General features: G+C 41.7%; 1 protein-coding gene across 1 annotated transcript; it reads left to right on the top strand.

The window, feature by feature from the left end:
• Positions 1-12,881: 12,881 nt before the first annotated feature.
• On the top strand, positions 12,882-57,429 carry pudp (pseudouridine 5'-phosphatase). The gene is made up of 4 exons (XM_030751341.1): positions 12,882-13,161; positions 13,807-14,025; positions 15,533-15,762; positions 57,069-57,429. Exons 1-4 carry the CDS (start codon positions 13,092-13,094, stop codon positions 57,243-57,245), a joined length of 696 nt encoding a protein of 231 aa, XP_030607201.1. The 5' UTR covers positions 12,882-13,091; the 3' UTR covers positions 57,246-57,429.
• The last annotated feature ends 14,660 nt before the right edge of the window (positions 57,430-72,089 follow it).

Genomic DNA, 72,089 nt, shown 5'->3' with positions numbered 1-72,089 from the left:
GGTTTCTATTTTCCTCCACTGAATTGGGTTGAGTGGAGACTCTGGTGGAAACTCCCGATTCGGACTCAGCTGCAGCACCTGTTCTCCATCAGACCTTCACCAGCTGTATTTAAGGAGAAGCGTGGGCACTCATTCTTCACCACAGTCAGCTCACTTTGTTTGGTAAATCGGCTCAAGAAACATTTTTCCACAGACAATACAACAGTTGGACTGAACCCTCAGTACCACTATTCATTGGACCTCACCTGCCTGCCCTCCTGGTTACCCCTTTCTGTTCCACGCAAATCAACACACTCTTCCCCCACATTGGACTCCTCACTCATTCCAGGAAGCTGAAAATATTCTCTCCCTCTCTCATCCTATCCTCCTCTGCCGGCCTTTCAAATACACTGACCTCCTTCTCCTATTTTTCAGTGAGTTTCCCTTCAGCAAATGACCCTGACTGTTACCGTGAAACCACTGAAGTTATTTTGTTCTGGTGTTTTCAATAAATATATTAAACTCTGCTCTGAACCTGGTCTGCGTTTGAGACCTCTGATCTGCCCAATGGCTTTGGCCCTAACACATTAAACAACGCTGAGATCTCAGAATATTTCAGTGAGCAAAACTAGAAAGTCCAACAATTTTAGGCCTTTAACTGAAGAACAAATTGGAAAAAAATACATAAGTAAAAGTTTTTCCTAACTTGTGAATTTAAATCTGTCCATTTCTGTAAACTCACTTTCCAAACGCAAAATACTGAACTCCTTCACATGAACCCCCTCTTCCTGTAATCAACCTTGTTACTGAAAATGGAAATGCCTCTAAATGAGCGCCATAATTACCGTTATCATCAGTGAGGGGATGCCACTTCATAAACACTTCTGTCTCAAGTGCTTACACCCTCCCACTGAGCAGTTTATCACTGGAAAAGGTGTGGTGTGGGGGGTGAGAGGCTACTTAACATTATATTTATAATGATGACCATCATTATCATCATCATCATCATTCTCATCCTCATGAGAATTGGCATATCATTTTTTATGCTGCACATATTCCCAGATTTTTCCATTGTTTTGTGTTTTCTTATTCAATTATCCTCAGTTCCCAATTCTAGCCTGATTAGAACAAAAACAACACCTCACTTCAGCCTTCCATCAAACTGCTTCAAAAGGAGTCTCAGAAAAGTTCTGAATGAAGCCGTCTGTCTTTGAAGAAGGTTCCTTCAGGGGAATAAGGAAGAAGGAGGAGGAGGTGTAAAATGTGGGCATCATACAGATCATGCTGCTGCTGCAGCCGGCGCTGCCACTGAAGGAAGGCAGAGCAGCTTCTAGTTTCTTTTTGCCTGTGTAAACAGCAACAAAGTAACTAAAGTGTAGAAGCCAACCATACAGAACAGCAGCTGCCCTCATCTTCTGATGTTATGGGACCATTGTTACTTTTACATTGTTTCACACGTGGATAAACATTGTGGTTGGCCAATTACACAATGTTTGTCTTTGATAAGCCAGTGTTATTTTCTAATTCCTTTTACAGTAAAAATGGCCATCATTCCTGTCAAACTTTGTGGATTTTAGAATTTTTTTATGCCCCCAAATAGCTAAATTTCATACTTTTTGATGATTTCTGGACACAAAACAGCAAACATAAATTCAAAGGACACAAAGATTTATTTCTGAACCTAATTTTTAAAATTAAAAACGAACAGTTTTTCTTGATTTGCCTGAGGGGATATGCTTAGGATTTATTATTATTTTTTCTTTTAATTGAACATATTTATGTAACTTTTAGAGAGAAAACAACTTGAAAAAAGGTTCAAACCTAAATGAAAACTAGTAACCGGCATTAAATGGGAAAATGACAAATTTGTCAAATCACTGATGGAACTACAAAAGCAAAGCTTTGGGATCGAAGATATATATTTTTAATTTGTTTACATGTACAGAAGTAGAAAAAGAGTTTAAACCCAAAGACAAGACAAAAGTAGAAAATTTTTACCTTCTGTTATTGTTATTAGTGTGTAATCAGATGTCAGTCTTCAATACCATAAACTTGATGAGGTCTGAGGATGATGCTGACAGCACGTATCATAGAACTGTATCATAGAACTGCATCATAGAACTGTATCATAGAACTGTATCATAGAACTGTATCATAGAACTGTATCTTAGAACTGCATCATAGAACTGTATCATAGAAAGAACTATATCATAGAACTGCATCATAGAACTGCATCATAGAACTGTATCATAGAAAGAACTGTATCATAGAACAGCATCATAGAACTGTATCATAGAACTGGATCATAGAACAGCATCATAGAACTGCATCATAGAAATGTATCATAAAAAGAACTGTATCACAGAACTGTATCATAGAAAGAACTATATCATAGAACTGCATCATAGAACTGTATCATCAATCTGTATCATAGAAAGAACTGTATCATAGAACTGCATCATAGAACTGTATCATAGAACTGTATCATAGAACTGCATCATAGAACCGTATCATAAAACTGCATCATAGAACTGTATCATAGAACTGCATCATAGAACAGCATCATAGAACTGCATCATAGAAATGTATCATAAAAAGAACTGTATCACAGAACTGTATCATAGAAAGAACTATATCATAGAACTGCATCATAGAACTGTATCGTCAAACTGTATCATAGAAAGAACTGTATCATAGAACTGCATCATAGAACCGTATCATAGAACTGTATCATAGAAAGAACTATATCATAGAACTGTATCATAGAACTGCATCATAGAACTGTATCTTAGAACTGTATCATAGAACTGCATCATAGAACTGCATCATAGAAAGAACTGTATCATAGAACTGCATCATAGAAAGAACTATATCATAGAACTGTATCATAGAACTGCATCATAGAACTGCATCATAGAACTGTATCATAGAACTGTATCATAGAACCTTCTTGATGCTGTATCACAGAGATTCTCTGGCAGGTTAAGAACTCTGCTCTTTTCCTTTTGAATCACACAGCAGAAAGTTATTACATGACACGCTTACCTTATTACTGCACTTCCTGTACTGTGATGCATGAGCACATTGCAATTATGATACTGAAATAATGGATGGCACAGGTCTAATTATAACATAATATAGAGTATGTGACAGAAAGCAAGGAACAGTGCAACATGGGTCTTTGAGATAAACGTGGCAGTGAAGCTCGTATCTCTGTGTTTTGCAGAGAAATGTCATGTCTTTCACTGAGTGCTCAAGGACAGCAGTTTGTAGCAGGTACTCTGCTTTACTTTATTCCCCTGGGTGAACAGTATTGATCGTAGTTGCTGAATTAGCATTTCATATCACCTTTCCTCATTTAAAATGGTGATTGCTGATATCTCACCCAGGACAAATGGTTGGCTGGGGAATTGCAGCTGAGGGCGATACCGATCAGCCGCAGAGAGTTAACGAGCTTATCATCACAATGTAAATAGCAGCGTGAGTGCAAGTGTGTGTGTTGATTGCTTTAGGGCCCATCCCTCGTGTGGAAGTGTCATGGTTAGTAATCACAGAATAAACTGGAGGAGAATTCCAAATGACTGTATCATCTGTGGATGTGATACTGTCTGCTTTAAAGGATGATCCTCCTTGGCTGTCACACTGTAAGATGATCAGATTTATCAGCTGGCTCACTGCTAGAGCTGTAATAACACAGAATGCACTTATTGATTTCTGTCCACCAAATCAAATTGGATTAATTTACCAAGCAAATCTGCTGGCTGATCAATCCATTGCTTTCTAACTGGGAATGACAATAAACTTCATGAACAGCTATAATTAATCATTTCTCACCAATAAAGGTTTTTAGTCAAAGACTGATCCTCCTGAAAGAGCAGCTTTGGAACTGTGTCCAAACATTATCCATACCAAACCTCATTCTACTAGTTGAGATGTCCACATGGACGATGGAATCCCAGTTAATCTGGTTTGTGTTACTGTAATCATCACGTCAGGATTTCAGAAACCCGCATAAGCTTTCATTCACATAAAAAATAAGAAAATAAATAAGCAAAACAAAACAATTATATTAAACATGCCTGTTAGAGTCCAGCAAAAGAAAGTAGAAAAGTGATGCATGTGCACATCTTATTCAGGTTCCTGAATGTTTGCACAAGCAGTGCTTCAAACAGGCAGTAACATCATCTTAAATGTATGTAGCAATGCATCCTGGGAAATAAATAAATAAAGGGTTACAATAGGGGACAGCAGTTTGCCATCTACTACAGGTAAATCATGTTCACACCAGATTGTGCTGGTTTCACATTAAAACCTTTGATGATCGGAGTCATTACTGTTCCACTGCTGGATGAATGTCCAGCACTCATGCTCAGCTGCTTACCTGTCACAGGTAACACCTTTCACCTGAAGGCAAACCCACTTCATTAAAACAAAATGGGACACAAACTGGTTCTAATATAATGCTTTTCTACACAAGCACTTTATACAACATGCCTCATTCACACCCATTCATACAAGCACTTTCTATCTAACATTCATGCTCCAATGAACATCTTAGGGTTCAGTATCTGGCCCAAGGGTACTTTGGCATACAGACTGCAGCAGCCAGGAATTGAATCACCAAACTTCCAATAAGAAGATGACCTGCTCTGCCTCTGGAGCTGCAGCAACCCCAAACAAACATGCAAAACTAAAAACAACAAAATGAAAAACAAACAAAAGAAGCAAAGTTATGAAATCAGCGCAGACTGGACTGAGCTGCTCTGACTTACAGCTTTCAGAAAACTGGTGGGAAAAAGATTACTTACCTTAAAACTGTGAGATGGAGCATTGGCTTTGGTGGAGGACTGCACTCTCTCACTGCCTTTCTAGTTTATTTGTGTGCTATTGCCTCCTTTTATTCATTAAAATGGTTCATTTTGGTTGTTGCAAAATGTCTAATATTAATAGCAGTGTTTAATTTATTTAATAATTTTCCCACTATCCTAAATTTAAATAAGATGTTCAAAGGGTGGGCCCCCTGCTGGGTGCAGAGGTTGTGATAAAAATAATAGAACTCGGAGCACCTCAGTATGAATGCTCAGCTGAACGGTTACAGCAACGTGCTCCAGTTTGGTTCCAACCAATTAGGTGCCTGTGCTGCATGTCACATTACCCTCACTCCATTTCTCCTGTCAGCATTCACTTGGCTGTCCAACAGAGAAAAAAATGCCAAGAAAGCAAGTTGATATATTTTGTATGAATGACCTGGACATTAGAAATAAATGATCTTGACCATCGACTGTAGTCCAGTCAGTATTGCAAACACAGTGTAGTAACAGTGCTGTGAGTTTAATGAAGCACAGCCCACTATGAAAGCTGACGCTGACCCTGGTTCAGCTGAGTGTTTGTGTTGGCAATCATGGCTGTGATTTGCCTTCATGGACTATTTTTTCATCATGACATAAACCACTGTGTTTTTCAGTCCATCTCTATTATCATATTAATAACAGCAACAAATCCAGATGATAATAATTGTGCCTCATGGACATAAATAGCATCTGCTCAGGGTACCATTTATCGCATTCAAAACAGCCATCATTATAAAGAATGACACCATAAAAAGGCTTTAAGATTAAAGCCTGGCCCTGAGGTCCTGAGTCTTGGACATGGGGTTTTGAGTTTGGGGACTTTTAAATTGTTGATTATTATAATGTTCTGTGTTTGGCTGTTAGTTTGGGTATTATCTGTGTGTTTCTTGTCTCATCGTATTGTCTCTTTGCTCCCATGCCAAGTGTATTTGTGTGTGTGCGTTTCCCTGGTTAGTCATTGTTTCGGGTTTCCTCTTCTAGTTTGGTTGTTATTTGTCTCCTGGGTCTTGCATTTATCTCCATTTGTCTTGTTCTCTTGATTGTCTACAGATGTGTCTTGTTGCCCTCCTGTTCCCACTTCACTGATTATCTCAGTGGGAATAAATATTCCTGTCTTTGCTCTAAGTCTCAATGCCTGTTTTCCTCTTTGGGTGTTTCCTGTCAGTTTTGGGTTCTGGTTAGTCTCCTGGTGAGCTTTGCATTGTGGGTGCGTCATCGGGTGAACTGAACACTCACATTTTGTCATTAGTTAAATTTACAAAAGTTAGCAAAGTCTTCACCCTTGATTTGGAAAAAATTCCACTCTTAGATGTACGCTGTAGCAGAGAAATATGTGAGCGTACTGCAGGACATGTATGAGGACAGTGTGCAGTAGGAGTGACAGGTGGGTTCAAGAATGGGGTGGGATAATATCAGGGATCAGCTCTGAACCCCTTCTTGTTCACAATGGTGATGGACAGGCTGACAGATGAGGTCAGGCAGGAGCCAATGATGTTTGCGGAGGGGTGGCGGTGTGGTCTAAAGGGAAGAGGAATGAAAGTCTGTAGAAGCAAGATTGAATGCCTGTGTGTGTGAATGAAAGGGAGACAGGTGTAAGAGTGAAGCTGCATGAAGGCAGAAACTTTTAAATACCTGGGTTCAACCATCCAAAGCAACCCACAGCTAATAAGAGAGGTAAAGAAGAGAGTGCAGACAGGGTGGAGTGGGTGGAGATGAGTATCAGGGTGATGTGTGACAGAAGAAGAGCAGTAAGAGTGAAAGGAAAGGTTTATGAGACAATACCGGGATCTGCTATGATATATAGTTTGGAAAGTGGCACTGACAGAGACAGGAGGCGGAGCTGGAGGCGGCACAGTTGAAGATTTTTGCTGGGAGTGACCAGGATGGACAGGATTAGAAATGAGTACAGAGGGACCGCGCAGGCTGTTTAGAGACAAAGTTAGAAGCCTGAGATGGTTTGGACATGTGCAGAGAAGAGATTTATTATTTAGCGCTTTTCTACTCTACTCGAGCACTCAGTGCTTTATACAAACAGCCTAACATTCGCACACACATTCACACTCCGATGAATGCGAGAAGCAACTCGAGGTTCAGCCCAAGGACACTTTGGCATACAGACTAGAGTAGCCAGGCATCAAACCACCAACCTTCCAATTAGTAGATCGCCGGCTCTACTGCCTGAGCCGCAGCCACCTCGTGTGTGTTTCAGTATGATGTGATCAAACCTGGGGTGTGTCTCATCAACACATTCATGTCTCAGGGAATACAGTCAGAAATTCCAGCACTTTCTCTGCGTTTATTGAATGCAGTGAGGCGCTCACAGTACTAGTTCTTTTCTTTTGTAAAGATGCTGAAAGAACCCTAGCAGTTTGTCGATCCAGTCCACGTGTGTTATGTGAAGAAGAAACTGACGCTGTCCCTCAGGGTGTCTCGTGGAGGGTGCTATGAGAATGCAAGGACATTTCTCTACAAGCCACACAAATATGCTTCCATTTCCATAGTCACTGAAACATGAGCGCGAGAGAAAAAAATAAGACTTCAGGCCCTTTTTTCCCTGCCAGCATGAGGACAGCACTTTGCAATGTAATTTAATGCAATTTTCCAGTGTGTGTGGTCCATGCCATACAGAGTAAGCATTCTAAATGCTGTGATAAAACAAAAAGATTTTGAAAAATTTGAGGTTGGTTTCCCTATGATAAAAGGTACAAGTTACAAAAAGAGGTCTGTCCATTAAAAGCATGACAAAAAACTCTGATTTGCATTTAGCCGTGATCCTCTTCAAGAACATCCCCCTGCAAAGTTCTGCATTTCTCCCAGTATTCCTGCTTTGGATCCTGGAGTTCTTGTTTTAACCACTTGTGATTTGACATCATATTTCAGCAGAGAGCAAACATCTGCTGCTGCATCAAACAGGACCAGTCTTCATGCTGTGGATCATCTCTGGTGCTCCAAGCTGGGTTTTGACCCAAAAACCAAACTCTTCCACGAAAGAGCCGACAGCTACCAAGCCTGAAGAAAACTCATCAGGTCAGTATTATGACCAAGGACATGCTTGTCTATCCATCCAGCCATCTTCTGCTGTTTAGAAGATGACTGGCCCGGGTCATGGGGGCAGCAATCTGAGCAGAGATGCCCAGATCTCCCTGTCCCCAGCCATCATCTTCAACTTCAACTGATACTCAGACTTTCCCAAGCCAGCCGAGCAGTATAATCTCTCCAGCATGGCCTGGGTCTGCCCTGGGGCCTCCTCCAGGAAAGACATGCGCCAAACACCTTACCTAGGAGGCGTCCAGAAGGCATAGGTCTGGACAAGCCACACTGGTCCACCTATCCAGTTTGTTGCAATTTTCAGTTTAATGAGATCTTTCCTTAGTAACTGGGATTGATTACAGTTACATTGATCATAAAACTATCACACAGGCCTAGAAACTGGTCAGCGATCCTTGGTAAGTGGTTGCTGGAGGTTGCTGGCTGCTGCTGGTGAAACTGGTTGAAAAGAGGGTGGTGCATCAAGAATCACATTGCCACTGTCACCCACAGTTTGCATGGAAGCACTAACTACCCACTAATCCACTGCGCAGAAGTGGAACCAACTTGTTTCAAAAGGTTCAACTTTTACTTTGAAGGCAAAGTCATCACACTCTTCAGTTTTTATGTGACCAGTTTCACCTAGCAACAGCTAAAAACCTACAGCAACCACTCAGCAGCCAGTCAGGGAATGCTCATTTTTCCCTAGTAACCAGTGGTTGCCAGGTGGTCACCAACCAATCTCTAGGCTAGTTATTCATTTCAGGTCCCAAGGGTGAAAGGTGAGAAACAGCCTGGACAGGCTGTCTGTCACAGCGCTGTAACCAACATAACGCTGACATTTATTTCCCTGCTCTCTAATTGTAATGCCTTCTCAGGGAACGAGGTGCCCTGCCCAGAACATAAAGTGTCTATTTTAACCTATACTATATAATCTTTTTCTAAACCTGAGTAATGTGGATGTTAAAGCATAACCAAAAAGTGAGTGAAAACCAAACAGCAAGTCAAAAAAACCTAAAGAAAATGCAAAACAAAGTATCAGATTTGCCTCTGTTACCCCCCCGTCTCCTCATACGTGGACTTCTGTCTTAAAAAGAAACCGTGAGGTGTTCCCTTGGACAGAAAAACCCTTTCCCATCAAACTATAATGAGAACTATGAGAATGTAGTTTAGTTGTATATGAAACAAGTTTTCGGGGGCCGCGTTGCCCTGTGATTGTGTTATGCCTATGCACAGAATGTCTAATATATATGATAGTATGAGGAAAAATAAGGGTGCTTTAGGATTGTAGAGGTTAGATGATCATGATGAGTTGTGATTTAATCAAGTAAACAGTTTATCGTCCATCAAACAGAAGATGGGCAATCCTGACTCTTAATGTCTAAATCATAATTAAAAACCAATACAGTGCTGATCTCTTTAATTATAAAACATTGAATACAAGCATCTCCCAGTCTAATTGTAGCAGCGTCTCTGCAGCAGACTCACTCCAGAGGGAGATGTGAAAGCTAAGTCACTGTGTTTCTGGCTGTGATTTTACCACTCCACTATTTATATCTACAGACTCAGTGTTTCAGTCAGACAGCAAAGTGTCGCTCCGGGCTAGCTTCATAGCAATCTTCCGCTACTTCTCTCACACTGTCATCTCTTTCTTTTTCTTTTTTTTTTTTTTGTTGCATTGATTTTGGGGATTGGAAGCATCATCAGGCTTATCCTCTTTTCCTGTGCTGTTTCCTCTGCACTCAAGATCTTGCTGGAACAAAATAAAAATACTCAACTTTGTTTTGCCAGCGTTGTTATATTTACATTAAAAAAAGTTTCATCAGGAAATTGTTCTTTTCTTTAGTGCTCCTTGACACAGACACATAGTTCTTGCAGTGTTCCAAGCCCTTGGTCAGTGTGAACAGTTCCCTTAACTATGCAATTTGGCACAAAGCATGTTCAACAAGACCCAGATTCTCATTTCGCTCTCACCACCCCCCCAATTAGACCTGAAATCCATAGGCTCATTAGATCATCCAGGTTATAGAGTTATCTCATTCCCCTGACATCTCTTTCACACTAACAAGACAAACTCTGTTAATGCAGAGCTTCCAATTATTCAGAAAGATGTGGCAGGGCTGGTAACAATGCAGTGAGCAGCCTTTTGTCAGTAATTCGCAGCAGTCCTTCTTTGACACGCTGAGATGTAAGGCTGAATCTTTACTTAATAGAAACAGTTGCTATTCAACATGTTACAGAGCAGCATATCTTGTGCAGTGAGGGTATTGAAAATTTGCAGGTAATCCCTGCAATGGACCTCTAGTGGTTTTACACCTTTACCTATCAGAGAGCTCCGCTCCGTCTATGAAAACAGCTGTTGATCGTATAATTCTTGGAGTTCTTTCTCTAATACTGAAGGGTCTTACCTTACAATAAAAAGTGCTTTCAGCTATTTTTAAATGGACTGGTACTTACATAGTACTTTTCTACTCTGCCTGAGCACTCAAAGGGCTTTATACAACATAATTCATTCATACATTCACACACATTCCCAGATAGGGTGGTATTTCCCCACCAAGTCCTTACACTGGGTATGGAGTGCTGCTGATCTCAACTAAGGATGTAGTTGGAAGGTGAAAGGAATGCTTTGAGGAATGAGAGGAAGCAGAGTCTGGGGATGAGGTGGCTCAACCATTCATGGGTTGAGGTAACTGAGGGTGGAGAGTCTGCCTATCAAACCACTGATTCAGAATTATCATGAAAAAGGGGCAGCACAGTGGTTAGCATCATTGCCTCACAGCAAGAGGGTCCTGGGTTTGAATCCATCATCTGGCTGGGGCCTCTCTGTGTGGAGCTTGCATCTTCTCCCTGTGTCTGAGTGGATTTTTCTCTGGGTATTCCAACTTTTTCCCACAGTCCAAAGACATGCAGTTAGTGGGTTAGGTTAACTGGTGATTCTAAATATCCTGTAGCTGTGAATGTGAGTGTGAATGGTTGTGTGTCTCTCTCTGTGTTGGCCCTGTGAAAGGCTGGCGACCTGTACAGGGTGTACTTTGCCTATCGCCCTGTACCCCCCCCCCCCCCTGCCCCCCGCCACGCACCTGAATTGGATAAGCGGAAGAAAATGTATGGATGAATCAGGAAAAGGAGCATGTCCTGACTCTGAGCAAAAATATAACCTAGACATGGGACAACAGCACGGAGTACGGACAAGGATGGACACTGACACACCACAATGAGGCAGGAACTTAAAAGAATGGCAGCTGCTCAGAAAACCTTGAAGAAGAAGCAGTCACATTGCTCATCTTTGTACACTGATGTTATATTAAACAGTTGGAGGGATGGTCTGTCTGCTGTGATTGGTTGTGATTGGTTGTTTGGTTGTCAGGCAGGCAACTCTTATCACTCTGGCCGTTTGAAAAGACTGCACAGTATCTAGATGGGTCAGCTATGGACTTTGGGCTTCTGCCAGGGAGCCTATAGAAGATTCGAAACCTCTAAATTGTGATTTTTAAAGCCGTATGGAAATTACTAACAGTTTCAGTAAGTCTCTGTGCCCAGAAGATTAGTCCTAAAGTAGCAATATCCCATTTTTCTTTTCAATCACATCAACTAAAGTATGATATTTTCCTCTGAAGTGCAGTGGTGTATAATCATGGTGTATCAAAAAGTGGAAATACAAAAGTAAACTAAGAGCACAGACAACCTAGAAGTCAGTTGTAGTCAGTGAGTGCAAGCTAGGCTTTGAGGAAATACATATATTTTAAATCTCAGTGGGAGTGAAATTCCATCCATTTGAATCTACAAACTGAGCAGCTCCTGATTTGTTCTTTCTGAGCTGTGACTGTGTTTTCAAGGAGCTTCTGTTAGCTGGTCTGCCTGGGATGGTTGGGAAGAGACTGACATAAACAGTTACAGCTCTGCAGTTTATCCAACCTTTAAATGCAAGCTATAGTCACACCTTGGAGGTCTCGTACTGACCTCAAGTCCTTGAGACAATACTCAGACTTACTGTCCTACACAAAACAAGAAACCTGTGAGATCTAAAACTGCAGAGGACTTTGGTTGTGTAACACTTTGGAACCTCCACAAAGGTAGCAATACATTTCTAGAGGAAACTAAACAGGGACTAGAAAGAGAGAGCAGATTTCTCCCATATTAGCTTCTCTTCATTGGCTCCCTGTTAAATCTAGAATAGAATTTAAAATCCTTCTCCTCACCTACAAGGTCTTCAATAATCAGGCCCCATCTTATCTCAAAGACCTCATAGTCCCATATCACCCCAACAAAGCACTTCTCTCTCAGACTGCTGGCTTACTTGTGGTTCCTCGGATACTTAAGAGTAGAATGGGAGGCAGAGCCTTCAGCTTTCAGGCCCCTCTTCTGTGGAACCAGCTCCCAGCTTGGATTCAGGAGACAGACACCCTCTCTATTTTTAAGATTAGGCTTAAAACTTTCCTTTATGATCAAGCTTATAGTTAGGGCTGGATCAGGTGACCCTGAACCCTCCCTTAGTTATGCTGCTATAGGCCTAGTCTGCTGGGGGGTTCACATAATGCACTGTTTCTTTTCATTCACCTTATTTACTTTGTTTATACTCCACTTTGCATTTAATCATTAATTGATATTAATCTCTGGCTCTCTTCCACAGCATGTCTTTCTCTCCCCTCAGCCCAACCGGTCGCGGCAGATGACCCCCCCCTCCCTGAGCCTGGTTCTGATGGAGGTTTCTTCCTGTTTAAAGGGAGTTTCTCCTATCCACTATTGGGTTTTCTCTGTAATTATTGTAGGGTCTTTACCTTACAATATAAAGTACCTTGAGGCGACTGTTTGTTGTGATTTGCTATATAAATAAAACTGAATTGAATAAAAAAAATACAAACATATTAATACAATTTATTATTATTGTTATTATTACTTTTGTTGTGTTGTTGCAGTCACAGTTCCACGAAAAGCACCACGAACTTTGCTCGGCTGTAGAACATCAGTGCGGACGTCATTTCCCATAAGCCACTGCTGTCGGTCGCCTAAAAAGCTTTCCTGCAAAGGCTGAGGTTTTTCATTTAGAGGAAAACACGCGATGCCCTGTTAGATTTAACCTGATCCGTTTGTTAGAAAATAATGTCACCACTGTCTTTGGCTAGCATTGGTGGAAACACGTGTTTATCAGGTTTTTGTGTCGTGACGTGAGTCTCTGTGTTAGGTTCCGGTTGTCCTCCTGCCGACACGCGGAACTACAGTACTAAGTGAAACATGTCTGTGTCTGCCGGCAGCTGTACGCCTGTGAGCCATGTCATTTTCGACATGGATGGATTATTATTAGGTCCTGAAACGCACTTTCAGATTTCCATCTTATGGTATTGCTTTCTAAGCGACTTCCGGCCGCTCGTGTGCTCAGTTTGCGGTAGAGCGGAGCAGCAGAGCCGGGGCACCGAGCTGAGCTCCACACGGGAGACCGCAGCGTTTTGATAAATACACGTTTAAAACATCTGAGCTATAAACCTTACCAAAGTAACGCAAACCCTTTAGGTGACTGTCAGTTAACTTGTGTTCAGACCACTAAGCGCGGACTTTTACCTGCAGTTAGAATTTGTTTAGTAGTCGACAGACGCCGAATTAAAGGTTAATATTCAATGTCTGGAAGTAATTTGCATTATTATGCCCGGCGATTATTTATCTATCCGTGTCTACGACAAAGAAAAATCTGAAAAGTTTAAGTGGCGTCTGGCCTGCTGCAGTGGATGAGTGCTATAAAGGCCATATAATGGACTAGAACAGGAATATAATGGACTAGAACAGGAATATAATGGACTAGAACAGGAATATAATGGACTGCCATTTAATTCATGTTTAAGCTTCAGTGTAATTTGTAAACATGAAATGAGGTCAGATTGTGTGTTTGTGCTTGTGTGTTGCTGCAGCCTGTGCAGCAACACTGAAGTTAAAGCCATTCATTTTCTCATTGTAGACACTGAGCGACTTTACACAGTGGCCTTCCAGGAAATATGTGACCGCTTTGGAAAGCAGTACACATGGGACGTGAAGACATTAGTGATGGGTAAAAAGGCTCTGGATGCTGCCCAGATTATTGCTGATAGGCTGGAGCTTCCCCTGACAGCCGACGAACTTCTAGCTGAAAGCATTCAAATACAAGAAAGGATCTTTCCCTCTGCCACACTCATGCCAGGTATATCTGACTCGATGGGCATTACCACATTTATGACCTTCCACTGAAGAATGCAGAAATACACAGTGTGCAAACATAAGCAAATGATTTCTTCCACACTCAAAGGTTTCCTATCACGAGGAACTGTGTGGGCTTTGGCTCTCTGTATTCTCCATGTAGGAGTGCTCTGCTGTGTCCATGTGTGAATCATGTGCCGGTCCATGCACCTGTTACATCTGTGTGAAGGCTCCTCTTATCCAGGTGCTGCTGTAACCTCATAACTGTTAGTCCAGCTGTAACCAGCTATTGTCAACATCAGTATTAGAAGCCAGATGCATATCCATCATGTGTCCAGCTCAGCCGGTGTGACATTACATAAAAATGGCAGTTCAGCAGGTGCAGCGCTCGCTCATAATCACATTCAGTTCCTTTAGAAAGCATTTCACCTGTGTGGCTAATGCTGCTAAACAAAGATAAGACAGCCCTGTTAGGCTCAGTGGACCTCCTCCTTACTAAAGGCTTGTGTTGCTGTGGTGTACATTAGTGATGCACATCTGTAAACAAAACATAATTTCAGTTATGAAGTCAAACAGCAGGTCAACACTGACGGCCGAGGAGCACTGTGTGCTGGTGAACAGACCCCTCAGCAGGGGAATCTGTGAAGATTATATATATGAATCAGTAAGTAGTTTCATTTAGGGGACTTTATGGGCGGAGCTTAGGATTCCCGCTCGGGCTGAATTTAGTGAAATCTGCATTCAGAGCGGCAGCTCGGTGGATTTTGTGTGAACACCTGGGCATTTTACAGTTTACAGCATGTTTTACAGCGCAGCAGTGAAGAAACTGTTGCTTTGTTTTTATCTGTATTTTTAATTTCTTTAAACATGCTTAGAAATGTGGGACAGATTAACATTGTCATAAACTTTTAAGAGGTGCATCTGTGTGACCACCACCTGAGACATAAGACGAATTCTGTTCACATGCTCTCTGCTTTGTGTGTACCTGGACGATTCAAAAGGATATCTATTCCCAGGCAGTAAGTGCTGAATCATCTGCTGGATGATACCAGAATAGGTTTCTCGACAGCTTCAGATTTTCTCAGTAAATCTGAGTAATCATTCAAACAGTAACTGGTGGCACTGAGGTGTCATAGAAAGGAGATGTGGATGCAGGACACACTGCCCACGTCACTCAAGAGCTTTAATGCATTTTGCAGATGGAGCCCTTTGTGACATGTTTAGTTAGAAAACATATCAGCACAATTTACTGGTTATGTATTCTTTTCACATAACCAGTGCCAGGTGAAAATAATACCCAAGGTAAAGGAGACTGGAGTTTGTATCACACTCTTTACATACTGTCGTCCTCAAAGCTGTTGATGAAAAGCCTTCAGCGGTCCCGCTCTTTTCACCAGTGATGGAAAAAAAAGAATGTGCTGGAAATTTATTATGAATATTAGCTTTTAAAATTGGTAAACCTTTATATTAGTTCTACATTAAAACTAATTTTGCAACATATGTACCACCAGGTGTGGAGAAACTGGTGCACCATCTGCAGAAGCATAAAGTCCCCACCGCAGTCGCCACCAGCTCAGCCGGTGTGACGTTCAGACTGAAGACGAGTCAACACAAAGAGTTCTTTAAGCTGTTTGACCACATTGTTCTGGGCGATGATCCAGATGTGAAGAATGGGAAACCTGAGCCTGACTCCTTCCTGGTGTGTGCCGGCCGATTCAATCCCCCAGCTGCTCCAGAGAAGGTAAAGAGTCTGTTTCTGAGTCTGTTCATCATTCATGTTCAAGTTCAAAATTAGAAAAAAAAAATCCACAGAAAAATACTTTTTTTTTCTTTCGTCAAAAGTCAAAATTGGGACCTGGATAAGTGCCTTGAAGTGAGTGTTTGCTGTGATTTGGTGCTTTATAAATAAACGAGCCAAAAACTCATTTATGTATCTTTGTAATTAGAAATTGACAGATAGTAAAATATTATTTAAAAAAATCAATATTGGAAACAATGTTTCAAAAACTGAGAAATTGTTTTGTCCTCTTACAAGATTTTTGTGTTGTTGCCTTACTACATAAATTAAAAATCCATTTTCTATTGACTACATTAATTTGGGCAATTTAAACGATCTTTATTATCAAAACTGACAGAGCAAAAAAATCTGACAGTGTTAGGGCTCCTAATGAGATGATGGATGTCCCAGAGGTGCTCTATTGGATTTAGGTCAGCGTGGAGGCCAGTCAGTGGTATCAGTCCCTTCATCCTCCAGGAACTGCCTGCATACTCTCACCACATGAGGTCGAGCACTGTGGTGCTCCAGGAGGAACCCAGGACCCACTGCAGCAGTGTAGGGTCTGACAGGTCCAAGGGTTTCATCCTGGTACCTGATGGCAGTCAGGGTGCTGTTGCCTGTAGAGGTCTGTGTGTCCCTCCATGGATACGCCTCCCAGACCATCACTGACCCACCGCCAAACCGGTCATACTGAACGATGTTACAGGCAGCATAACGTTCTCCACGGCTTCTCCAGACCCTTCCAGGTCTGTCACATGTGCTCAGGGTGAACCTGCTCTCACAGGGCTCCAGTGGTGGACCTGCCAGTTCTGGTATTCTATGGTAAATGCTAATCAGGCTCCACGGTGCTGGGCAGTGAACACAGGGCCCACTAGAGGATGTCGGGCCCTCGGGCCGCCCTCATGAAGTCTGTTTCTGATTGTTTGCTCAGAGACATTCACACCAGTGGCTGCTGGAGGTCATGTTGTAGCTCTGCAGTGCTCATCCTGTTCCTCCTGCACAAAGGAGCAGATCCTGGTCCTGCTGATGGGTTAAGGACCTTCTACGGCCCTGTCCAGCTCTCCTAGAGTAACTGTCTGTCTCCTGGAATCTCCTCCATGTTCTGAGACTGTGCTGAGAGACACAGCAAAGCTTCTGACAATGGCACGTATTGATGTGCCATCCTGGAGGAGTTGGACTACCTGTGCAGCCTCTGTAGGGTCCAGGTGTGGCCTCATGCTACCAGCAGTGACTCTGACCCTAGTTAAATGCAGAACTAGTGAAAAACCAGAAAAGATGAGGAGGGGAAAATGTGAGTGTCCTCCACCTGTGAACTGTTCCTGTTTGGGGGTGTCTCATTGTTGCCCCTCTAGTGCACCTGTTGGTAATTTAATGAACACCAAAGCAGCTGAAACTGATGAACACTCCCCCTCTGATACTGACTGACCACATCAGTATCACAGAGGTTTACTGACTGAGGCTGAACTCTGATTATTAAAAAGTGTTCTTTTAATTTTTTGTGTGCAGTGTATACGTGTGTGTGTGTGTGTGTGTGTGTGTGTGTGTGTGTTTGTGAGAGAGAGATAGAGTGTGTACCCTCAGTGCTCCTAATACACTGGAAACACAAAGACAGAGGATTTCAGGTTGAAAGCTGTCAGACATCTATAGCTGCTCCCCAACTTTACCACATAAATTACAGCCTCAGTATAGCTGCAGACATTAATACTCACTGACTTACTGTCCTTCTCTTTGTGTCTTTAATGATCTTTAATTCTGCTTCCTGCTGCACAGGTAATAATATCTTTGTGTGGCCAATAATTATTCCAAGACACAGAACACAGTAAAAAGTGAGAACAAGCCATTTAAATGTAATGATGCCTGCCTATTTCTACACTGTAAATTCTCAAAGGTGACACACAAAGTCAAAGAAAAATCCCAGAGTGGTTATCAGTACAAATCACTGTATACTTTACAACAGGTCAACAATTAAGAGTTACTTTATTATCAAATAATTTGTCTATTATTTACTTTCTTTTTTTAGTACAGTAAGGTTGGAGTGCCTTGTTAAAGAAATGATCACAAAGACATCTGAAATGTTGAAACAGCAAAATTGATTGGAGTGATTGTTCAGCAAACATCTTTAATGACTTTAAACTGTAAGAACTGGGTGCACAAGTTTGAAATGATTTTGGATTTTCTTTAATCCACACAAGGTCAGTTACTCCTCAACCAGATACTTTGGTAGTTATCAACTAGCTTCTGGCTTGATATTTGCCCACTCTTCTCGACAGAATTGGAGTTCAGTTAAAGTAATTTTTCGGCACAGACCTGCCACAAGTTTTCAGTAGGGTTGAGATTGTGCACCTGGGTCGCACACCAGCAGATGCTGGTATCTCCTCCTCTGTAGCCTGGTTGCACTTGATGGTATGTTTTTACCTCATGTGGTGAAACAAGTTTGTTGTTTTTTCACCTTTAGCAGGATTAGTTTTCGTGCATATTTTGCAAAGTACTTTGCTTTGTTGGAGGTTGTTGAAGTAGCTCCCTGTGGTATTGCAATGGTATTGCATTATGACATTTTTGTATCGCATAAGGATTTATACTGGTATTATCGTGGATATGATATGATATGGCACAGCCCTAGATTCATCTAAAGAAATATGAACAGCTGATGAAGATATAATTTAAAATTGCTTCTTTGGTAAGTTGTCTGTTATGTGTAGACGCAGCACTAGTTTATCCCTTGAGTTAGGGGCCTTTTTGTGTTTTTGTGTCAGGTACAAGGACTAAAAATGAGTGAATAAGCAGCCAGTGTCCAAAGAAAAACTTTGAAAGATCTTGAGAAAGCCTGGAGAGCTATTGCTCAAGAGCACTTCAAAAACATTTACAAGATAATTTGACCCCTTGGAAGCAAAATATAAAGAAATGAGGGGCAGCTTGAGACTGTTGCAGAGCACTGTACATAGAAATAGTGGCTGAGATGTTATGCAGAATTACATGTGGTCACGCAGTCTCCCTCCAGGAATTTGTGACGTTTGTGAGTCCTTATATTGATGCTCTGATTCTTATTCCTTATACTGAGACGATTGTTATTCTTTCGCTGATAAATGAAAAAACTGCGATGTAAAATGAGCCGGAAATTCGTGGCAGGAACCAATGGTGCTGAGCAAACAAGTCACGATCGTTGTGGGCTGCGTCATCCCGACACATAGTTACGTTTCTCAGGATGTGCACGTCAGGTTATGGTGTAGATTTCCTGCTTGATAATTAACGGTAATTAACACATAATACATCTGCACAAAGATAAGTGCCGACAACATTGTTGGCCACTTATGTAAGTTATATCGTAGGCCCTGCAAAGACTCAACACTGCAGCGTAAATCAGGGCTAAGAGTATATGGTGTATAAACATTTTAATAATAATCATTTTTTTGTTGATTACACTGTTTTTGTGATTGTTTGGAGCCAAAATCGAGGTCAAAATTTGATTAGCTGCACAGCCCTAATGTATGCTGAAAATGTGGTACTGATGGGATTTTACCACTTGATATTTGTACTGTTCACAGGACAGTCCCACTAATTTTGAGTTTATTTCACACACTTTAAAAGTCATATGTAGAAAATATCCCAGAGATGAAAGGTGCATCTTCAGTGCAATCAACAAGTACTGCAGTAGACTTATGTGCCAACAGTATGTCAAACAATAAGAGTCCTATATAAAAGCAGATGTTGTTTTTCTACAGGAGACACATGTGTCCAAAACATCTGTGCTCACTCTTTCCTCTCCACAGTTCCCTCACACGTACTCAGCCTGCTATAACTCCAAACAAAGAGGTGTAGCTATATTGATTAACAAGAAGATAAACTTTAACATTAGCAACAGTACAATAGACCCTGAAGGTAGATTTATAATACTTAATTTATCTATACAGAATACAGATTTATGTATTGCTAGTATATATGGACCAAATGTTGATGACCCCTCCTTCTTTCATGCTTTGTTCACTTCACTCTCAGATCACTCTGACACCACACTTGTAATAGGAGGAGACTTCAACCTGGTACTTAATGCAGATATTGACAGGCTCAGTACAGCAGCGAGTCAGAGGAACTGGCAGTCTGCAGACATTCTTAAACAGTACATGAAGGATTTTGGACTTTGCGATGCTTGGCGTTCACATCACCCTACTTTGAGAGATTATAGTTATTTCTCACAAGTACACAAATCTCATTCCCGCTTAGATTACTTTTTAGTTAGCAGCTCCATAATGATGGATATCACAGACACTCAGATTCACCCTATCACTATTAGCGATCATGCACCGGTGTCTATGTCTCTGACACAGAAAAGAGTCACACCACCAATCAGGAACTGGAGATTTAATACATCATTACTTAAAGAAGAAGATTTTATTAATTATTTCAAAAAGGAATGGTCAGCATACTTAGAATATAATGATATTCCAGGAATATCACCATGTGTTCTTTGGGAAGCAGGAAAGGCAGTAATGCGGGGCAAAATAATATCTTACTGCTCGCATAGGAAAAATAAAGAAAAAGCACTTGTGTTAGAATTAGAACAAAAAATTAAATCTTTAGAAACTGCTTATGCCGCTTCACCACAAGAACATACAATTATCAGCCTGAGGAAACTGAAACTGGAGCTAAATGAAATAATTGATAAAAGGACACAATTTATGTTGCAGAGGCTGCGTTTGGAAAACTTTGAGCATGGAAATAAATCTGGAAAATTCCTGGCCAAGCAATTAAAACTGAATAAAGAAAAAACAGCTATTTTTTCTATTAAAGACTCGACTGGTATTATTACTCATGACCCACAACAAATAAATAACTCTTTCAGAGACTTCTATGAAGCCTTATATTCACCACAGATTAACCCATCTGATACTGAAATTGAAGAATTTCTTAATAATATAAATCTACCAAAACTAAATGACAGCCAGGCTGCAGCTCTGGATTTACCTCTTTCATTGTCTGAACTTAGTGAAGCCCTACAACATCTCCCAAATAATAAAGCCCCAGGCCCAGATGGTTTTCCAGCCGAGTTTTATAAAGAATTTTGGTCTGAGCTAGCTCCCATTTTTTTCAGAATGGTAACTCAGATTCAGAATGACCACATCTTATCTCCAACCTTAAACTCTGCTAACATTAGCCTGCTTCTTAAACCAGGCAAAGACCCCACACTCCCATCCAGCTACAGGCCAATCTCTCTCATTAATGTAGATCTTAAAATAATTTGCAAAGCCCTTGCCAAAAGATTAGAAAGTATTACTCCATTTATTGTACATCCAGATCAAACAGGCTTTATCAAGGGTCGGCACTCAGCCAATAATACACGTCGACTGATAAATATAATAGACTATTGTTCTATTAACAAATTAGAGACGACAATCGTGTCTTTAGATGCAGAGAAAGCATTTGATCGGGTAAATTGGAAATTCTTACTAGCAGTTCTGCAAAAATTTGGATTCGGTTCATCCTTTATAAACTGGATCAGAACACTACACAGCTCTCCGAATGCGCGAGTTAGGACAAATGATCTCATTTCACAAAGTTTCAGTCTGCAGAGGGGCACTAGGCAGGGCTGCCCACTCTCTCCCTCTCTTTTTGTAATTTTCATTGAGCCGCTAGCAGCAGCAATCCGTCAAAATGCAAATATTAAAGGGATTCAAACTGAAAATATGGACCATAAACTTAGCCTTTATGCTGATGATGTATTACTTTTCCTTGGGAATTCACAAGGCTCTCTTTTGAAGACTATCACACTGATAGATAAGTTCTCATCTATATCTGATTACTCTATCAATTGGAGTAAATCAACAGTTTTGCCTCTGAATTGTAATTTCCAGAGAACCTCTAGGACCCCACTAAAGTCAGGAAATATTAGATATTTAGGCATAAATTTTTCCGCCAGGCTCTCAGACTTGGTACGATTAAATCATATCCCCTTATTAAAAACAATAGAGGATGATCTCACACGTTGGAACAGTTTACCTATATCACTTATGGGGAGAGTTGCTGCCATTAAAATGATGGTTTTACCAAAAATTAATTATCTATTTTCATTGATCCCTAATAAACCTTCTATTCCTTGGTTCAAGTCACTAGATTCAAACATCTCAAAATTTTTATGGAAAAACAAACCGTCAAGAATAAGCTTAAAAACTTTACAAAAGCCAAAACACAGTGGAGGTCTAGAATTACCAAACTTTTATTACTATTTCTTAAGCAGTAGATTGCAGTATATTTCAAAGTGGATCAAATCCAACTCATTAGACAACCCATGGCTGGATCTAGAACAGGCGTTTTGTGGAAAAATAAAAATCTCAGATTTACCTTTCATTAGTTCCAGTATTAAACATCATAACTGCTATAAAGTCCTTAGTATAAATACCTCTCTGACAGCCTGGTGGGAATTTTTAAAAATAACTAAGTCTTCACTCATCCCCTGTAAACTAACACCCATTTGGAACAATCCAGATATTTGTCAGAAAAAGAAAATGCTGAATTTTCCGTTATGGCGTGATAAGGGTATAAATAACTTAGAACATATTATCCAAGATGGAAATTTTATCACGTTCCAAGAACTTATATCAAAATATAGAATTGGCAACGGTAGATTTCTGGAATATCAACAAGTTAAGTCCGTCCTACAGGGAAGATTTAACCTTAATCAATTGAATCTAGAAATGCCTACTTGGGTAACAGAATTTCTTAACCTCTGTACCCCAAAATTGTTATCAAAATTATATAAATTATTAATAAAAACTGATGATTCAGTTTCCCTCCCAATTACAAAATGGGAGCGTGATCTTTCTGTCAACCTGGATCAAAATTTATGGACAGAAATATGTTTAAATATCTTCAAAATGACTAAAAGACCCCAAATACAACTTGTACAATATAAGATTCTCCATAGAACATACTACACTGGACAAAGGATGTTCCAAATGGGCCTTACACACTCAAACATATGCACCCACTGTACAAGCAATTCAGAGGATAATCATCTACACGCTCTGTGGTCTTGTGTACCAGTTCAGAGATTTTGGCAGAGGATTTGTGAAGATCTATCCACATGGTTTAGCTGTCATATCCCAACTTCCCCCAGACTATGCATCTTAGGTGATGTCAGTGAATTAATTATGGAGTTAAATATATCACACATAGTTCTTACTGCCTTGTGCATCGCTAAGAAGATGATCCTCATGAACTGGAAGACAAAAAATAAACTATGTATTACTCAGTACAGAAATTTATTAGTAGATCATGTTAGTTTAGAGAGAATGTCTGCTTCTTCTAAAAACAAATTGGAGGAATTTGACTCTCTTTGGTTCCCACTGCTCAGCTCCATTACTTAGTGGGGGTGGTGGGCTGCGGGCTCTGCTCCTGATGTGCTTTGTGGGGGGGTGGGGGGGGACTCCGGGGGCCTGGGTAGCTGGTAGCCTCCTGGGGCTGGGGTCCTGGGGCGACCTTCTGGTGATGTCTGTGTGCCTGTCCTGGTTGATGGTGGTGGGGGCTTGGATGGTGCTGCCTTCGGTCCTGGGGTGTGGGCGGGGTGCTTGGGGGGGTGGTGCCGGCCCTCGGTCGGTTGGCTGGTCTTCCCTGTATGGCTTGGGGGCTGGGGTCTGGGGCCCCGGCACTGGGGCCGCGCCGGCTCCCGGTGGGCCCCCCCTGGCGCGGGGGGGGCCTCTGCTGTCCCGGCCGCGCCGCCGGGTGGGGTGGGTTGGCCTGACGTTGGGATGTCCGGTCTACGCTTTTGGGGCCCTGGGGTGCCTGCATTGCAGGGGGGTGGGGTGGGGGATGGGGCCGCGGTGGGGTGGTTGGGGGGGACTGGGCACTGCATTTCCATGCCCAGGCCAGTATGTCCTGTCGCCTGTTTGTGTCTATTGTTGAGTGAATGGGCATCTAGGAGGAGCGGGCCGCCCTCTGCGGTGGGGGCGAGGGCGCCAACCTCGGGTGCTGCAGTGCTCCGGGATGCTGTCACCGCGGCCCCGGGCTCACCTCCCCCTGCCCTGTGCTGGGGTGTGGGAGGTCGGGGTGCCTATTGAGCCAGCGGCCAGCTGGCTCTCTTCTTCCAGGATTTTTCCTGGTCATATGCCCCCCCCCCCCTCCCCCTCCCCATACACAAACACACACACACACACAGAATACACATCACTCACAGATGTAGGATGGAGAGGCCACGTGGAGAGCTGCACCACCACTTGCCTCTCCGTTTTAATTGCACTTTAGTCATTATAACTCACAACACATACACACTTACACCCTGATACACATAGGACCTTTGGGGCAGGCATGTTACTCAGAGGTTGATGAGATGGGCCGCTGAGGTGGCCCCACTCGGATCCTCGTCACTGTCTGTCTCCAAATTTTATTTGCACTTTAGACATGGAGGGTTTTGGGGGGGCAGTGTGGGCAAGCGCTGACGACCACAGTTGGCGCTTGTGGCATAACTGTCCCCTCAATTTTAACTGCACCCTATACACCTCATTCACTCACAAACATTAACACATAGACCTACAAGTTGGGGAGGAGGAGGGGTGGATGGGTCATCTTACACCCCGATTTCTTGCGTCTCGCCCGGGGTAGGGGTCGGGTGGTTCCTTGGGGACCGGGCTGGTGGCGTCCTGGGGTCGCTGTTGGCCCTGGGGTGGTTTCCACTTGCCCCGCCTTCAGAGGGTGGGTAGCTATGGATGAATGTGTGTCTTTGTGTATTTGTCACCGTCTCCGTGAGTATGGGTGGGTGAGTGAATGTGTATGTATGGCATATCTGTGTGTGGGTAAGTATGTATGGGCATGTATGAGTATCTGTGTATAAATGTGTACACGGGTGTCTGGGTGTGTTTGTATGTATGGCTGGACCTGGGTCTGGGCCTTGTGCCTTGCCTCCTGGCCGCTCCTTGCTGGTTGCCTCCTCCCCCCTACCCCCCTGGGATGGGGGTGCCTCGGGGTTCCTGGGTGGGGCTGGGTGTTCTGGCGTGGGTACTGGCCTGCCCCCCTTGGGGGTGCGGTGCGGGGCTGCGTTGGCTTCTTCGGCGTGGGGGGGGGCTCTGTGGAGGGTCGGGCGGTCCTTGGGTGCCGTGGGCCCGGGAGCCCTGCCGCCGGCCAGTGCAGGGGGCTGGCCGCTGGGGGGGGGCTGGCTTCTCATCGCCTTGGGTTCCCTGGAGCCCTCGCTCCTCGACTGGGGGGGCTCCGTCTGAGACCACCCTCTCCCGTCTGCTGGGGTAGGTGTGCGGTTGTCTTTGGACTGAGTGGCCGGGGGTCTTCCTGGCCCTTGGTGGGCTGCTGGTGGCCTGGGGTTCTGGGGGCTTTCCGTACCTGCCTCTGGCTTCTGATGGGTGGAGCTGCAGCGTTTTGCCCTCATTGGTAAGTACGTTCCATGACACAGACACAAACATGACACAGACACAAACGCCCACTCAATCACAACTCAACAAAATTGTTGGTGTGCGTAACATGCTTTGTTAGTTTTGTTTTTCAAAAAGAAGAAAAGAAAAAAAAAAAAAAAAAAAAAAAAAAATAAGAGTCCTATATCTAGTTGTATTTAACTGCCAGTATGTCAGTCAGGAGCTTTTTATTTGCAGCTAATGTGTTCCATTTGCAGTAATGCAGACAGGACCTGATGTCAGCCGCTCTCTGCACTGACAGACACACACATCTTCTGCAGCACTTTGATCAAAAGTGGTAAGCTTTCAGGGTTCATGGGCTGTTTAAGATATATTTTCAGACACTCTGGAAGCCATTTGCAGCGTTGAGTCACTCAAAAATAGCTGCCAAATATCTCACTAAAAGAGCCGAGTAACAGTGAGGGCTGACCTACTTTATATCAAACACTCGCTCTAGACCACATGTTAAAAAAACCAAAACAAATGTTAGCGTTGTGCTAATTCAAGCTACACAGATTAATTGAATATGCATTCAAGTGATGTGCTTAGATTCATTTGTACTTTATATTAAAATGTAAACTCTTAATTGTGTACACTTCTGTTGTTATTTTAAGTACAATACTGTATACACATTCTTAAAAACACTACAGTACGCTACTACAGCCGTACAGAGAGAACAGCAGAGATTAAGGAGAAATGAAATACTGTTTGAAGTAAAATCATAAAGTGTTTAAGGTGAAATGATCATTGTTACAGTTAAACTTTATTTATCTTGGAACATGGGTAATAAACCTAAGCAGCATTTTTATCCTGCTCAGAAAGGCAGCTGATAATGATCAATGCACAGCTAATGAGTGCATTGATTTACAGAAACTGCTGGAGTTAGCAGATAACCCTGAGGTTTAGCTGTTCATATCAGCTAACTCCACCAATCAAATGCTTATTTATGCAGCTGCGTACTGACTGAATGGGTTTAGGAATAAGGAGCTGGGAAAAATGACACATTAGGTAGAAAACACAAACGGTATTGGTCTAAGGAAAGATTCTTGCTTACAACAAGCTATTAATGTGTTCACCACCTTTTTAATTGTATGATAGATTTAATTTTACATGCATAAAACAGTTACATCAATTAACATTTGATGTTTGGATTTTTGTTTTTCAATTTCACGATAAATCTAAATCTGAAATATGTCATTTTTAAAAACTATTCCGTTCCATAACTGTGATCGTCTTCACTGTGGGCAGAGCTTCAGGTGAGTCTATTTTTAACTAATTGGACAGACCTCAGAAAGGGTGAAATGTGTGTATGAAGCTGTCCTAAAGTTCACACTAGTCAGGACAAAAATCGAGTCCTGAGGTTCAAGGAATCTGCATAATGAAATCAGGACAGAGTAGAAGAGAAATTATTTCTAAAGCTTTGACTGATCTTAGGGGCACAGTGGTCTGAATATGTGTAACATGAAAGTCATTATGAAGCACCCAGCCACGCTGGGCAGCAGTCACTTCAACACATTCAGAATACCTTCTCAGTAGCACTCCATCAATCAGGCCTTCAGAGACACTAGATGGGATCCATTCTGGAGTAAAGCCATATTACAAAGCCTATAGAGACTTACCCAAGAATACTGGAAGCTGTAATTTTTGCCAAACAAAGTACTAAATGTAGCACTTCTGTGCAGAGAAATTTCAGTTTTTGAAGCGATTTCTGAGCATTTTTTTTAACTGCTGGTGGTTATATTTAAATATAGAATATAAACATGGCTTTAAATCAGAGGTGTGATTAGGGTGTCACATTTAGATGAGAATTCCAATTACTAACCAACATGCTGGCCTCACAAGTTGGCAGGATTTGTTACTTACCTGGTAGAAATAAGGCTAACTCAGTGCCACCCTCTCAAATCCTGGATCTTTCTCCATTAAGCAAACACCCTTCAAGGTTTACTTTTGCTTTTCTTTTTTCTCTCTCTTTACCTTGATTTCCATCTCTGACTGCAGGACTGTTATCTTTTTGCTAGGTTCAGTCCATCATCTGACATTTAACCAGTTACTGGGAGACGCTCGCGCAGCCATTTCTCTTTTTGGGAGGTTGTGTAATAGAATCTTCATTTTCAGTTTTCAGTTAATTTGTTATGTTAAAGTTTAGAAATACAGACACATCTTACCCTCATATAGCCACCTTTTGTCAGCATGTGCACAATGCTGTCTTTTCCTTTTTAAATCACTCTCATGCTCCGTCTGAGAATACACAGTGGTGATCCAGCTGCTACAGTTAAGTTTATACTGAGCTTTGCTTGTGAATGGATTTTATTCAGATTCTGTTCTGACAGTTGGGAAATCAGACCATGGACTTTGTACATGCCCTTTTCTAAGCACCGTCTTCAGCTAGCACATTTTCTGTATTCATTTTTGTTCAGGACAGCCATGAACAAAGGTTGAACTGGCAACATGCCCTTGGAACATGAACCCACTAAAAGAAGAAGAAATTACTGGATTTTAATGTGCAAAGTGGCTTTTATGTGATTTTTTTAATTTTATTAACAGCTGCCCACATGCATTACTCATCACATTCAACACTAATGCAAATAATTATCCATTTGAATGAGCTAAACTGAAGGCACCGATTGTCTTATTTTTTTTTTTTTTTAATAAATGATATAGAAATTAATGACCTTGATGTGTGTGTTGGCTTGTGAACATAGAAAGTGTAAATGCAAATTAAACAAAAGCCAACAACAGGACAAACAAACATATTAGTAATAATAATAGATAAGTGAAATACTGATGCACTTTATGCATGTTTTGGTTAATTCAATTCAATTCAGTTTTATTGATATAGCACCAAATCACAACAGGTGCCTCAAGGTGCTTTATATTGTAAGGTAAAGACCAACAATCAAACGCCACCTTATGAGCAAATATTTGGTGACAGTGGGAAGGAAAAACTCCCTTTTAACATGAAGAAACCTCCAGCAGAACCAGGCTCAGGGAGGGACAGTCATCTGCTGCCACTAATATGTAACCTGTAGCCACTTATAACCAATCACATCATCTAGTTGTTCTGCTAGTCCTGTTTGCATTGATAAACTCTTGAAAACCTAAAACACATGCATAAATGGCAGCATGCCTGTAGTTTGTCATTTTAGTCATCAACGACCATATATCAACAATTTTTGAAAGTATATGCATGTATAACATACATGTGATTTATCATTCTTTGTGATTGTAAAACTTACATACATGCCCATTAGTAACTGCATTTGGGTCTGGAGCACAGAAACAGATGCATAAACAATGACACAGTCACCATCATTGGCTTCATTATGCTACAGTTACACTACAGAAAACTAAATTATTGCAACTGTGTGCAGTGAGCTAACAATCCTGTTGCCTTTGAAATGGCAGCTTCAAAGACAGGACCCATTCTGCAGCCATTCACACTCAGTTGCCATCTTCAAAGTGACGTTGGTGTGTCAATATGGCAATAAAATAGTGTCTATCTGCTATTAGTCTGCTATCAGTTTGTGACTGAACGAGGTAAAGTTGGAAATTACGTGCAATCTCTTTGTTATAAATCAGCAAAAATCGCAATTTTTTTGCCATCTGTTGCAAATCTGTTGCCATCTGCATACATAGAAATTCACATTAATTACTTACATTTAGAGTCTAGATAAAACCAGGATGGCGATTTAACAGCAAGACGCTCAGCAGCTTTGCTTTTATATAGGAATATAACCAGAATGCAACCATTTGACAACTAATTGAATCGAGTCCCCAATTACAAAGAGACATGTTGCAGACATGTTGCAGACATGTTGCAGACAAGTTGCGCTCATTGGCTCAGACTGACTCATGTGGCAGTGTTTTGCAAACTTTACCAATCTGTCAGAGAATGATAGCAATTAGTCCAAGTTGGACCACAGTTTTTTTTGGAGATAGGTTGCCTCCAACTAGGTGACCTGTGCAGTTACTTTGCAGTCGAAAGTGGTCATCCAGAGGTTGAGGGTGTTGTATGCACCACCACTGGGTGAACAGCTGGTCAGCACATATACTTGCAATTAGTCACAAAATGAGGAAAAGATTTAACACAATCATCAGGTAACCACATTATTTTTTATACCCCAAGAAGGTTTCAGTCCGTTGTTACTGTAGTAATACTGAACCATTAGGACAGGGCACTTCCTTTTCTGATTCACCCCACTGCTATTTCACGACCCTTTTCTCTGACTCTGCGGTACCAGTGTTTAATTAAACTTTTTCAGATGTTTTTTTAATTTAATATGCTGCCATTACGTTTGTGCCTAGAAAAGATGACTCGTGTACACATATATCCATATGAAATGTATTTTTAGGCAAGTTAAAATGGATGGAAGTTATTATTTTTCTTGGTTGTTTGTGTCAAAGTAATAGCACATGAAAAACACAAAGCAAGTTTTTAGTATTTTGGTGCAAAATCTATCATGGACGTCATTCTGCTGCCAACAAAGCTTTGCAATGAGCATTTCATTTGTGTTAAGTTTGCAGCAACATCAGGAGTAGATAAGTGTAAAACAAAGAGTAAATAATATCCTTCTAACAGTGAGTCAGTGACAGTTATTGAACTAGTTCTAAAACTACCCAGTTGAACCTTGGAGATGGCATAGGCAGCATCTTGGTTCCTCTGAAAAAGAGCCTCCAATCAGAAGTGCTTTACTCCCTGGTGTAACTCACAAATGCATACTTAAAGCAGGTAACCTGTGAATGGCATTCACTTTATGAATTTCTTCACAAATAAAATTTTAACCATTACAGAAAAAAAGTATTCATAACTGTCTTACTTTCAATATTTTGCAATATTTATATTTACAGCTGTTTTCAGTATTGCTATTTATTTAGGCTCTCTCTCTCCAGTTGATCTTTCTTAGTTAACTTCAATAGTTACTTCCTCCAAACCATCAACATGTCTATTAGACAGGGTTCGTACGGGTGCTGGAAATCCTTGAAAATGCTTGAATTTTAATATTGTCCTTTCAAGGTTTTAAAAGTGCTTGAATTTTGGATATAGTGCTTGAAAGTGCTTGAAATTGTAACCGCTTTTTTTTGTAAATAAAAATATAACTATCTGGTTGAACAGTTCGCTTATGAAACGGAGAAATAAAATGAGTCATAAAGTCTAAAATGAAAATTTCTCCGCATGGGTCTGGCCTGCCCGTCTGCATGTGATCTGTCAGTCTGTTTGTGACCACGCCCCTCCCCCGAAGACAGAGAGTGGCCGTTTTAATGAGTGTTCACTGGAAAACTGCAAACTCCAATTATGGATCAGACGAATATGGAATACTTTTAAGTCAAAAGTTACAAACATAATCCCCGCAAATAATGTCATTCCTCGCGAGTAAATTCAACAGTGTAGAACTCAGCGCATCCACGGAGGCGCTCTCGTTCACTTGTACACCACTGCGCCGTTCTGTGGTCTGCAGCGATATGGCCTCCGATCTGGCGGATCAATTCAAAGGCTTCATTGAATTTTCTAAAATAGGCCATCATCGATTCACAGAAAGACTCAATAACGATATTAGACAGGAATAAGCTGTGAGTGCGGCGCAGCAGGTGTGGAAAGCAGCCAAAACCGCCGAAGATAAATTCAACAAGGAAGTGGAAGTATTGTTCCAAAAAGCTGAATCAAAAATGTAAGCTGTACACAGTAAACCGCAGAAAACCATGATGGATTTTATTCAGAAGGTATGTACATTAATTCTATATGTTCCTGGCGTGTTGTCATCTATGCTTATATTTGTACGCAATCTGGTGATTGGCGGCTGGCACTGCTGCCAAGTTTTGTGTAAGAAAACTCGCTGTTGGCTGTCTTAAAACTCGCCAAAGGACGAATCGAGGACCGGGGGTGGGGTTAGGTGTCCCCCTCGGTGCCGAAGAGAGGTCCGGGCGATGCCACAGCGTAGGAAGGGCCGCAGTATTGCTGTATGTACACAAAACACGGCGACAACGGAATTTTCATGTTTCCGGTGTTGTGCCAAAAAGTGATTTCCGATTTTATTTTTTATTTTTTTACTGTATTATCTTTCTTATATCGGTAAATAGACTGTGGCGCACAGGATTTATGAAGGGCTTATATATAAAATGAAGAAATGACTTGTTTTGCAAATATATTTATGACTGCATTACTGTATCAGCATTATAATCAGTCCAGTCGTTTTTGGCTACCCTTTATAGAACTATAATGTTACATTTGTTGCAATTTCTGCAGCCCTCTTGGCAGATCTCTCAGGAAAAAAGACATTTTTAATGTCAATGATAATTTTTACCTTCATTAATAAAGAATATATGAAAGGCACTTTGCCAAGAAGTGATTGCAGCTTCTACCTGTGACAGGAGTGTTGTTTCTCGCTCAGAATGACATAATATCATTCACGAGAGATGTGTTTGACACAGATGTTTCACAGATGTTAGGCCAAAAATTAATCTACAGCCATTTAAATACAACCAATAATTTTTTGGGGGGAAATACTGGAAATCATTTATTTGGAACAACACGGCATATCTCTAAAACTCTTCAAAAGTCCCCGATGACACCGGGAAAAGTCACTAAATTTGATGCTGGTCACTTTTTGGACAAAAAAAAAAAAGTCACTAGGGGGGTCTGAAAAGTCCAAGTGACAAAGTCACTAAGTTGGCAACACTATCTGCCGGTGTTGCCAAAAATTGCAACTTCTACCATGTGACAGGAGTGTTATTTATGACTCAAAATGAGTTGACATCATTCATGAGAGATAATATTCGAGATATGCTTGACAGACCATACGTCAGCAAGTAATTTACAACTATATAAATACCAGCAATCATTTTTTTGGAAAATACTGGAAATCATTTTTTGGCACAAAACCCGCTATTCAGATGATACAGTGGTATGCAGATGTTTGGCCACCCCTGATAATTGTCATGATTTTCCTTTATAAATCATTGGTTGTTCAGATCAGCAGTTTCAGTTAAATATATCATAAAGCAGATGAACACAGGGATATTTGAGAAGTGAAATAAAGTTTACAGGATTTACAGAAAGTCTTCAATAATTATTTAAACAAAATTAGGCAGGTGCATAATTTTGGGCACCCCAACAGAAAATTTCATCAATATTTAGTAGATCCTCCTTTTGCAGAAATAACAGCCTCTAAACTCTTCCTATAGCTTCCAATGAGAGTCTGGATTCTGGTTGAAGGTATTTTGGACCATTCTTTACAAAACATCTCCAGTTCAGTCAGGTTTGATGGTTTCTGAGCACGGACAGCCCACTTTAAATCCCACCACAGATTTTCAATAATATTCAGGTCTGGGACTGAGATGGCCGTTCCAGAACGTTGTACTTGTTCCTCTGCATGAACGCCTCAGTAGATTCTGAGCAGTGTTTAGGGTCGTTGTCTTGTTGAAGTATCCAGCCCCGGCACAACTTCAACTTTGTCACTGATTCTTCAACATTGTTCTCAAGAATCTGCTGATATTGACTGGGATCCATGTGACCCTCAACTTTAACAAGATTCCCAGTACCTGCACTGGCCACACAGCCCCACAGCATGATGGAACCACCACCAAATGTTACTGTGGGTACCAAGTGTTTGTCTTGGAGTGCTGTGTTCTTTTCCCACCATTCATACCGCCCCTTGTTATGTCCAAATAACGCAGTTTAGTTTCATGAGTCCACAGCACCTTATTCCAAAATGAAGCTGGCTTGTCCAAATGTGCTTTAGCGACTCTGTTTGTGGCGTGTGTGCAGAAAAGGCTTCTTCTGCATTACTGTCCCATACAGCCTCTCCTTGTGCAAAGTGCGCTCAATAGTTGAATGATGCACAGTGACACCATCTGCAGCAACATGATGTTGTAGGTCTTTGGAGCTGCTCTGTGGGTTGACTATGACTGTTCTCACCATCCTTCTCCTCTGCCTATCTGAGGTTTTTCTTGGCCTGCCACTTCAGGCCTTAACTAGAACTGTGCCTGTGGTCTTCCATTTCCTCACTATCTTCCTCACAGTGGAAACTGACAGCTGAAATCTCTGAGAGAGCTTTTTGGATCCTTCCCCTAAACCATGTACATTTTGCGTACATGCAGTGCAATACAATGTTTTAATGGATAGGCAAGAGTATATTTACTACCAAGATATCCAGAATTTTTCAACACCGGGATGTGTTTTTAATACTTCCTATTACATTAAAATACCACCAAACCAGGAGAAATTAAATGTCATGAAAAAATATCAACATTTTCTTTGTACACTTTTGGAGAGGGGGTCTGAAAAAGAGTAAACTTTGGAAAATGTTGATAATTGTGAATGACCCCTTAATGTGCTGGAAAATCATGAAAATTGACCTTGGAAGTGCTTAAAGGGTGCTTGAATTTGATCCTGGAAAAGGTGTACGAACCCTGATTAGACCCCATTCATACAAGACTGCTCAAATAATCCTGCCATTAATTAATGCTTCAATCTTATATATGATCAGTCTATCTCCACAGGCCTTCAAGTTGGCAGTATTAAACCAATTAATCTATTATTATTTAAAAGCCATCACTGACCCAGCTGTCTTAGCTAATTATAGGCCAATCTCCAACCTTCCTTTTCTCTCAAAGATTCTTGAAAGAGTAGTTGTAAAACAGCTAACTGATCATCTGCAGAGGAACGGTTTATTTGAAGAGTTTCAGTCAGGTTTCAGAATTCATCACAGTACAGAAACAGCATTAGTGAAGGTTACCAATGATCTTCTTAGAGCCTCTGACAGTGGACTCATCTCTGTTCTTGTCCTGTTGGACCTCAGTGCAGCTTTTGATACTGTTGACCATAACATTTTATTACAGAGATTAGAGCATACTATAGGTATTAAAGGTACTGCACTGCAGTGGTTTGAATCATATTTATCTAATAGACTCCAATTTGTTCATGTAAATGGGGAGTCTTCTTCACACACTAAGGTTAATTATGGAGTTCCACAGGGTTCTGTGCTAGGACCAATTCTATTTACATTATACATGCTTCTCTTAGGTGATATTATTAGAAGGCATAACATACATTTTCATTGCTATGTAGATGATACTCAGCTTTATCTATCCATGAAGCCAGATGACACACATCAATTAGTTAAACTGCAGGAATGTCTTAAATCCCTGAAGCATCTCAAGGGGACACAACACCTATGTTGGCACATGGTAAATGGACTAGTTCTTATATAGCGCTTTTCTACTCAGATATGAGCACTCAAAGCGCTTATACAACACGTTTTACATTTACCCATGCACACCCATTCATACAAGCACTTCCATGATTAATTAATTAAGCTAAGTGCTTTAATTATCTAACATTCACTCATATTCATACTCCGACGGAACGGTCGGAGAGCAACTTGGGGTTAAGTATCTTGCCCAAGGATACATTGGCATGCAGCCTGCAGTAGCCAGGAATTGAACCACTGACCTTCCGATCAGTAGGTGACCTGCTCTACCTACTGAGCTACAGCCACCCCGCACATGCAGCTTCTGTTTTCAGAGGTGCCATGCCAGACTGCTGTGCTATAACGTGCGACCGTCCACCGTGTCTTACATTTATGAGATCATAGATGAAGTTAGTAACAGACTGCTAGAGGATAACCACACTCACCGGGTGGTGTTGATTTGATTTTGAAATATATTTTGGTACAAACATTGAAGTCACCATTTCTGATGTGAACTATAATACAAATAAAACTGAATTACCTTTTTACCTAGTTTTTATTTTATGTTGTTAGACAGAATTTAAAACCCGCACCATCTACCTCGGGCTGAAGTCTTAAGAGTGTTGTGGGTTCACATTGTTCTGCTGCACAAATAATATAATTTCCTGAAAAAAGCCTAATATCATTTGTTGAGGTTTTCTCCACATGGCCCAGTTTTTACTGAATGATGATATCTAGTTAAATGAATTAATCATCACACCTCCCAAGTTATATTCTATTTCTGCCAGTTTTTTTTTTTTTTAACTGCTCTTATACCCAGAATGCATTGCACTGCTTTTGTCTTTGCTTGGTTAAAATAGGGCTCTGATTTTTTTTTTACCATGGTCAGATTGTCCAGTTGGTTCTGGAGGAGAAGTTCCCAGGGCTCCAGATAGGATCGGATTTATTTCAGCTGTGCTTTTGTTGTTTTCCTGTCATGGCCTTCTAAAAAATAATGACCAACAAGTGTGCTAGAGACTTTCCACAAATTCCTACAAAAGATGTTTAAAAGACTTTAGGTGCTAGACTAATGAAATGCAATTGTTCCATAAATTAGACACTGATGATGATGAGTTTTCATTCTAAAGTATTTATTGTGTAAACGGGGGTTGTAAACTCATATTTTTACACATCGCACATTAGTATCAAATCTTCACCATTCTGCAGGCATATCTATAAAGATATAACTCTTAACTTCAATAAAAAGCAACAAAAAACCTTACATTTATAATTGCCTTCAGGATAATAGAAAAACTAAAGTGTAGACAACAAGGAAACATTTCAAAAAATGAGCAATAATGGAGTTTTTCTCCAACTTTCGAGGGATCACACTCCTCAGCCTCCCCGGAAAGGTCTATGCCAGGGTGCTGGAAAGGAGGGTCCGTCTGTTAGTCGAACCTCGGATACAGGAGGAACAATGCGGTTTTCGTCCTGGTCGTGGAACGCTGGACCAGCTCTTTATCCTCTCAAGGATATTCGAGTGCGCATGGGAGTTTGCCCAACCAGTCTACATGTGCTTTGTGGACTTGGAGAAGGCATTCGACCGTGTCCCTCGGGGTATCCTCTGGGAGGTCCTGTGGGAGTATGGGGTGTTTGGCCCGTTGTTGCGGGCCATTCAGTCTCTGTACAACCGCAGTGAGAGCTTGGTCCGTATAGCCGGTAATAAGTCGGATTCGTTTCCTGTGGGTGTTGGACTCCGACAGGGCTGCCCTTTGTCACCGATTCTGTTCATAACTTTTATGGACAGAATTTCTAGGCGTAGCCAGGTGGCGGAAGGCTTCTTCCTTGGTGGCCTCAGAGTCTCATCTCTGCTCTTTGCAGATGATGCGGTCCTGTTGGCTTCATCAGGGGGGGGCCTCCAGCTCGCAGTGGAACGGTTCGCAGCCGAGTGTGAAGCGGCTGGCATGAGAATCAGCACCTCTAAGTCTGAGGCCATGGTCCTCAGCCGGAAAAGGGTGGAGTACCCTCTCCGGCTCAGGAACGAGTTCTTGCCCCAAGTGGAGGAGTTCAAGTATCTCGGGGTCTTGTTCACGAGTGACGGAAGAAGGGAGCGGGAGATCGACAGACGGATCGGGGCTGCTTCTGCAGTAATGCGGACGCTGCACTGGTCTGTCCTGGTGAAGAGGGAGCTTAGTGTAAAAGCGAAGCTCTCGATTTACTGGTCGATCTACGTTCCTACCCTCACCTATGGTCACGAGCTTTGGGTAGTGACCGAAAGAATAAGATCGCGAATACAAGCGGCAGAAATGAGTTTCCTTCAAAGGGTGGCTGGCCTCTCCCTTAGAGATAAGGTGAGGAGTGCAGCTATCCGGGAGGGGCTCAGAGTAGAGCCGCTGCTCGGGCATCTGATTAGGATGCCTCCTGGCCGCCTCTTGGGTGAGGTGTTCCGGGCATGTCCCAGCGGGAGGAGGCCCCGCGGCAGACCCAGGACATGCTGGAGAGATTATATCTCTCGGCTGGCCTGGGAACGTCTTGGGGTCCCCCCGGATGAGCTAGAGGAGGTGGCTGGGGAGAGGGAAGCCTGGGCTTCTCTGCTTAGGCTCCTGCCCCCGCGACCCGGCTCCGGATAAGCGGAAGAAAATGGATGGATGGAGCAATAATGGAGTTTTAGTCCAATAACACTTGGGAATTTATTGTCTAATTTTAGAGGGAAATTTGAGGCATCCAGTAAACATATTCTTGCTAATGCTTCTCTCCCTTTAAAGGTTTTTTGGTGCAAATAGGCCTGCCTGTGGCATGGTGCACCTGATTTTTTTAATCTGGAGCCAGCCAGTGTTAGGGCTGGCATTTTTCTTGATGAGATATGAAACTGCGGCTCAGAGGGGGAATCGACAGAGTGTTCAGTGGAATAACGAATGATGATGCGTCACTCCCTGGCTCCCACTCCGTGACAGAGGAGAGGAGGAGGGGTGAGCAGAGACATGAGACAGAGGGAGAGAGAAGGAGAGTAGGATGTAAACACAAGAAGCAGCGGTATGGTAATAACGTACATCCAATTATCAGCTCTTCCTGCCCTCCTCTCAGCTCTGATGGAAAAAAACACGTTTGTTTTTGGTCACTGCAAAATGTGAGAAACAGGCAGGAAGGAAGGTGTATATCACACATTTAAGAGCACACAGACACATGTGGACTTAGGAATAAGAACATTTGCTATCTTGTTCATCAACAATTTTTCTTTTATTTCTCGTCCATTGAGCCACATGCTAGACAATAAGACAAAAATATAATTAAGGTCATATATGGTTCCTCATACACTTTATTGCCAAAAATATTCCCTCACCATCCAAATCACTGAGTTCAGGTGTTCCAGTCACTTCCACAGGTGTATAAACCAGCACCTGGGCATGCAGACTGCTTCTGCAAACATCAGTGAAAGAATGGGTCGCTCTCAGGAGCTCAGTGAATCCCAGCGTGGTACCGTGATAGGATGATACCTGTGCAACAAGTCCAGTCACTACTAAATATTCCACAGTCAGCTGTTAGTGGGATTATAACAAAGTGGAAGTGATTGGGAATGACAGCAACTCAGCCATGAAGTGGTAGGTCACATAAAATCACGTAGTGGGGTCAGAGGATGCTGAGGGTCATAGTGCACAGAGGTCACCAACTTTCTGCAGAGTCAATCACTACAGACCTCCAACCTTCATGTGGCCTTCAGATCAGCTCAAGAACAGTGTGTAGAGAGCTTCATGGATGGGTTTCCATGGCAGCAGCATCCAAGCCTTACATCACCAAGGTCAATGCAAAGTATTGGATGCAGTGGTGTAAAGCACGCCGCCACTGGACTCTAGATCAGTGGAGACGTGTTCTCTGGAGGGATGAATCACACTTCTCCATCTGCCAATCTGAGGGAGGCGTCTGGGTTTGGTGGTTGCCAGGGGAATGGCACCTGTCTGACTGCATTGTGCCAAGTGTAAAGTTTGATGGACGGGGGGTTATGGTGTGGGGGTGTTTTTCAGGAGTTGGGCTCGGCCCCTTAGTTCCAGTCAAAGGAACTCTTAATGCTTCAGCATACCAAGACATTTGGGACAATTTGATGCTCCAACTCTGTGGAACAGTTTGGGGATGGCCCCTTCCTGTTCCAACATGACTGCACACCAGTGAACAAAGCAGCTCCATAAAGACATGGATGAACCAGTTTGGTGTGGAAAGCCTTCCCAGAAGAGTTGAAGCTGTTATAGCTGTGGACCCACAGCATATTAAACCCTGTGGATTAAGGATGGGATGTTACTCAGGTTCATGTGTGCGTGAAGGCAGACACACAAATACATTTGGCAACGTAGTGTATATGGTTTTAATTTTGTAAGCCATGACAAGATAATTGACCAAACATTCAATATTTAGACAAGAACATGTCAAGCTCAAGGTTGGGCAGACCTTGTGGTTTAATATGTTAACCTTTTCATTCTAAAATGTAAATTTGAGAAGGAAGACGTACAGATGTAACAATCTGTACAATCTGTACAATCTAGGAATTAAATTAAGAGAAAAAACAAAAGTGTTTTCCTGACATATCCAAAGTGAGTGCTATGTACGATAAAATAATGAAAGGTGATTGTATAAGTGAAAGCATGTTGTATAGCAATTGTATAACTGTTTTCTTAGTTTTTCCAAAAATATTGAATAGTAAAGGGTTAATATATTAACCTGTGAGGAAAACTATTTTTATCACAACTGTTTCCATAGACTCATCTTTAACAGGCAATACTGCTGAAGTGATGCAGTATGGGAGATGGAAAACTGTAGTGTGTCTTATTCAGAATGATTTTATTAAAATGTTCACTGCAGAGAAAGTAAATACATTATACGATGGGATTTAATGGGATATTCAGAATGCCGGGGGCAGAGCAGAGAAAGCCTCATGTCCCCTCACTGTGAACACTGCAGTTCACTGGCCTCACAGATGAGTAATATGGTGCTGTCTAAGTTGACCAAAAGTGAAAGAAAAAGCACTGCTCTCTTTTCGATGGACAGTAGAGATATTTTTCACAGCTCAAAGTAACACTGTTGATGAGACAGTAGATTTTACCAAGGGTGTGCTCGACAGCCTACAAAAGAATAATGAAACATGAAAGTGAGCTAGTTTGTGCTCACGCTGCTGGGAAAGGAGCGAGTTCTTCCCTTGTTATTAATCATACAAGGCATTACACCAGGAGAGGCTTTATAATCCACATATTTAAAACAGGTGCAATTAAGATGTGAACTTATCTGGACATGAAATTGGCCCATTACTACTTAGACAAAGATATGTATGGTGATCAGGGTGATGAGAAAATGTGCTTCAGTAGCTCAGGTCACTTTTTAATTGCTAAGTGCTCATTGATTGTTTCTGTACTTGCCAGACATCACATTCACTCTCGAAGTATTCTGTAATTTATTATTGATTCTACTCAACACAAAACAGCCCTTCTTTCAGAGTATGTATGTCCAACAACTGTCTCCTCTGTGACTGTGGATTGTGGTAATACTGGTCAGGTGGACTTTTGCCATTGGCCAGTACTACTGGTTAGATTGTAGTAAAAATCAAAAAGAGGTCTAGTCATGAGGACAAAGAGGATAAGGAGTTCGTGTACACCATTTTCTCACAAGGAGAAAGAAGGCATTTGTTACCCTCAAGTTGGACACATGCAATGCATGTCTTGTTCTACCTTGACCATTCCATTCATTAGAGAACTGCTCCAGTCTCTGGGTTGCATCCTTGTGGAGATAGATTCATACAATAATGAGCCTAAACACACCTTAAAGAAAGTCTACGTGAAGAATAAAGAACGTTAAAGGTCGACTCCTCTGCGGACTCGTCCATCAGATTGGCAGATGGAGAAGCATGATTCATCACTGCAGAGAACATGTCTCCGCTGCTCTAGAGTTCTTTACAGCTGCATCCGACACATTGCACCTGGTAATGTAAGGCTTGGACTGTCATTTTAGGTGGCCTACCACTTCATGGCTGAGCTGCTGTCATTCCCAGTCGCTTTCTCTTTATAGTAACAATAACAGTTGACCGTTTAGTAATAGTAGTAGAATATTTAGTAGTGAGGACATTTTATGAGTTGACTTGTTGCACATGTGACTTCCTGATTGTTATTAAGTGGAACACCTGAATACAATGATGGTGAGTGACTACTTTTGGCTATAAAAAAAAAAATCCCAACTCGCCCCTGTGGGCGATCTTTGTCCTCCAAGCTCGGGTCCTCTACCAGAGGCCTGGGAGCTTGAGAGTCCTGCACAGTATCTTAGCTGTTCCAAGGACTGTGCTCTTCTGGACAGAGTCTCAGATGTTGTTCCTGGAATCTGCTGGAGCCATTCCACTGCCCTGAGTGTTTTGGTTATCACAGGGACCACTGTTACCTTCCCCTGTTCCTGTGCCGCCATGAATAGTGTCTCTGTGCTGTCTGTCAGTCCAGGTTTGTTCAGCAATTGGTAGAATTTTTTGATATCAACCACTTCTTCTATCTGCCTGTGGTACATATGCCTGTCCTTCCATGATGGTTCCTGTTCTTCCTCCTCCTCTTTCTCTGGTTTCTGCTGCCTGAGGTACTCACTAAGCATATGGTCCTTTGTGGCCATCTTCCTGATGTATTCATGGATCTTTGTTGTCTCATCTAGAACAGTGGTTCTGACACTCACTAGTCCTCAGCTTCCTTCCTTCCTCTTAGCGTACAGTCTCAGGGTGCTGGATTTGGGGTGAAATCCTCCATGCATGGTAAGGAGCTTTCTTGTCTTGATGTCAGTGGCTTCTATCTCCTCCTTTGGCCAGCTTATTATCCCAGCAGGGTATCTGACCACTAGTAGGGCATAGGTGTTGATATCCTGGATCTTGTTCTTCCCATTCAGCTGACTCTTCAGGACTGGCCTTACTCTCTGCAGGTACTTGGAGGTTGCAGCTTTCCTAGCGGCCTCTTCATGGTTCCCATTTGCCTGTGGGATTCCAAGGTACTTGTAGCTGTCCTCAATGTACCAGTCAAAAGTTCAAATGAATGGGTGAGCATGTCCAAGCTGTTGAGTGGTACTGTATGTATTAGGGTGTATCAGGTGACCCTGAACCCTGAACCCTCCCTTAAGTTATGCTGCAATAGACCTAGGCTGCTTGGGGCTCCCCATGATGCACTGAATATTTCTTTTTTGTTCACCTCTTTTCACTCTCTGTGTTTATACACAACTCTGCATTTAATTAGAATTAATCTCTGGTTCTTGTCAAGTTAAGAGGAGTTTGTTCAGTGTGAGTTATGAAGAGGGAGACATTCTGCTATTTCACGTTGTTTGCTTTTGACTTCTTGCCTTGGGTTTTAGCCGCGTCCTTTGGGTTCTATTCCTTATCCTAGTAGACTGTAGTGACCACTTGATTTCTGAAACGACTTCTTGTGTTTTAATATGGTCAAAATTTTAAAAATACATTTATTGTTTTTCTTGCGACTTTTGTCTGATATCGTTATCGTTTACAGGGACAGTCATTAGAACTTGGCCTTGGGGAGGCAAAAGCCTCTGAATAAACCTTGAACCAATTATGTTCTGAGTGTGACATTTGAGATACAGTGCTAAGACATACATTTGCACTTGATCTTGTATGCCATTGTATGTATGTCTATCATCAGCTCAGGCTTTCTTTCTGCTCTCCTGAACAGAAATGATGAAATGGTACACATCCTTGGCTCATATTGCCCCAGGCTTCATGATCATTTAAAAGATTCAATGGGCAGTCTGTCACTGTCTCTTATTCACTCGCCACCGCGGGCAGGACACAAATGTAAACACGATACACACACTTATACACAGGTCATGTACATTGCTGGATTGTGTTCAAATGCCTATTTGACAAACACGTGAGTGTGTCAGCTTGATTCATATCATGTATTAGCCATGAATTTTCACTGAAATATCAGCCTTCTTTTATTACCACTGTTGTCTTCTTTTGTATGTCTTCCTTTCATGGCTCTGTTGGGGGGAAAACACAACATCTCCATCATCCTGCTGTACACAGAAATACACTTAGATGGTGATGCATTTTTATTCTGTGAATGTGTTTCCATGAGGCATGTTACACCTCTCGTTATGTTTCTAAAAACGTATAGCAGTAATATGAGTGAACTGCCTGCAGATGAAACATATTTTGTGGTTACAGTAAGGTAATAAAGATTTATTTAGATCCTGGAAGCAAAAGTTTTAAAAAGTAGCCACACCTATAGGGTGCTGATTGTTGCTGAAGCCTGGGAAGTTGGATTCTCTCATAATAGTGATGTTGTGAATCTAATGAAAGTCTGGCAGCATCACAAGTTAAACAGTATTTTATCTCTACAGCATGTAGTTGAAAAGTTTGAAGTAATGTGGTGAAAACACTAAAGTAGTATCTGATTACCAAAATATGTTCAGTGCATCCTGTATGTTTAAATCAATATAATAAATTGATTTTATTTTATTCTGGATTCTATCCTAGTCCTTTGAAAGGCTACAGCCTCCCTTTGAACTGGAAGAGTAGAAGAATATACACACCTCACCATCCAGATCACTGAGTTCAGGTGTTCCAGTCACTTCCATGTCCACAGGTGTATAAACCAAGCACCCCGGCATGCAGACTGCATCTGCAAACATCAGTGAAAGAATGGGTGTGGGGGTGTTTTTCAGGAGTTGGGTTCGCCCTCCTTAGTTCCACTGAAAGGAAACTTATAATGCTTTAGCATATCAAGACAATTGGGACAATCTGATGCTCCCAGCGTTGTGGGAACAGTAAACATCTTCATCCTAACAGATTCTTTTCTAAGTCATGTTAAATTGTGAGGTGAACAGACTGACAGCTAACACTTCTGCTTCACGTACTGAAAAAGACTCTCTGTACAAACTGTCAGACAGGTCATATCTGTGTACTGCACATGCCCTCCCAAAGTAAACTGAACACTCCTGCCCTTGGTGCTATTCTTCTGTGGCAGCAAGTTTCATTTTTCATTTTCATCCTGTTCAAAAATGTGAGGGAAATAAGATTCATGTTTTAGATTCTTTTAAGTAATCTCTGCTTAAACATGAAGATACTTTAAGACATGATGTCAGTCAGATCTCTGAGAATTTCTCCAAGATCAAAACCCATGAAACACTTTCTGATGAGGAGCCTTCCAGGAAAGGAAGAAAACGAAACTGACTAGTAACTCTAAATCTTAGAGTTAGTTAGACCTAACTCTTAGACTGAGAATCCACAAAGACACTACAGCAACAAGGAGCGAGCTGATTGGACAAAGAAATCACACCCATGTTACGTGCTTTTCTCTTTGATGTGGGACCCGATATTTTATTTTAATTTATTTCAGGCTTTGTTTGGGCTGTTTAACCACAAAGTAGATGGACTGTTTCATCAGATGACTTAGGCCAGTGACTGCTTTAGTCTCTGGCAAATTGCTACGGAAATACATATTTTCCCCTTATAACTGGTGGTTGCCAGATGTCGTCAACTGGTTTCTTTGCTTGTCCCGGCACACTCCACAGATGGGGAGTAGGGGTTTGGAGGCCGGATCAACACCTTGTCGAGTTAATGATCATCATTGTGCACTTCATGTTCCAGTGGTTTTAGTCATTTGTCAGATTGGTGTATTTGGGAACTCCTTTAAAATTATTGGAAAAATACCAGGTGATATCTTCATAAAATTGCTTAAGACAATGCAGTGTGTGGGAAGCTGAGTAGGTATTTTCAAAATTTTGAATTTATGCACACTGTATGTAGAGCACCTACATATTTGATGTCTTTCTGTGTGCATCTGTCCAACTTTATCTTGGAGTAGATTGGCCTAGTGCATTAGTGAGATTTAAAAAAAGAAAAAAACACCAGATGTTCTTTTTGTTTATGTGTCTCATCACATGCGGTGGTTTACAGCCTGTACTTGCTAATTAGTCTAATTTAACTTTAAGACAACACTTTCCAATAATAGATACGCCACACAAGCAGTGGTAAAGTAGGTGTCTCAAACAGGTCAGCACCTCCTATTCTAAGCCCTCTCTTTGCTTGTTTGTTTTAGCATGTAGCCTTTCTGTTCATGTTTTGATTTCAAAATATTATATGCACAATACATTTTATACTGGTTGTATTGTTTCAAATATGATCAATTCAATTCTATTAATATAGCACCAAATCACAACAAACAGTTGCCTCATGGTGCTTTATAGTCTAAGGTGAAGACCCTACAATAATACAGAAAAAAACAACAGTCAAAACGACTCCCTAAGAGCAAGAACTTGGCAACAGTGGGAAGGAAAATCTCCCTCCAGCAGAACCAGACTCAGGGAGGAGCAGTCATCTGCTGAGACCGGTTGGGGCTCAGGGGAGAGAGACAGGACAAAAGACACACTGTGGAAGAGATTAATAATAACTAATGATTAAATACAGAGTGGCGTATAACTGATCCAGCCCTAACTATAAGCTTGATCATAAAGGAAAGTTTTAAGCCTAATCTTAAAAATAGAGAGGGTGTCTGTCTCCTGAATCCAAGCTGGAAGCTGGTTCCACAGAAGAGGCGCCTGAAAGCTGAAGGCTCTGCCTCCCATTCTACTCTTAAGTATCCTAGGAACCACAAGGAAGCCAGCAGTCTGAGAGCGAAGTGCTCTGTTGGGGTGATATGGTACTATGAGGTCTTTGAGATAAGATGGGGCCTGATTATTCAAGACCTTGTATGTGAGGAGAAGGATTTTAAATTCTATTCTAGATTTAACAGGGAGCCAATGAAGAGAAGCCAATATGGGAGAAATCTGCTCTCTCTTTCTAGTCCCTGTCAGTACTCTAGCTGCAGCATTTTGGATCAGCTGAAGGCTTTTCAGGGAGCTTTTAGGACAGCCTGATAATAATGAATTACAATAGTCCAGCCTAGAAGTAATAAATGCATGAATTAGCTTTTCAGCATCACTCTGAGAAAGGATGTTTCTAATTTTAGAAATATTGCGCAAATGCAAAAAAGCGGTCCTGCTTATTTGTTTAATATGTGCATTGAAGGACATATCCTGGTCAAAAATGACTCCAAGATTTCTCACAGTGTTACTGGAGGCCAAAGTAATGCCATCCAGAGTAAGTATCTGGTTAGACACCATGTTTCTAAGATTTGTGGGGCCGAGTACAAGAATTTCAGTTTGATCTGAATTTAGAGGCAGGAAATTAGAGGTCATCCAGGCCTTAATATCTTTAAGACATTCCTGCAGTTTAACTAATTGATGTGTGTCATCTGGCTTCATTGATAGGTAAAGCTGAGTATCATCTGCATAGCAGTGAAAATGTACACAATACTTTCTACTAATACTGCCTAAGGGAAGCATGTATAATGTAAATAAAATTGGTCCTAGCACAGAACCCTGTGGAACTCTGTCACTGAACACTTAGTAGAAATACACATGAAAATTGTATGAAACTTGATTGGTGTATCTATAATCATAAAACTTATTACAGTATCTTTCCAGGTCTCTGCTCTCCTCTTATTTCTGGTTTATGCCTTCAAAAAATAACAAATCTGACACTGTTTCTTATCCATTTGCTCTGAATTTGAACATTAGTGCTCACTTAAATACTGTGAAATATGGTGATATATATTTGATAAAAATATAATTTCACATTATGGTTTATTTTGAGGTAATGCAAATACACAGTTTATGGCAATATTTTCATGGTTTTTTTCTTGGCACCACATGGATACAGGGGAAATATGAAACATATCCAAAGGACTGTATTTTGCACATTATGCTGCACACTAACCCCCACAGCAGGCCTCAGCATCACAAACTAATAATGTTAAAAAACAAACAAACAAACAAACAAAAAACAGAGTTTCACCTTTGAGGACACATTTTAAATGTTAAAAAAACATACATAAAAGAAATCCATCCATTCATTTTCTGTTTATTAATTGATTGAATTTACAGAACTTAAATATGTCATGATCTATATTGTTATCAGGATTTGAGATGACTTATATTGGGATATGAGATTTTGGTCATATCGCATAGCCCAGAGATAAGAGATTAATATATATTACATGCATTTGAATTTTGACTCTATACATCTCTTGTCAGTGAAGTAAATATGGAGCATGCAGCACTCCTTAAGGCAAAGCGTGGCTAATCCCTGGCTCAAAAAAAAGTATATTTCTGATCGTATGCACTGTTAACCTGTGTGAAATGTACTAGGACAACTTCTCAATCACATTAATCTTGTACTGGAGAGGCTTACTTATTACACTGCTGTCCACAGCCAGCAGCATAGTCTGTAGCCAGTCAAGTTCTTTCCAAATCACAGCATGCAGGCGCTGGCTGCTGTCACGTTACTGCAACATGCTCCTCTAAAGGGGCTGAATGTGTTTGCATTAGCAGGCCAAATGTATTTGATACTACAACAAATGTCTGTATGAATCTGCTCCCAACAAACACGCAGCTCTGGCCTGACTCAACATCCCCTTTGTCTTGTCTCATTCAGCAGTGCTTACTCAGGTACACAGTGAACCCAGATTCTGTTGGCTCTGATGGCTCCTGCATGTGTTTGGGAGCAGTCGTAGGGACAGGCTGTAAGTCGTACATGGCACCTTTTGATGAGCAGGAGCAGTTGGTGCTGTTTCTGCTTATAACCCTCCTCATAGGGGACCTTTAAGTCAGAAGGAGACCAGGTAGAAGCGCTGAAGGCTTCATGCAAACTTTATTCAGTCACAGGTACATACTGTACATCTGTCAATAGTAACAACTGGAAATAAATGCAAAGCAGCAGGTATTTCCTTTCTTTCTTCTTCTGAATCAAGGATGCTTATTCTCTGTTTGTAGCCAAGGAGTGGTATACAAACTGTTTATTTTCCCTGTGAGACTTTAGATTGCTACCCGGTAAGAAGCACGTAATAGCTTTCCCTTTTAAAGGGAAGATTTGCAATCAAGTTTTCCCTCTGACCTGTAGTCATATTTATCTATCTAGAGCTTTTTGGTGTAACTTGGCCAGTTTTGGAGCTGTTCATTGTAGATTAAATCTTATTTCTCTTGAGTATAATAGTTTTTACTTTTTGATGCTGAAAGCAGAAACATAGGGGAATGTCTTTACTGAAATCATGACCTGGGTTAAGAAAAACCTTTCTGTAAGCAGTTTCATGTAATAAGTATTTTATTTTTTTAATGAACTACTCTGCCAACCACATCACTCTGCAGAAAGAAGTTTACACCTGCTCATGATGAGCAGAAAGAAAACAAGAGAAATCTGTATCCATAAAAAAAGACAAATTATTTGCAAAGAACATCAAATCAAATCTAGTTATTCATATATCCTACATATCATATATATGCACATTCAAATTTGTTCCCTTGGCTCGGATTACCCTTTAGTGTCTAAAGTTTGCTATCACTGTCGTTTGTCACTGTTTAAAGGAAGCATTCAAGCTTAAAACGGTGCAATTCAAAGTATTTGAAAGCATGTGGACGTATGAAGCCAGACAAAGCAAAGGTATATTTCATTGTAAGACATTATACATAGTGGAACCCAGTTAAATGGTAAATGGTAAATGGACTAGTTCTTATATAGCGCTTTTCTACTCAATGGCATGTAGCCTGGAGTAGCCAGGATTCGAACCGCTGACCTTCCGATCAGTAGGTGACCTGCTCTACCTACTGAGCTACAGCCACCCTTTAGAGTTACCCAAAAGGAAAAAGAAAAAGAAGGCAGTGATTTGCAGTTCAATTTAAACTGTGTGTTTAATGAAAGATAGTACAAAATCATATCCAATTTAGAAGAAAGATTTAGAAAAACAAATATATATAAAATCTCTCTCTCACCCCCTGGAGGACGGTATGGTAAATGGACTAGTTCTTATATAGCGCTTTTCTACTCAATCAGAGCACTCAAAGCGCTTATACAACCTGTTTGCATTCACCCATGCACTCCCATTCATACAAGCACTTCCATCATTAATTAAGCTAAGTGCTTTTTTTTTAATTAACTAGCATTCACACGCATTCATACTCCGACAGAACGGTCGAGGGAGCAACTTGGGGTTAAGTATCTTGCCCAAGGATACATTGGCATGTAGCCTGGAGTAGCCAGGATTCGAACCGCTGACCTTCCGATCAGTAGGTGACCTGCTCTACCTACTGAGCTACAGCCACAGGTATGTGTGTGATCGTCAAGCTTGGGACTTTGCAGCATCTTAGCTGCTGCTAGCAGTGCGCTCTTCTGGACCAAGAAGCTGGGGTTACAGCTCCTAATGCTCATATCACCACTGGAACCACTTTGAACCACTTTCCACATCTGCTCACACTTTGTTCCTTCAGCACCTGGTCCTTGATTTTCTTGTGCTCCTTCTTCCTGATTTTGCTGTCCATTGAGATTGCCACATCTATCACAACTGTAGTCTTCTTGTCAACCACGACTGTGTGTGTTGTTTGGCCGACTGCTGCTTGTCTGCTATTTTTGGTTTTGATGCCAACGTAGTCATTTTAAAGATGTTGATCAGGAGCAACAAAAGACTGAAAATAGTTGCAAAATCAAAAACACCAGGAAGAACATCCCGCAACTCTTTAGGTTAAATATATAGCATGGCTAATAATAATAATAATAATAATAATCCAGAGTTTTGGTCTTCTCCAGTAATGAATGGTGGTGACGCAGTGCTGTAAACACCAGTCATGTTTGGTTTTTACAGCACTGCAGTAAAAACCTAAAGATTTTCTCATGAAAACTCACTTCTGAAAACATTTGCATCAACAAATCAAATTTCAGTAAAGTTACTAGGAAAAGACAAATATAATAATAATAATAATAATAATAATAAACCAGAGCCAGAAATGCCCCTGTTTTTTTCTGGGCCCAGGCTCCTTTCAGATGAACTGAGTCAAAGTGGAGAACTGTCCTGTGGCCTGAGCAATAAAAATTTGAAATTACTTTTGGAAGTCATTGATGTTGCATGCTTTGGGCTAGAAAAGAGAGGAACCATCAGGCTTGTTATCACTGCACCATTCAAACGGCAGCATCTGCGATGGTATGGGTAATATGCAAAGGACACATTAATGTTGAATGATATGGACGGGGTTTGGAAATCCAAAGAGAATGGTTGCTTATTTTGCCAAGACAATACCATACAGCATTCTGCAGCCATTCCAACAATATGACTTCCTTGTATTATTGTAGGGTCTTTACTTTACAGTATAAAGCACCTTGAGGCAGCTGTTTGTTGTGATTTGGTGCTATATATAAAATTGAATTGTACAGGCGTGTCTTCAGTTGTCTAGAATGATGACTGCATCTGCTCCACTGCTCAAAACTCTGGAGTCACCTAGAAATCTCTTTCTTGTAAGAAACTGAGTTTTTTTTAAGATAATATGCCATTGATCCCTAAATAGATAGAGAGATACTTTATTGATCCTGAAGGAAATTAGGGCACCCAGTAGCCTAATACGCACAATAAATAGAATCCAAACAATGAAGGTATAAATTATACAAACTATACTAACAATATAGCCTAACAGACTATACTTTTATACAAACTATACTGAGCTGGGGAATATGTGAATAATGGCTTTAATAATGATAAATCATTATGATTTTCAATTACCTAGTGTTACCAAGGCAACATTCATCATGTGTCCTCGTGGCACGTGTGTCGTGTTAAAAATCTAAATGATCACAATAACACATGTCTTAGGGATATAATTGGGGTGGCTTTGGCTCAGGAGCTAGACCATCATATACTGATCAGAAAGTTGGTGGTTCGATTCCTGGCTGCTCCAGTCTGCATGTCAAAGTATCCTTGGGTAAGATACTGAATCTGAGTTGCGCTCCGATGTGTTCGTTGGAGTGTGAATGTTAGATAGAAATCACTTAGATATAGAAAAAGGTGCAGACGTGTTGTTTAAAGGGCTTTGAGTGCTCAACAACAGGAGAAAAGTGCTCTATAAGAAGCAGTCCATGTACCTTTACAGCTGAACAGATGTTGCTTATTTTTTCTATGAAGAACATTTTTTAGAAATAAAATAATAGTTACTTTTGTAATATCCTGTCAGTGTAGTCTACAGACCAAGCAGGAACATGTGGCAACACTAATATGCAGATGCAGCGAGTCACGCAGCACAGAAGCTGGTCCAGAGGCTGGAAAACCTTTTTGGTTCCAGCTCCGAGCTGGGCCTGAGCACCCCCTTCTCATAATACATTCATGACCCGTCTGTGAAAAACAAGTCAAGTTTGGATTATATTTTACAATCTTTCTTTCAAAATGTAAACTCCTGAAATACAACATACATTAGTTTTTGTTTCTCCTTCCTTCACTGCGTACTGCATTTGAGTCCACAGTACTACAACCACCTTCCAAACAGCATCCTGGCGAGATAAAGTGAAAATCTTCTCTCATATAGTGTTCAAACAGTTTGGGCATTTTACAAAACATCAGACTTGTCTGTATAACCAGACACATTGTGTACTATGTAAATGATGTGGATTGAAGGGGTGCATCTTGATTTCTGATCCAGGTAGTGTCTCAGCTATTTAGATACTTGCAGCGAGTCTGCAGTGGTACTGGAGTCTATGTTTCTTTGTGCATTTCTGTTAATCCACATATTTGCTTTGTACAGCTGTGGAAACATTTGGCTGGATTACAGACAGAAGTTAAAGAAATGAACCAAACTATCAATCCACTATGCATCAGTGTCTGTTTTCATCTATTTCAGTGCAGCACAATCAGGAAGCAGATTAAAAGGTCATTTCACCAGCTCATTGGGTAATTACCAGTTTTAATTGCTCTCAATCAAGGGAATTAGCAAGGGCGCTCTGTTGTGGACTCTGAGTGTTTCCGCCATCATTGTTCGACATCCTTCAGTTTCAGGCTTAGTGACATCACAGAAGTCAATTATGTTTTAAAGAGACTTGAGGAGACCTCTTTGTTCTACCTGAGCATTAGAGTTGAGATGAACAAGGGTCTTTAAGGCTTTCTCTAAGGCTTAGCTTTTGGTGACTTCTGTAGAGCTTAAGATTCATTGTTCTGCAACTTCCTTTATTCACACTGAAGTACTGTAGAGGATAAAACACAGCTTTAGTTTATGGCTCCAAACAGTAAGTAAAAAAACAGAAGCAAAAGCATTGGAGATTCATGTGAAAGGGGAATTTGTGACACAGGTAGAGGAACACAAAGGTACACCTCTCTCAGTTCTAAGGTTTTACATATGACGATGTAATTAAAAAAAAAAAATCTAGTCCTTGCAACACAGAACATATTTCACTTTATTTATTAAAGACTAAGTGGGGGAAGTGTGTGAAAAACTAAATGTGAAACATATGTGTGTATGAACTCGCTCACACCAGTTCAGCCACATCGGGGTTCGTTTAAGGTTACGCTAAAGCTATTCCAGACTTGGACCAGGCCACTCCAAAACCTTCATTTTGTTGTTTTTTGATGCAAGTCCATCATTCAGAGGTGGACTTGCTGATGTGTTTTGGATCATTGTTCTGCTGCATAACCCAAGTGTGCTTGAGCTTCAGGGCACAAACTAATGGTCAAACATTCTCCTCCAGGATTTTCTGGTTGAGAGCAGAATTCTCAACAAAATGAAAACAGCTAAAGTTGTGCCGCTGGATAAAACTGGAGATCGACACCGCTTCACAGATTCCAGGTCTGTTTCTCTACAATTCTCCAAAATCCTGGAAAAACCATTCAGTAAATGACGAAACAAATTCTGGCTAACAGTCAATATGGATTCAGATTGAACAGTTTAACATCACTGGCATTAAATGATGCTGTCGATCAGAAACAACTGGAGTATTCCTCGATCTTAAGAAACATTTGGTACAATCAATCACGATCCAATAATCATTAAAGTGGAAAAGTATGGGATCGGGGGAGTTGTATTTCACTGAGAGGAAACAATTTGTGAAGTTGTGAATATTTCTCGTCATGCTTGGACATTGTATGTGGCATCCCCCAGGGTTCTGTACTGGGTCCATAAATAATGTACTGTTCATTATTTATATAAATGATATTTGTAAAGTATCTGATATATTCAAATTTTTATTATTTGCAATGACATATTTTTTGTTCTGCGGGGGGAAATCTAAAGGAACTGCTGGATATGGTCACTTCAGAAATATCCAAAATTAAAAGAAAAACAAAAACAAATTATCCTTAAATCGAAATAAAACTAAAATTATGTTATTTGGAAATTGTGAAAGAAGCACAAGTGCAGATACATACAGATGATGTAGAAATAGTTCTTGAGAATACGTTTCTTGGTGTGACAGTAGATGACAGAATAAGCTGAAAGTCTCATGTAAATTATCTCCATGATTTTCAAGAAGCATTTCAATGTTGAGTAAAGCAAAACAGAATCGCTGCACATTCTCTGCTGTTCACTCATTTCACTGGATTTAAATTCCTCTGCAGAGGTTTGGGGCAATACTTATCAATGTTCAGCATCATCATGATCCATATTACAAAAAAATGCCATGAGAATAATCCTTAATACTGGATACAGAGGTCATACAAATCCTCAATTCTTAAAATCAAAATGCTAAAATTCACTGAGCTGGTTCCTTTTCATACTGCAGAAATTATGTATAAAGCAGTAAACAACCTCCTTCCTGACAATATTCTGAAGTCATTTTCTAAAAGAGATGGGGGATACAGTTTGGGGGGGAATTAAATTTAAACATCCTTCAATCTGTACGACACTGAGCAGTTTTTGCGTGTCTGTGTGGAGTGAAGCTGTGGAACAGATCGAGCGAGGAACTGAAGCAACGTCCCAGCGTGACTCCGTTTAAAAAGCCGTACAAAAATATGCTTTTGCACAGTAAAGTAGGATGCAGGGCTTTGATTGGGTGTTCTCACCCACTATTTACACACTACTTGTGTGTGTGCACATGTATGTGTGTGTGTATATGTATATATAACTACGTATGTATATCTCTTGGCATGTTACTGGGGTTAAACCAATTATATGTAACAAATTGTATGTGAGCATTTATGATGGGATAGCAAATAAACAAGTGATGACTATTAGTTGCTAAATAGTGGGAAGGAGGTGGGATTATTTATGCTTATGCTTCTTCCTACTCCTTTTGGAACATGTGAAGTTACTATTATTATTATTAATATTATTTTCTCATGTTTTGCTTGTTTGGGCTGCAATTCCTAAGGAATCAGGGAGGGGGGGTGTTTGTCACAGCACTGCAGACTTTAGATCAGACAGCTGGAGGCAGGCGCAGGTGTGGGCTAATCCAGCTAATGTCAGTATGTCTGTCACATTCTCATGAATATCATATCTCAGTAACAACATGAGAACTTTCAGATTTGGCACAAACATTTACTTTTGACTGAAGGATGATCTGATGCTCAGATTATTATTAATAATAATAAAGATGCTGATTTAAACTGATATCTCATTAAAGGTTGTCTTGGCTGTTATTTTTTTTATACCTCCCTGGAAGTCAGGTTATGACCGCCTGCATACGCGCTCTGCAGTTTGATGATGTACATGCACAAACATCAGCTTCTGTGTGAAGCTGACCTGACTGTGATCAGCCGCAGTAAGAGCTGTAACCCTCAGACCAAAGAGAGTCCTCAGAGCATCAGGTCAGCAGAGCGACGGGGAGCTGGAGGGCTCGTCTGTGAACGCAGGAGATGAAATGTCCTGGTTTTTTGGCCCGCACCAACACAGTCTTTGTTTACTACTACCTCTGCTCTCCAAACTTGGCTCCCACTTGACTTTTTCCTTTTCCTCACAATTTCAAGTTGAAGGGGCCGTTTTGGCAGAAATACCGCAGCAGGCACTGTCGATGCACGTTCTTCACTCAGAGTGAGACTTCCAGGGCCCAGTCTGAAATAAGAATGCACCAGACAGGGAACTGTATGTAAAGGGGACTAATGGAATTTTATGTGCTTTTGTTAAACTTGTATCTTTTCATAAAATAGGAGAAGATAGACGTTTTCTTGGTTAATCCTGAGGAACATGAAATTAAAACAGTAAACCCCAAAAAGTGATCCATACTGTACCTAAAAACAGTGTTCCCACATGGGACACAAGCCTGAGCCTCCTGGGTGAAAGTCTTCTGTTTAATTCCCACCACTGTGGATTTTATCAGTGTTTCCGCTGCCGTACTAGAAGTGTTGGCATTGGAAATCTGTTTCCACAAACACTTATATAATTTGTGTCCCAAGCCAGTGGCAGTCAGCCTGTTCTGTCGTTTATGCATGACAGCATGCTGGTTTCACTGATCCCTGCTCAGTGTGAGAATTCAGACTTCAGCCAGACTTGATTCTGTGCTGTAATGAGCACTCTGTTCTTTTAGGATCACGCAGTCTGATAAATACTATCACACACTCTGTTTAAAGATAGTTTGCATCTATAGCATCAAATACAGAACTGTAGATCAACTGTAAAGCGCTGATTATTGATATTATTTTACTTATTCTGTATTTGGAAATTGGTCAGTCTAAGTCATACATTTGGGTTTTATCCTTTAAACACAAAATAACTTGTAAAAGCATATTTCATTCTTTAAAATTTTCTATCCGTAGCATATTTTTTCTCTTGATATGAAATAGCCTTTCACACATAGACACTGGTAAGGGGAACTATGTGAGAGTGCTGTTTGTAGATTACAGCTCAGCATTCAACACCATAGTTCCCTCCAGGCTGGTCTCTAAGCTGCTGGACCTGGGCCTGGGCCCATCCCTGTGCAGGTGGGTTCACAGCTTCCTGACCAGCAGACCACAGGTGGTACGAGTGGGTCACCTCACCTCATCCTCCCTCACCCTCAACACTGGATCCCCCCAAGGCTGTGTGCTCAGCCCTCTGCTGTACTCACTGTACACCCATGACTGCGAGGCCACGTCAGAGTCCAACGTCATCATCAAGTTTGCTGACGACACTGCTGTTGTGGGACTAATCTCTCACAATGAGGAGACAGCCTACAGGAGAGAGGTCTCCCGCCTGGAGAACTGGTGCCAGGAGAACCACCTCCTGCTCAACGTCAGCAAAACGAAGGAACTGATCGTGGACTTCAGCAGGAAGCAGCAGAGGGACTACCATCCACTTGTCATCAGTGGTGCTGAGGTGGAAAGAGTGGACACTTTCAAATACCTGGGAGTGACCATCTCACAGGACCTGTCCTGGACTCATCACATAAACATCACTGTGAAGAAGGCCAGACAGCGTCTCTACCTCCTCAGGCGGCTGAGAGACTTCAAGCTCCCACTCAAGGTGCTCAGGAACTTTTACACCTGCACCATCGAGAGCATCATGCGTGGGAGCATCACCACCTGGATGGGAAACTGCACCAAGCAGGACTTCATGGCCCTAAAAAGGGTGGTTCGTTCAGCTGAACGGACCATCAGAACCACCCTCCCCAACCTGCAGGACATTTACACCAAGCAGTGCAGGCTGAGGGCCATGAAGATCCTAAAACAGCCCAGCCACCCCGGACACTCTCTCTTCTCCCTGCTCCCATCAGGCCGGCGTTACCGCTGCCTGAGGGCTAAGACTGAAAGGTTGAAGAAGAGTTTTTACCCACAAGCCATCCGTCTGCTCAACTCTGAGCCCTAACTGGACCATTATTGCACAATGTAAATATTATAATTTATAAAAGTGTGTATAGTGTATAGTATATAGAGTATAGTGTATAGTGTGAATTACTTTTTTTTTATTTTTATTCTTCTTATTTATATGTGTGTGTATATATGGTTGCAGGTACAAAATACATTTCACTGTGCATTGTACTGTGTATAACTGTGCATGTGACAAATAAACACTATCTTAATCTTAATCTTAGCTCAGGGTTCGTTAACAAACAAAATTATCAATGCTTGATTAAAATAGTTCAGTGACAGTCTCACAATTTGAGCACAGACACATTCACACAACACATTTTCCTCTCATACGCTCTCCTTCAGCGGTGGGAGGAGAGATTGCAGTGCAGCGGTGTACTGCAGTCTGTCCACCCACTCAAAGCAGGTCGACAGCTCAGCACACCTGTTTTCCAGACTGCTCCAGTGTGATGTTTGCTTGTTGTACACAGTCACGGCAGAGAGAGCATCACAACTGCTTCTTACCAGCTCGGTATTCCACCACAGCTAGTAACTGCACTTTTTACAGTCACCTGCACATCAGGTCCATCAGTGTTTGTACAGTGACACAAGTATACACTAACACAGGGTCACAATGTGACTGGCATGCAGGCGTTCAGCAAATGTGTCGCTGGTATCAAATTTCATATACAGTATGGACTCTGTTGTCAGGTTATATTGGTCTCCATGTGTTTGGTGTGATTCGCGGAGAAAACAGCTGTGCCTGCTCCTCAGCTGTTCTTTAAGAAAAATACTGATGAATACTTATGAGAAACAGTTGTTAGTGTGCAAAAAATTACTTTAGTTTTTTTTGTTTTATAAGTTTGCAGTTTTAGCCTGGGTTATATTCCACTTTGCACTGTGACTGCCACTATCCCTCAGCCCAGTTTGAGCCTCTCATTCAGTGCTGACTAAAGCTAATGAAGGTCACAGGGCGTCATTATTCTTCAGATTGTATAGTAAATGGATATTGTACCTGGCAGAGGTAAGTAGTACTCTGAGAGGAGAGGAAGGATACTTGTGTTTCTCCATTGTCTCTTGTGTTTTTGGTCAGAGGAGGTGAAACCCTGTGGACCTGGTAGGCTTACAGGATGATATGACTGTGTTTCCTTTGTTCTGTCTTTACCCAGTGCTTGGTGTTTGAAGATGCTCCCAATGGCGTGAAGGCAGCACTGGTGGCAGGAATGCAGGTGGTAATGATTCCTGACAACAACCTGGACCCCAGCCTTACCCAGGAGGCTACGCTGCGACTGAGGAGCATGGAGGAGTTTGAGCCGGAGCTCTTTGGCCTGCCAGCGTATGACTGAATCAAAGCTCGAACCTCATTATGTAATTCAGTCTCTGTGTTTGAGTTCTAATTCAGAGCGGTGACTCCTTATAGTAACCATTGTTAGTCAATAGAACATCTGGATGAACTGATGTTCAGAAATATATGTATTTATATCTGTATTACAACTATAAATATTACTGGGATGAATATTAAAAAGTTGAAGCTGATGGTTAAAATCTGTCTTGGCTTGTGGGGCGGTGGTGATGTGAACCTGTCCTTCATTTCCTGTTTACTCTGTTTTTACTTTAACTCTTTGTTTACTCTGCTGTTTTTAGGTGCAGCTGCCAAAAATACTTTATTAAGTTCAGGAAGTTTGTGGTTTACACTAAAATATGTCAGCTGGTTGGAAGACTGGGAATCTTGTGTGGAAATGCCCAAGGACATTTCAACATTCAGACTTGATCGAACCACAGACCTCCCTGCTGATCAACAACCCACTCTTCCTCCTGACCTCAGTGGTCTGGGTGATCTGTGTTGTAACCCTCTCTTATAGGCCTAGGGTTAGTGGATACGAGCGGCTTCCTCTTTAGGGCGTCTGGGCTCAGCCTTAGACAGAGGTTGCAGAGCTGAGACGTTCTCAGGGAGTTTGGAGGAGAGTCGCTGTTGGTGCCAGGAATCTATCAAGATTGATTTCAGACATACTTCGAGCTGATAAACCTCGGGGCAGAGTGTCCGCCTTTGTGACTCCTTTGTCACACACATTGGTTTTTAGGGTGTGTGTGTAAAGTTGTGTTATTATGGTACATTTGGTGTTGTACTTTCCAAAAATGTTATAAAAGATGGGCAGCACGGTGGCGTGGTGATTAGCACTGCTGCCTCACAGCTACAATGACATCCAGGTCTGTGTTCGATTCCACCTCGGCCCGGGTCTCTCTGTGTGCATGTTCTCCCCGTGTCATATAAAATACCAGAGCAGCAAGGACGCTGGGCCTCATTCACAGATGTGCATACAAACATTTCAAGCACAGATAAAGGAGTCATTGTACCCTGCTCTTACTCTGTAGATTGGATAACATTGAACGCTTAAGGTTAGCATCACTGTTTTCCCTCACTGTATATCCTTATTATGTACTGTATCCTCTCAGAGCCATCATACTGGAACAGCTCCACATGCAGGTCTGTTATTCTGACATTTCCTGCATCAGGACCACTTTTTCTGGTCATCTGGATGTCAGGACATAACGATGTTGAAGCTGGTAACTGCTGAAAGCTGACAGTGGATCAGTCAATGCTGTCTATGCACTGTTCTTGTCATACAGTGCATTTAAGCTGTCTCATTGAAATGCCACAGACAATACTCCTCTGTGTAATCCAGTAAAGAGGCTGAGTTGTCCTCACTCCTTCATGTCTGCTCCTGCCTCACTGCAGTCAGCATGAGCTCCATCTGCTTGCAGAGCAGGCTTTAATGGGGGGGACTGCCGGAGGAGAGCGGTGCTCCGGCTCCTCAGGCTGCTCACATAGGATTTTACTGCACTGCCATCAGCTCCCCCCTCCCAGCCTTTCATTGTGAAGGAGCAGGTTATCTCAGCGGCTTCTTTTTCCTTCGTGCTCATTGCTCACGCAGTCGCCACTCTGCAGTGTCCACCCTGTGTGTGTGTGTGTGTGTGTGTGTGTGTGTGTGTGTGTGTGTGTGTGTGTGTGTGTGTGTGTGTGTGTGTGTGTGTGTGTGTGTTTCACCAGTACTGCCACACCCTGATTCCTTATTTTCTCTAAAGCAAAAGTGTCTTATTAAATTTTGGTTAAAAAAAAAATATATCAGCTGATCAGTCACCAAAATGACTTCATTTTCACTTATTCATTAAAAAAACAAAAACAAACAGACAAACCGAGAAGATAATAATTATGCATTTTACATTCATTTCTAATTCATTTTCTTCTTGACTTTGATTTCAGCATTAATGAGGCTGTGTGGGTTATTTTCAGACATTGTATATATTTCTCAGAACTTTCAGAGAACAGAATACATGCACATATATTATTTGTTTCATTTTTAATTTATTTAAGCATTTTATATAATTCATATAGCTTTTCTTAACCTCTAACATGCTGACTGTAATCATGGGGACCAATTATACACAATCACTGTAGTGTTTAGAGCGCCGGTGCTGAAAGGAACAGATTAAGTATAAGACAAGGCTTCTTACTATTTATGGCTTCATATGAACGACCCACATTTTACCAAAGAGAACGAGATGAAAGAGGATTTGTGCTCTATAAAGGCTGAGATGAGATATGTAACCACCCACCAATACTAAACTTTAACACATTTACGGTGGGATTTAAAAAAAGGACATCATGGTAGTTGTACTGTAATCTACTGTAAACTATCTCTGTGTGAGCTCTGCAGTGTTCAACAAGTAAAACTCGTGTGTGTGTGTGTGTGTGTGTGTGTGTGTGTGTGTGTGTGTGTGTGTGTAGTCAAAGCTAATCTGTGGGTTCAAAAGTTAAATAGCCATGAACATCACACATCATCTCTGACACACATACCCACATAAGGAGTAACTTGTGTATTAGAGCTGTTTATTGTGTTTTGTTGTATCTGTGTGCCTCTGTTGTGTTGCAGAAAGAGTTTATGGAAGGGGAATTTGTGGGTGTCGGGATTCAGTGGCTCTGTGATGTCATGGGATGCATTTTGCGTGGTTTTGTGCTTTTAGAAGAAAGAGTCGGTGCAAACCGCTCAGCTGTTCTGAGCCATCACATTTATCCCGTGATGAAGCCGTTCACAGGGTACAAGCTTACACAATCTCATCATAATTAAATGTTTATGGGAAGACTGTTTGAAGAAATATCTTTACCAATGCCGTGGACAATCATTTTCTGGGAGCAGAGGTTGGCCCAACACTTCACTAAGAAACTTTATGCAGTCTCCCCTGAAGGTCCCAGGACAAGAAGGAAAAGGAGAGGCAACCACATAATAGAAACAGAACTCCTCACGGCACATCCTAAATCTTTAAACAATTAAAGGTTAAGCTTCCAGACACTGAAACACTGTAGTCTCAGTCCTGCTGCCATCCAGCCTGTTCACCAGCCTCTGTGTCTGAACTGTTAACTGATGAGAACCTCTGACAGTGCAGATGGATGGCACCCACAACAGTGCCGTTCTGCGTGTAGCTTTCTTGAACTGCAGCCTGTGATCAGAGTTGAGCAGCTTAGCATTTTTCCTCTGTTTGGCATGCTGTGACCTATTTCCATATCCTGGTTTCCAGCTGTAGGCTAAAATACATTTTCAGATCTAGCCTTTTGTCAAACAGCTATCTTTGGGTCTAGGTTGGTTACTGTTCAGTAGGTCAGCCATGCACATGCCCTCTCATCACAGTGTGTCTCAACATACCAGTTATAAAATCTGTCAGAGCACTCGATTGTCCTTTTTCCAAAAAAAGAGCAAAAGCAAACACATTTTAAAAAGTGCATTTCCACTATTTCCCATCTCTGCCAGTCACGCCGTCTCTTCTCCTTGCCACAAACCTTTTCAACTTCAATTCTGTCTGTGAGTGAAGAGGGCGGGAGACAGACTGGAAGAAGCAGCAGAGATAGCTCCCTGACATGTTTCCCAGGCCTGTGTTCTCGTCTGTGCTCGCAACTGATAGGCTAGAGTGGCTGTGGGACACATTCATCTTCAATGTCAGGTTTTATATCCGGATCTTATCAGCACTTAGACAAGCAGCGTCTCTACAGGCAAAGTCAAATCACTGGACACCAGAGAGAAATTGTATAGATGACCTCATTTAAACATTAAACCTTTTTTCTTCTTCTTAGTCTGCCACACAGTCAGACTCTCTGCGACTGAATATGAAAAATACAGGATATATAGGCAAGCTCATCAGATAATGCAGGCATGTCCTTCTGGATGTTTCCTTCAGTTTGGTCTTAGATGTGCAGCATCAAAAGATAGTTACCGACTGCTGTATCTTTGAAGAGGCAGGGATACATTTTTCTGCAGGATTTGGAAAGAACTTATATTTTTGTAATGGGATTTGAAGAGCGAAGCTGCCGTCTTACTGAAGGTAATGTTGGCTGTAACCTTCAGGAGTCTCTACATTATAATTTGGACATCAGCAGTGGTGTAAATATTTTTGATTGATTTGTGTCTCAGATATAATCATAATCCAAAAGTTTTCATCTAAACACTTGCACCCTGCTTCTCTGTACTCCTTTGGGGAAACTGCCTTTTAAACCAGTGGACAAAACAAAGAACTCTACTATGTTCAAGGTAACACCACTTTAGATCTCTATTCTCAACACCACACTAAAGCATATCTCAGGCCTGCATATCTCCAAAGAACAGGCTGTGGCTGAACTGCCAAGAAGGGTGGAGCACATAAGAATGCCAACATCCAGCAGAAGTAGGCCTGCTCGATGCCATTTTGTATTCTGCTGCCAAAGTGTGCAACCTTAACGTGAACCAAAAGGGATTTTATGGAGATGAAGATATCGAAGGCCTCTGACCGTGAGAAGCACTTTGCCTGTTATGATAGGATGCAGACGCTGCACTTGCTCTGAGACTCGGTGCTTCCTCAGTGATGCAAACACAGCTCATGTTTCAGTCAGCTTCAACCGATTAAACAGAACTACTGATAACCGGAGCAGGTGATGTTGGGAAGATTTATGAGGTATTTAAAGGTGTTTAATGCACTATTAATACTAGATCCAAACACATGTTTTGTAATAATGCTCGATGGAATTAAACACTAACCACTTAGTTGTCCTTTGGTATACCTTGCGAGTTGGAATACTAATGATGTAACTATTGATTGTCTAAACCACTGGGATGTGTGTGTGGGTGGGGGGGCATACAATGAAACTATGGGAAAGAGTTGTTGAAGCTAGAGCAAGAAGAGATGTGATGATCAGCAAGCAGCAGGATGGCTTCATGCCCAGGAAAAGCACTACAGTGTTGAGGGAGACACGCTGAGTCTTTGTGCATCTTGAGAAAGCAGCTGACAGGGTGCCAGGAGAAGAACTGTGGTTCTGCATGAGGAAGTCCGGAGTGGCAGAGAAGTATGTGATGGTGGTGCAGGACCTGTATGAGGACAGCAAGATGGTGGTGAGGTGTGTGACCAAAGTGACAGATGGGTTTAAGGTGGGGGTTGGATTACATCAGGGATCAGCTCTGAACCCCTTCTTGTTTGCAGTGGTGGTGGACAGACTGACAGATGAGGTCAAGCAGCAGTCTCCGTGGACTATGATGTTTGCAGACGACACTGATCTGTAGCGCCTTGAGGCAATGGTTTGTTGTGATTTGGCGCTATATAAATAAAATTGAATTGAATTGAGAACAGTGAGCAGGTGGAGGTATGCTCTGGAGAGAAGAGGAATGACGGTATATACAAGCAAGACAGAATCCATGTGTGACTGAGAGGGAGACAGGTGGAAAGGTGAACATGCTAGCAGCAGAGATGGGGCACCTCAAGGCTTGGCTGAAGGCTGGCGTCAGCTCAGGATCTGGCAGCTCCATCTCAGGATCGGGGTGCACAGGTTGCTCTGAGCTAGCCAGCACTGGCTGCCCAGGGTTCACAGGATTCACAAGCTGAGACTCAGACTCCTATGGTGCCAACACAGTCTCTGCGGACGCCCCGGACGAATAACGGTCCCTTGGGAGGCCCCGGCTTCAGCTGACCAAGTTGGAGCCTGATACCCAATGAGAAGTGGCCAAACTTTTGACTGGTACTGTGAGTGGCTGCAGTGTTGTAGAGTTCTGGGTAAGTTCAGGTACAATCACCACAGAAGGCCATAAACCAGTCTGTGCCACTTAAGAACAACTGCTTCTTTGTACCCCTCACACGGCCCAGTCAACCAATCATTGCACAAAACTTCCCTGACATAAACAATGTCCTTCTCCTCTTCAGAGGGGTTTAAGCCCACTGGGTCCCTGCTTTGGTCAGCATGTACTGTCACAGTCTGTAGATTATTCAGACCATGCCCATTGGAAAATTGAGGACCCAACTACTAGGAAGATACCAGGGTTAGAGGCAGATGATTCACAGTGGGACTCCTAAAGGGAGCAGCCGGAAGAGAAGATTAGGGAAAAATGTGAATGAACAGGGATTGAGATGCGGGCAGTGGAGTAACTAGAGGCAGTGGAGATGGTTTAAATGTTCTCCAGCAAAGATGATATGAAAACCTGCATTCAGATTTTTGTGATGGATCTGGGTAATACCTGGAGCTCAGTCAGAGGACACAATAAGCTGATGTTTATCTTTCCACTTAAACCAGGCATCATTATCATCAAGGCTTCCTTTTTTGACCAAATGTGAAAATACTGAACAAGTTACTGTCAGCAGCATGTAGCTGTGTCGCTGTGAGCATGCCAGCATGATCACAGTCTGTCCAGGAAGCTAATCGTATTTCTTTTAGCAAATTTGCTCCATGAAACATTAACAATACTGTATGCTTTTAATTTGATTCTGCAGTGGTCTGCTGAATTATTTATGGTATGGAACTGATTCCTGGCTTAATTTTTAATCACACCTATTCCACCTTCCACTCCTTTCCACGTGCATGACACAGCCAGTGTTAAAGTAGCATGGGAAACATCATTTTGGTACACTTCAGCTGGCATTCTGCCTCAGAATCCCTCTTTGCTGTATCATTACTGTTCTATCAAAGATTCTTTCCTGCAGGGGGCTTACTGAGAGTCAATAATGATCTAATGCAGGGAGGGAAATGTGAAAGGGAGCCATGAATACTTTACATGGGCTTGTCTGTGAAGGGGAACAGTGGCAAACCAGCTAATAGAGTATCCGCATCTCATTTCTACAATAGTCACACTCTCAGAGCTTTCTTACTCTCAGTGTAATCTGCTCCTCTTCTGAGGAGGATATGGCTTAACGCTTTCATTAAAGCTGGAAGAATGTAGGCAAAAAAGATGCACATCAGGAGAACTGGTTACCCTTGAATTCCTGAAAAAAAGTATGCAGGCACCACTCTGCAGATCTACATTTTTATTGTACAGTATACACACAGAAATACAGGAAATCTCTGTGTACCACAGATCACTTTTTATCTCCCCCCAAATGAGCAAAAATCTGTAAACTTTTCCTGTTTGATTTGGATCAGGAGTTGTTGCCTGACACACAAGCAAACTTTATTGGATGTATGTGTTAAATGATTTTCTTATGCCTTTAATGCTGTTATGGATGGGTGGCTGGATGGATGGATGGATGGATGGATGGATGGGTTTGTGGATGGATGGATGGATGGATGGATGGATGGGTGGATGGATGGATGGATGGGTTTGTGGATGGGTGGATGGATGGATGGATGGATGGATGGGTGGATGGATGGGTTTGTGGATGGGTGGATGGATGGGTTTGTGGATGGATGGATGGATGGATGGATGGGTTGGTGGATGGATGGATGGATTGGTGGATGGATGGGTGCCTTGCTAGTTCCAGGTTGGATTCCTTCAGAACTCCTTTAATTCTTACCATACCATACCATCTTTATTTATAAAGCACTTTAAAACAACCACAGCTGACACAAAGTGCTGTACATTAAAACACAAATAAATAACAATTTAATAACTCTTTCAGGTTAAAAAAAAAAAACAGTTTAAAACTAGATCCAGCTGGAGTTAAAAGCCAAGGAAAAAAGATGGGTTTTAAGACAAACTTTAAAAGCGGACAGTGAAGGGGCCGCTCTAACCTGCAAAGGCAAGTCATTCCATAACTTAGGACCAACAACAGAGAAAGCCCTGTCCCCTCTGAGCTTCCATCTTGATCTTGGTACCTCCAAGAGCAGCTGGTCTGCTGACCTGAGAGACCGGCAAGGTATGTAGGGGTGAAGAAGCTCAGAGAGGTAAGGCGGGGCAAGATTGTGCAAAGATTTAAAAACAAACATAAGAATCTTAAAATGAATCCTAAAATGTACAGGCAACCAGTGAAGTGAGGCCAGGACAGAGGTCATGTGCGCTCTCTTTTGAGTTCCCATCAAAAGTCGTGCAGCAGCATTTTGAACCAGCTGCAGACGTGAGAGCAGTGACTGACTGACTCCAAAATGAAGTGAATTACAGTAATCCAGTCGAGATAAAATAAAAGCATGGATCACTGTTTCAAAATGCTGCCTAGGTAGAAATGCTTTTACTGATGCCAATTGCTTCAAATGATAAAAACTGGACTTAACCACAGCTCTGATTTGGCTGTCCAATTTAAAATCACTGTCCACCTTAAAACCAAGATCAGTAATAATGGGTTTAAAATATATCTCCAAGGGTCCCAGGTCAACAGAGGAGGACTCACAGGAGCCACTGGGTCCAAACACCATTACCTCTGTTTTCTTTTCATTAAAATTTAAAAAGTTCAAGGCCAACCAAGCTTTAATATCACCTAGACATGCCAGGAGATGTTTTATGGAATGGATATCCTTCTTCTTCAAGGGCAAATAAATTTGGCAATCATCAGCATAACAATGAAATGAGATTCCATGTTTTCTGAGGATAGAACCCAGAGGCAGTAAATACAGTGAGAAAAGCAGTGGGCCCAGAATTGAGCCCTGTGGGACACCACATGGCAGAGAAGCAGCAGATGATTCAGCATCAAGAATGCTCACAGAAAAACTTCTCTCTGCCAGGTAAGAACTGAACCATTTAAGAACAGTGCCACCAATGCCTACTAAGTGGTGTAAACGAGATATTAAAATGTTGTGATCTACTGTATCAAAGGCAGCAGTAAGGTCAAGTAAAACCAGAACAACATGGTTCCCAGAATCACATGCAAGAAGGATGTCGTTAAAAACTCTTAATAAAGCAGATTCTGTGCTATGAAGGGTTATAAAACCTGACTGAAAAACCTCCAGGGTGCTATTCTCATCTAAAAACTGTTTCAGCTGACAGTACACAATTTTTTCTAAAACCTTAGAAAGAAAAGGCAGCTTGGAAATAGGCCGATAATTAGCCAGCACAGCAGGATCAAGACCAGGTTTCTTAAGCAGTGGCTGGACTACTGCATGTTTAAAAATAGCAGGGACCACACCTGAGGACAGACTGCTATTTATAATGGTAAGAACAGGCTGCCTTATACTAGATAAAATTCTTGGCTAAAATGACCCATCTGTAGCATTTATGCATCTAAAACATCTAATGAAAACATATCATTTTCATTTCATGACATAATCATATAATTTTTATCTGCAAAACTTGAATTATTTATTATACATAGCAACCACATAACAATGCATTAAAATCACAAACCAAACAATACTGTACCAAGAGCTTGTACTAGTAATATAAATGAGTACAATTACTGTTTATTGTAAAACCCAAGCGTGTAGATAAGGGTTTTCTCATTTCTGACATGTTCCCTGTTTTCCTCCCTGAAACTGTGCAAATTATTTCCATTTCCACTTTTAATGTTTCCACAGTAGAATCACGGCTCGCTTTCAAGTCTCTTTAGGCTGGTTTAGGGCATGTGTTCAGGCATGTGTCCTCATTCAGATCAGGATTTGGGTTCACGTATGGAACTCTAATCTCATGGTTATATTGTTAACTGGTAACTATGCAGCAGTGTGTTTGATGCTGTCATTTTATGGACAAAAGTTATGTAAGAAATAATGTAACAAAGTACTTTCTCATTTATTAATATATAATACATTACTTTTTTGAGTAACCCATCACTGGATTTTGACAAAAATATCACTTATGACTGAGTTCCTGCATTCAGTTCATTATGTATGTTAAACCTGATAAATATATTAAAATATTAATATTGTAAAATAATGTGTATACATACATATATGTGTGTGCATGCATAGCTAAGGGATGGCTCACCTGATCCAGCCCTAACTATAAGCTTGATCAAAGAGGAAAGTTTTAAGCCTAATCTTAAAAATAGAGAGGGTGTCTGTCTCCTGAATCCAAGCTGGGAGCTGGTTCCACAGAAGAGGCGCCTGAAAGATTCTGGATTTAACAGGGAGCCAATGAAGATGGTAAATGGTAAATGGACTTTCAAAGCGCTTTCTGCTCAGTCTGACCACTCAAAGCGCTTATACAGCAGAAGAAGAAGCCAATATGGGAGAAATCTGCTCTCTCTTTCTAGTCCCTGTCAGTACTCTAGCTGCAGCATTTTGGATCAGCTGAAGGCTTTTCAGAGAGCTTTTAGGACAGCCTGATAATAATGAATTACAATAGTAATAACCTAGAAGTAATAATTTAGTTGAGTTTAATTTTATTTATATACCTCCAAATTACAACCGCTACATCATCTTAAATCAGCAATGTCATTTGGACACGCTGGCACGTTCGTCAACCCCAGAGGGTTAAGACACTCCTGCAGTCTAATTGATGTGTGTCATCTGGCTTCATAAATAGATGGATCTGGATATCATCTGCATAACAATGAAAAAGAATGCAATACTTCATCGAACTAGGAGGTGGATGACAAAGGAGATGAAAGAGCCTCAAAAAAGACTGGCACTGGTGGAGGCACAGGACACCTTTGGTGGGCACTGGTAGACAAGGATACAGAGATCAGAGAATAGTTAGAGTAGTAACGGGTGGTCTTTGCTTGTCCTTAAGGGTCGGGTCCTCTACCAAGCTACTGGCCTGGGAGCTTGAAGGTTCTGCACAGTATCTTCGCTGGTCCGAGAACTGCGCTCTTCTGGGCAGAGATCTTAGATGGAAACTGCTGGAGCCACTCTAGCCATTAAAAGTTAATTGATCCTTATTTTCGTGGCCACTAAAATATTGCTTAGCCATCATACCAAAAGGCAATCATCAATTTGCCAAATCTGAACACAGAAAAAAAAAGTCACTAAATCTTCCATCTTTATTCATGTATTTTGAAACTGGATTTCTGGATACCTGAAATGTAAATGGGCCTTTCTTTAAGAAAAAAGAAGAATGTCTTTATTTGTCGTATATGGAATGTACAATGAGATGGAGACAGAAGGACAAAAACCCCTTGACCCTTTAACAGCGGCCAATCGCCCCCGATGCACCTGTTACCTGCCCTTACATACCATGAACAGCTGGTTAACACCGAGCGTATCACAGCTGAGACATCTGTTCGGATGCACTCTGAATTACCATAATTACATGACCCTTTGTCCTAAAAAATAATAATGAAAATAATGATAATAATGAAAAATTCAAACGGTTTCTGAAAGCTGAGGAATTGCACCGGTGGGCCCGTGGTAAATAAACAGTTAAAGCACTTTGGGTCTGCTTCTGTTGTTTAAATGTGTTATATAAATAAAACAGACTTGACAGTCATCACAAATGGTTATTATATTCAGATATTTTTTCATAGTTCGAAAGAAAGAAAGAGCTTTATTTGTCACATACATGCAGTGAAATTCATTCTCTGCATTTAACCCATCACACACATGGAGTATGTAGTACACACAGCACAGCATGGAGCAGGGGGCAGCCAAAGGGCGCCCGGGGAGCAACCTGGGGGGGTGGGCTTGCTCAGGGACCCACAGTGATGCCAGCCCGAGGATTTGAACCAGGGTCCTCTCAGTGATGAACCCTCTTCTTCTCCCCTAGGACACCACTCCAGGTTTTTCAGTTTCAATACAATTTAACACAATTCTAAGGCTTGAATATACACCTTATCACCACAGGTATTCCCTCACCATCCAAATCACTGAGTTCAGGTGTTCCAATCACTCCCACGGCCACAGGTATAAACCAGCACCTGTGCATGCAGACTGCTTCTACCAACATCAGTGAAAGAATGGGTCGCTCTCAGGAGCTCAGTGAACTCCAGCGTGGTACCGTGATAGGATGATACCTGTGCAACAAGTCCAGTCACTGCTAAATATTCCACAATCAGCTGTTAGTGGGATTATAACAAAGTGGAAGCGATTGGGAACGACAGAAACTCAGCCATGAAGTGGTAGGCCACGTAAAATCACAGAGTGGGGTCAGAGGATGCTGAGGGTCATAGTGCACAGAGGTCACCAACTTTCTGCAGAGTCAATCACTGCAGACCTCCAACCTTCATGTGACCTTCAGATCAGCTCAAGAACAGTGAGAGCTTCATGAATGGGTTTCCATGGCAGCTGCATCCAAGCCTGGGTTTGGTGGTTGCCAGGGGAACAGTACCTGTCTGACTGTGCTGAGTTTGGTGTTGGGGCAGTGGGGGGGGTTATGGTGTGGGGGTGTTTTCAGGAGTTGGGCTCGGCCCCTTAGTTCCAGTGAAAGGAACTCTTAATGCTTCAGCATACCAAGACATTTGGGACAATTTGATGCTCCAACTCTGTGGGAACAGTTTGGGGATGGCCCCTTCCTGTTCCAACATGGCTGCACACCAGTGCACAAAGCAGCTCCATAAAGACGTGGATGAGCCAGTTTGGTGTGGAAGAACTTGACTGGCCTGCACAGAGTCCTGACCTCAGCCTGATAGAACACCTTTGGGATGGATTAGAGTGGAAACTGTGAGCCAGGCCTTCTCTCCAACATCAGTGTCTGACCTCACAGATGTGCTTCTGGAAGAATGGTCAGAAATTCCCATAAATACTCCTAAACCTGTGGAAAGACTTCCCAGAAGAGCTGCAGCTGTTATAGCTGCAAAGGGTGGGCTGACATCATATTAAAGCCTCTGGATTAAGGATGGATGTTACTCAGGTTCATGTGTGTGTGTGAAGGCAGATAAGTGAATACTTTTGGTAGTATAGTGTATTATTTGACTGTCTGAATACAGTCTATAAGTAATAAGTCTGCTGAAGTAACAGCTGTGATGACCATTAATACTTTCACATTAAGTACTGCTGAAGAAATGACGAGTCGTGACTGAAACATTCCTTTCACCACTAAATGAGCTACCTGGCTGTTTGTTGCCTCTGTGTCCTCAGCGTGCCGGGGGGGTCTGGGTCTTACTGAGGGATTTCCTGCCTCCTGCTCATTCCAGGAGAAAGTTCTCTTTTTCATAGTCTTTCATGTCTTTATATAAGTTGGTGGTGTTGCACAATAGAGAGTTTCCTTCCAGCACACGTCACTGTTTGCAGCTTTCTCACTCACTGCAGTGACATGGCTCTGCTCAGTGCTCGGCATATGGAACAGCTAATACAGGAGAAACTTGAAAATGAAATCCCTTTCTTACTTTTAGAATAGTAACATATTACACTAAAACATCTCTGTTTAGCTGATGGTTCATTTGAAATTGATCCCTCTGATTGGTTGAATTTCCTCTCTGTGTATCTATCTAATGAGTGGACTTCAGATGATTCACAGCCTTGTTTTATGTTTTCTAAATTTCTCCATCCTTCTTTCTAAAAACGTGGATATTGTGTTATGACATTTAAAATGGATGCTACTTTATTATGTACACAGGGGCCACTAATCTCACTTGTGGCAAATAAACTGGCTGGCCACTTCATCAGCCACCTCCCTTCGGCTTCTTAAGCCAACCTATTTACCTCCAAGTTTTTATTAGGCGCAGCAAGCCACAGAGCTACAAGCTACAGCAACAACCCCACCACAGTTTCTGCAGAAATCACACAGTCTAGTATTACATTCGAGACCCATCTGCCCCCACACTGTTTGTTGTAGGGACACTGTTCGAATGCTGAGACGCACAGCTCAATTGTGTGACGCACGGTTACAGTTTTCAGGTATGTTGTACTGTTTTTGAAAATTGGGAGGTGAAGTGGAGAGCCCAACTGTCAGAGTGAGAAAAGCAGAAAAATCCAGCTGAAATATTTTTGTTCAAGCTGCTGCTGAGCCCACAAGTTTCACTCTACAGCCGTCATTTCCCCACAAATCATAGTAAGATTGTCAGAGAGCGATAATATACACCACCTGTCAAAAGTGACTGAAGGCCCATCATAACTGATAATAAAGTCACAATAATTTATATTTGAGCTGCTGTATCTAATAATTCATACAACTGGTAATATTAATGTTATTATGAATATTCAATAATGTCATTGATAAATGTATTAGTCAGAAAATGACTGTATGGTACATAAATAAAAGCCTCTTTATGTCAAAATGTTTACTTTTTAGGTCAAATGTTTTTAAACCGTAAACAGACCTTTTCTATGTGCTTTCTATCTAATACCTACGATAAGCTACTGGAACAAGGATACGGCACAAATGAGAAGATGAGAATCAGGAACTGTTGGAATGCTGCTACACATGTAATCCCAGTGAAAGGGGTTACAGGAAGAGGATGTGGGACCTATGAACAGCGAGCGGGGACGTAGAGTTGTCCTCGTGGAGGCTGGTGACAGCAAAGGTAAAGGCTGTGAGAAGCAGGTCTCATTGGAAATCTATATTTAATTTTATTTGTATATGTTTAATTCCTAAGAAAATCAAAGTGAGACATCCTTCTAGCCCTCCTGCTCTGGAGTCAGTGATCAGTGAGAGAGCTGGATGGTCACATCATCAGGACCCCGACTCTACTGAGGCAACTGTGAGTGAAGGTCCTAGTCCTGAACTGGGACCCCCTACCTAACCTGATGAAAGGGGGAGTGCAGCTGACCAATCAGAGCAGTTCTTTGGACTGTGATAGGGAGCACAGACATACGGAGACGCAGCACTGAGCCTACCAAAGCAGGTTAGTGGGTAGCTACAGTCACAGGCAGCTGCAGGAATGTTGGCAAAAGTGGACGAGTGGATTCTCTTCAGCTGGCAGAAGGGACACGGTGTCATCCTCTGCTGCCCGATGTTTGGGAACACACCACACTGCACCATTACACCACACAAGAGGACCTGGAACCAGCCTGCTGAGGGGTTATTCACACACACACACACACACACACACACACACACACACACACACACACACACACACACACACACACACACACACACACACACACACACACACACACAGCTTCACTGGGTCTGCTCTCAGATCATCAGGTGATGATGCAGAGC

Source organism: Archocentrus centrarchus, chromosome 2 (assembly GCF_007364275.1).
Source record: "Archocentrus centrarchus isolate MPI-CPG fArcCen1 chromosome 2, fArcCen1, whole genome shotgun sequence".
Taxonomy (NCBI): Eukaryota; Metazoa; Chordata; class Actinopteri; order Cichliformes; family Cichlidae; genus Archocentrus; species Archocentrus centrarchus.
Note: the sequence above shows the minus strand (reverse complement) of the source record. Positions and strands in the feature narration are given on the sequence as shown.

Coding starts and splice junctions, on each gene's coding strand:
- pudp (XM_030751341.1), top strand. CDS start 13,092: ATGTCTGTGTCTGCCGGCAGCTGTACGCCTGTGAGCCATGTCATTTTC. Junction 14,026..15,532: donor CTCTGCCACACTCATGCCAG/GTATATCTGACT, acceptor ATGTACCACCAG/GTGTGGAGAAACTGGTGCAC. Junction 15,763..57,068: donor CCCCAGCTGCTCCAGAGAAG/GTAAAGAGTCTG, acceptor GTCTTTACCCAG/TGCTTGGTGTTTGAAGATGC.